Source organism: Diceros bicornis, chromosome 39, assembly GCF_020826845.1.
Source record: "Diceros bicornis minor isolate mBicDic1 chromosome 39, mDicBic1.mat.cur, whole genome shotgun sequence".
Taxonomy (NCBI): Eukaryota; Metazoa; Chordata; class Mammalia; order Perissodactyla; family Rhinocerotidae; genus Diceros; species Diceros bicornis.
Window position 1 is genome coordinate 22,101,265 of NC_080778.1, and position 72,089 is coordinate 22,173,353.

Below are 72,089 nucleotides of genomic sequence, written 5' to 3' on the forward strand. Positions count from 1 at the left end.
GCCCGGTGGTGTAGTGGTTAAGTTTGCGTGTACTGCTTCGGCGAACTGGGGTTCACGGGTTTGGATCCCGGGCACGGACCTACGCACTGCTCATCAAGCCAGGCCGTGGCAGCGACCCATATACAAAATAGAGGAATATGGGCACAGATATTAGCTCAGGGCCAATCTTCCTCTCAAAAAAAAAAAAAATAAGAATGAAATTCCATTTGCAGCAAGATTTAATTAGCAGGCTGTAGGTCATTTCGGTATTGAAAGCACGCACTCTCCGATGTGGTGATGGCCCAATTTGCTCCTTCACACTCCATCCTAACGTTATAGTAGTTATGCCACGGAAAAGTGTTCTCATCATTTTTACAAGAAATCTAGGATTTTCTAGTTGCATGCATTTAGGTAAAACTGCAGCCTCTGGGAGATCCTGTTTGGATGTTCCCTTCCCCGACTCCACTTTTCAGCATGCAGGACTCTGCCTCCACAGCAAGGGCAGCATTTACTTACGTATAGCTGAGCCCATTTATAATGAGTTTGAAAACTTGAGGTTGTCGTTGGATCACGGTCTTGTGAACGTACAAATATATTACTCTTGACCTCTACGTAACAGAAAACCAATGTCACTACTAACATGTCCTAAGCTTAAGAGACAATCGAATTATCAGTCCAATCTTTTTTCATTTTTTTAATTGAAGTATAACATGTCTAGAGTAAAATTCACCTTTTTAAGGTACAACTCCATGAGTTTCGACAAATGCATGCAGTTGCGTAACCACAACCACAATCAGGGTATAGAACAGCTCCATCACTTCCCCAAAATTCCCTGGTGGCCCTGTGCAACTAAACTTCCCTCCACACCCAGCCCCCAGCAACTGTTGATGGATCCGGTCTCTATATATGAACATGTTCCTCATGCCTCACTCTTTTACTCTAATAAAAGGAAGACTTTATTAGAAAGAATTCCGGGGTCAAAATGAAATTTCATCTGTAGAAAGTGAGAAAAGGCAAATTAATAATGATACTCTTAAATTTGCGTCCATCATATCTTATTTTTAGTTATTTTCTCTTTATTATGTTACCAATACACAGAACTCTTAGTCAATAGAAAAGGAAGATGGTATATGTCATGGTAGATAAGGAAAAAAATCATTTTGGCACTCAGGGTGAGCAAATGTCATTTCCATAACAGTAGCTAAATTATTAATTAGCTTATATTAACCTTCTGAAGTGACTGATAGTAATTAACAAACCATTCTCCTGATCAGAGATGTGAGAATGGTCTCTATTTGAATCCTGACTAATTGCTAGTAGCTGCCAATATTTCTAAGTTGCAAAGAATTCTGAGGCTTAATAGGAAATAGTAACAGTATAAAACATTTAAGTCTCAGAAATTATTAAGCATTGTGTTGTATTATCTTATTTAATCCTAACGAAGAGGCCGAGAGAATGTTCCTATTGTTATCCCCATGCTACGAGAGGGGAAAATGGGTTTTAGAGGGATTAGATAACTCATTTAAGCTCAGACAGGTAAGAAGTGATGAGGCTGGGACTGAAGCCACGTAGCCAGACCCCAAAGGTGGGTATTTACCGGCTGTACCCTTTGCACCCAAGAAATTAATCACACAATTCGGGAGAGTTGAGCAAATTTTTCTGAGGAAGTGAATCTGGGCTGAAATCTGATGCGTGTGTAACACAGAGAAGGAGGAGAGCGTGCAGAGCAAGGAAGAGCTTTTCCGGAAGAAGGCAGAGCAGGTGCAAGGGCCCAGCAGGCGGAGGCACACAGCATGTTGGAGGAACTGACCAGCCAGTGTGCCCGAAGCACGGAGGCCCAGGGGGAGAGCAGTGTGGGAAGAGAGCAAGAGGAGGCCTGCACACCAGGCACTAGGGCCACGTGAATGACTTTGATCTTTCTCCCAAGGGCATCGGGAAGCTCTTGCATGGTTTTAAGCTGGCTAGTGACACAATCAAATGTAGGCTTTCAAAAAGTCATTCTGCCTGCAGGGAGGAAGACTGGGTAAGAGAGATGGAAGAAGAGCGTAAGGATAGTGGCTGTGTTAACCATGTCGTTTTCTTTCTATTGTCTGATGCTTTGACTTCTGGGGCCTGGCTGACCCTGGAGGGACTGCCCTCCCCAGGGTTAGCTAAGTCCTACAGATTGTAAATAACCAGCCTGGCAAGTGTGTCTTTCATATGCAAACCAACCAACTCAGAGCCCATACCCCCAGCTGCCTCCTTTATCAAGCTCTTACATTCTGAGCCACTAGCCACCTGCCCCAATCACCCCACGGACAGGTACCAGACAACTGGGGACAGCCCCAGAGTCAACTGAAAGTATGCAAACTAACCCATCCTAAACCTGCTGACCCTGCCTCTTCCGTTCTCTCCCATGGAAACCACAATAGAGGATTTTGCCCATGCTATCTCCTATGTCCCTCTGCCTCCTGACCAACCCTGGTGCTTCCCCATATGGTCCCCATGGAGTGGTATGCCCCCTCTTCTTGAGACTTGTGAGTTCAACCAACTATACTATCTTTTCAGTTGCAGTCGTCTCCTGATCTGTTGGCCTCACCACTTGAATAATCGTAAAACCTATACTGTAAAACAGTGACACACTGAAGAAGAGAGGGCACATCTGAGAGGTATTAGAGACCAACAGGACACAGTGACGGATTGCATATGGGGGCACGGGGGAGAGTAATGTCAAGAAGGATATCTAAATTTCTAACCTGCAGGCAGCGAGAAATATTAGTAAGCACTTACACAGCACTTGCAGTGTTCCAGGGCCTGTTCTAAGCACTTTATATATATTAACTCATGCAATTCTCTTTAAAATCCTGTTTACTATTCCCACTTCAGAAGGTTGAAATGCAGACACAGAGAAGTTGGTAACCTACTGTGGCAGACACTATCTCTTATCCATCCGCTTTCTTTTGCTTCCTGGGAAGGCAGGTGGGCTACCTTTCCCAGCCTCCTTTGAGGCTAGATGTGGCCAAGTGACTGAGTTCTGGCTTTTAGGACATGGGAGGGAAGCGATGTGCAGCCCTTCCGGGCCCAGCTCATAAAGCCCTCCCATGTGCCATCCATCCTGTGTGATCTTTTCCCTTCTAGATTAGTGAATGGACTCTGGAAGCCTCCTGTTGAAGATGGTGGAGCCACAAGATGGATGGAACTTGGGTCCCCAAATCAAGGAACAGCAGACTTTTTCTGTACAACATTGAATAGTAAACATTTTAGTCTTTGAGGACCAAGAAGTGGAATTGAGGATATCATGTAGATACTTCCATAACCATTTAAAATGTGGCCATTTAAAAATGTCGAAACCGTTCTTAGCTCATAGGTCATACAAAAAACATGCAGCAGGGGCCAGCCTGGTGGCGTAGTGGTTAAGTTCGTGTGCTCCAGTTCAGCGGCCCGGGGTGCGCAGGTTCAGATCCCGGGCGCAGAGCCAAGCACCACTTATCAAGCCATGCTGTGGCAGGCATCCCACATATAAAGTAGGGGAAGATGGGCACGGATGTTAGCCCAGGGCCAACCTTCCTCAGCAAAAAGAGGAGGATTGGCAACAGATGTTAGCTCAGGGCTAATCTTCCTCACCAAAAAAAATCAAACAAACAAAACCATGCAGCAGGCCAGATCCAACCTGGAGCCTTAGTTTACCACGCCCTGCCCTAAATCACTGCCTAAAGGAACGTCACCTGATGATCTGGAAAACTTTCCATGAATAATTAAAACATTGCCTGTGTACCGAGCCATTGTAATTTGGGGACTATTTGTTCCGGCAGTTAGCATGCCATAACTTACCCAAGGCCACATAGCTAGGAAGTAGCAAAGAGCAGATCTGAACCCATGTCGTCTGATTTTCAAGCCTCTGCTCTCTGACACTGCATGATGCTGCCTCTTGAGAAAGAGGACAAGTTTGATTATTGACATCCACCAAAGAGTGGGAAGGAGCCGAGGAGGCTCATGGGCTTCATCTTGCCATCCCTGTTCTAAATCTTGAGTTAGAAGGACGTCACAAAGGCAAGCAGTGAGAGTTCTACTTCATATAATTGTGCCTTGAAAACCCACTGAATACCCAATTTTAATTAAAAAAATCTCATTTGATAGAGTCAAGGATAGTGGCCTGCTACTGTTCCTTCAAGGAATGGGATTTATGTTTTGCATCTTATAAACACCCCCCAGTGCCATTTTTTCCAACTTCAACTTTACCTGCCACCTTTTTAGGAGTGTCCCCAAATCCAGAGTCCACCCACATCTGGAAGCATACCACTCTTCTGTGGGAAGGAGGTGGAATGGAGAGATGTGTATGTGAATGGCTCTGGGATCATTCCATACTTTCCAAGGTCTACATCCTTTAGAGATTTTTGAGACCTTATTTAAAATGACTAAGGAAACAAATAAAGGGTGTGTTCCTGGAACTTCACGGAAAGTAAATGTGAAAGGAAGTGTCTAATGTACCTAAAAAACAGGCAGAGCTTCCTGGTATAAATTTGGAAAGAAATAAATTGGCATTCTTAAATACCAGCCCTGGTCATTCTTGCCATCTTTCCCCACCAGGCAAGATTCGTTTACATTGGTGTTTGTAGTTACTGATTGGCCTTAAAATAGATATGTTAATTCTGAGGTCTCGCTCATGGATAAAGAATGTGAAAGGAAGGTTTCTGTGGTGATGTTTGCATTTTTAAATTAAGGGTGCAGCTGATTAACCTCTGTTATCCATCTCAGGGAAAAGAGGATGATTAATATGGAAACAGAGGTTGTTAGAAAACAGTTAATAAGCATTCATTTTGGAATTTTCCCTAGACTTTGTTTTTGGGTGGTTTTTTTGGTTCAGAAAGGTAGGACAGAAAAGTTATTTTTATTCATCCTGGACCCAATATTATAAAAACAAAAAAATGATGATCTCTGTCTGTGTAATTTTCCCTATTTGTGAATACTCCATTATTGGTTGTTGTGGTTTGGTTCCATGATGACAATTTCTAGAAATGCAATTCACAGTAAAAGTTGTCTGACACAAGGCAACCAGAACAAGTAGTTGGTTGGTTAATTTTAAAAAGGCAAAGGATCATGAAAACTTGAGACATACATCTTTAAATATTTTCTTTTAACTTAAAAGTTAAAAATGCCCATACATTTACCACCTTTTAGTGTAGTGTAGTGCACCCTCTTTCCTTTAAGCATGAGTCTGTGATAGAAGATCTAGTCAGGTAGCTTAATGAAACACAAGCATAATGCATTGCCTAAATTCCAGTTTCACTTTCATAAAGAGGAGTGAGAATTTAAAGACATTCAAGAATCAATTGGAGGGCAGAATCATTTTTTATTTTGTTTTTTGAATCTTTTACAAGTAAATCACCCATACATCATTCAATGGCAATTTTTTATGATCAAGTTTTACTAAGTCTTTCTCAAGCAGTTAACTTAGTAGACTAGATATAAGCATTCTCTCTTTTTGCTCTCATACGTTATCGGTTTACGGGAGATTTAAATTATGTAACTTCAGTAATTCACAAAACTTGCATAAACTTTTTTGGGATTAAATTCAACTGCATATAATTCAACTGGTGACAGCAAAAATGCACAGATATCTAGAGAGCAGTTTTGAACATTCAGCTTGGTTTGTGAAGAAAATGAAGAAATGCAGTTACTCTTATGAGTCTGTTAGGTAGAGTCAATTTAAAGATCTTTGAATGTGTAAGTAAAGTGATGTTTATATGTAGGTTTCACAAATCTGTTATGTTATTACATTAAATAAACATGGTAATAGTGAGATTTCATGGACTACAACGTGTAACAGAAACAGAGTGATCTTGGTGTCTGACTTACTTGGATCTGAACTTGGTCATCTTAGTACTAATGGCAACATACTTGTAAAAAGCAGTTATTGCCATCATTATTATTATTTTTTTGCTTGAGGAAGATTGTCCCTGAGCGAACATCTGTGCCAATCTTCCTCTATTTTGTATGTGGGTCACCGCCACAGTGTGGCTTGACAAGCGGTGTGTAGGTCCGCCCCTGGGATCCAAGCCTGTGAACTATGGGCCACTAAAGTGGAGCACACTAACTTAACCACTACACCACCGGGCAGGCCCCCATTATTTTTAAATTGACTTAAATAGTAGTAGTCTTTTCAACACACTATGGATGTACTTAAGTGTCAGCAATTATATTCAGGATAGACTTACAGACTCTGTCAAATGCTTTGAAGTATTTTCTCTGACATAGACCCCAAAATGTTTGATTCTGTGATATTGAGGATGAGCTTTTAGGATAAATAAATAAACTTCTCACCAGTGAATTTCTATTCATCTTTATCTACTTCCTCCAGCTGCAAACAGACCACTGGTTCTCAACTGGGACAGTATCACTCCTCCCCCACCCTGCCAGGGATTCTGGAAATGTATGGAGGCTTTCTGATTGGAGCTATGATTGCAAGGCGCCACTGGCATTTAGCAGACAGGGTTCTGGGGTGCTGGAATCCTCACAACATGTAGAACAGTTTTGCACAATTTTCTAATGTCTCTACAGATGAGACGCTCATGAAAGTGAAAAATCTATTTAGATGTGTATGAACCTAGAACCTAACTCTATTTTATTATAAAGACAAATTTTTTGAGGAGTAGGCATAGATTTTTAATAAATCATTTCTGCTATAAGAAGACGTGTGTTCCTAAAAATCACCGCGCTTTGCAAAATTGTGCAATAAAAACTACAGGGATGATGAGAAAAACAGAGTTAGGGGCACAATACTCCAAAACTTCATGAGTGACACATAAGGAAAAAGACGGGCTCCCAGCAAAAATAGTACCACAGTTTCACATCTGCTAAACGGTTAAGACATTCACGAATACTACAATGAATCCAGCACCTTCCTTGAAAAAGATCTAACGTTTGTTGGCGGAAGGGGGTGACAGAAGAGCTGCAGCTTGTGGGTTATTGTGACGTGTTGGAAACAGGGTTGTCTGAAACGGGATAGCAAGTGGCAACACCATACACTCTGTGTAGGGTGTGGCTCATAACACAGCTGGTAAAATGAGGCAGCCGGTAGCTGTGGAAGTGTTTTAGTGTGTTTGTGTGTATATTCCTACACGGCTCATTCAGCTAAGTGTAGTTTTCTGGGTTCACCCAGTGTTTCTTGCCAAAAAAAAATCATTGGTAAGCAAAAGCATTACGTTCACATTGTTCCCATTTTATCAATTGCATTGGAACAAATTCCAAAACAAGTGTCAGAGCAGAACTGACTGTAGACTGAGTTTCTCCAGGAGGGCAACGACCATGTAAATCAAGACAAATTTGTATTTAGTTTTGTTGGAAACTTTCCAAGATTTGTTCATCATTCCAGAAAACCATGTCCTTGAGGCAAGACCACTTGTGGTACGTGAGAGTCCAATACCACACGCTGGTGGGAGCCTGCACTTGAGGCCGTCGTATTCATGGTGAACTATGCAGAGGTACAAGCACAGAAGTGCTTCATTAGATCTTCTACTGTAATAGTAAAAGAGCTTTAACTATGGAATAAATAAGATTTTATTATAAATTACTTTCCTGCCATTTCTCCCTGACATACAGTTAGGATATTACATTGAAATTTTTGAAATGATATATAGGGGGTAATTATAATATACAAAAAGGGCACGATAAAATATGTGTTAGGAAAGGAGGGTGGCACTGGGCTTGATGAGGTTGTGAACCACTGATATAGAGCAATTAAAAAAAGAGAGAATGTTGACATATTTTTGTCCACTAATACATTCAAGGATTAAATGAGATATGTCTGGCATATGATAGGATTTAAATAAATTACAGGCGGTATTATTATTATTATTACTGGTACAGTATTAGAAGAACCATATATCCAGTTGCTCCCTGAATCTTTCCTTTTGAACATCCCACAGTTCCCTCAAACTCAGAAGATCGGGGTCACCAAACTGACGACCACTCCCCCAAATCTGACCCTGCCCTAGAGATTTATCCTCACAGTGAAAAGTTGTCATCTTTAACCCAATAGTGGCCAGCTAGAAATGGGGCATTATCTGTGGCTCTTCTCTCTTCCAAGAGGCCTATATCTAATAAACCACCATTCCCATAAATTCTACCTCCCATATGTGTTTCAAATCTGTCTGCTTTCCTCCATCTCAACCACTACCACATTATTTTGGACTAGCATCATCTCCTGCCTCGATTATGGAAATAGCGTCCAAGCTGAGCTCAGTCTCACCTCTCATCCCATCAGATCTATTCTCTCCACAGCATCATCGAATAGAAATAGAACATCAGCCACATATGCAATTTAAAATTTTCTGTGCCAACATTTAAAAAAGGAAACATGGTAAGTCTATTCTAATAACATTTTATTTAACCTGTTATATCCAAAATTTAATCTTTTCTACATGTTATCAACATGAAAAATTGTTAATGAGATATTTGGCCTCCTCCTTGTGCAATGTCTTCAAAATCTGGCATTTTACATTTACAGCACATATCAATTCAGACTAGCCACAGTTCAAGTAGAATTTGAGAGAATTTTATGCTGTCCTGTGATACTCAATGTATAATTTCTGGTAAGCCAGATTTGACAATGTGACTGGGCTTGGGTTGAGATGAGAAATACACCATGGTACATCCTTTCACAAATAGGGTTCCATAAGAATGGTAAGCCCTTATGCCCTAAGACATCCATCGTGTGTAAAGAATTGACTTCTCTCCTGTATATGAGGATGGTACTAGTTATGTACTCTCCTGAGGAGATTTGAGAAAACAGTTACTTACATCATTTTCTGATGAGCTTAGTTCTTTCTGGAAAAGGCTTCATGGTCTAAATTTTTACCTAAGATGCAGTTACTTTATTGAATTTCTTTGTGTAGTTTGTTTCAGTTGAATATCATTTGATTTATAGTCTTGCTGGTTCCAAGAGGATAACATACAGTCATATAATGTACTTCAGGGGAACAGGAAGTTGGTAATGGTGGGTTTTCTCCAAAGAGGGGGAAATTTGCAGTATAGTTGTCCATGAGTTTGGCTACTTAGACCAATGGGACACTGTGGGAAGAGAAGCCATTCCCCACCCCCACCCCCCAGGTTTCTCACTTAAGAGTCACCATGGTAGCTCAGGTAGAGGAAGGAACATGCTCCATTTTTCCCGTCTCTCCACCCTCTTCATTACTGTGGGAGAAGGAATGGCAGAGCTGTCCTATGAGTTCAAGACAAAACCCCTAGGCTGACTCTTTTCCTCTGTTCCCCTCCTGTTGACTTACATGTGGTAAGCAGAAAAATAAGGTGGGATTTCCAGTGACCCCAGGGCAGACAGCTCTCTCCCACAGACCTCTACTTCCTGTGCAGAAGCTATAGGTTGAGTCAGGGCCTTCTTGGATCCCAGTCACTCTCCCCACAGACCTTCTGGAGAGTGTGCACTTACACTAAGGCCAGAGGTGGGAGACCCCACATCAGTCCCGAGAATATGATGTATCCTCCATCCTAGCTTTTAGCAGATATTTCCAGCAGGAGGAGGAGGAGTCGCCTACTGAGGAGAGCTTGTCTATCCCTTCATAAAATCATGCTTCTGCTGTTATTCCTTGGGTGAGCTCCAAGGTCCAAAACTCAACAGAAAGAGGAAAAATCGATAGAACACCATCACCAGAATCCTTAACTGGATATTTAATGGTAAGCACTGAACACAAATTCTGTGAAGGCAGATGTTGGTTTTGTCTTGTTTTTGTGGTCCACTGCTATATACCCAGTACCAAGAACAGAGCCTGGCACATAACAGGAGCTCAATATTTGTCAAATGAATGAATCCATACGGAGGTATGTGGTACAGCTTGTGCCGAATGTAAGTGTGCGTCCTCTCGAGCTGGGCGTCCAATTCAGGAACCGCTAGCCACGTGTGCCTACTGAAGTTTAAATGAAGTATAATTAAATAAAACTGAAAATCCACTCTCTCAGTTACAGTTGCCACATTTCAAGTGTTCCATAACCACAGGTAGCTAGAAGCAATTGTACTGGAAATTACAGATACAGAACATTTTTATCACTGCAGAAAGTTCTATTGGACAGCATGCTCTAGAACCCAACTGCCTGCTTCTTCCACTTACTGGCTGTGACAACTTAAGCAAATCATTTTTCTCAGTTATGTGACTATTAAATGAGTGAATAGATGAAAGCACTTAAAACAGGGCCAGCAATGATTCTTTCTTATCGTTATGTGGGAGATCAAAATTAGCCACCCTGAAATACGTCTCTTTACCTTGATTATTTTCTCTGATGGACATTTGACCTCCCCCAAACTGCCTAAAGAATTTAACATAGAAGACCTGTTTCAGGAAGGAGCCACTATCATATGATGGCTGTAATCTAATGTAAAATAGATGTTACAATAGGAAAGGCACCACCAAGCCCATCTTATCAAAAATTCTGTCTCTCCCCAGCCACATTCTCTAGGTGGCCTTGTAAAGGGTTGTCAGACAAACATTTACATTTATAAGAGAAATCTCCTTTTGTAAAGGCATCTCCCTCTCTGTACTGGGAGGAGGGGGATGACCTCATCTCTAGAAACTTATCAGTGTGGAAGGTGAGGCCTTAAATCTGCAAAATAACCTTACTCTTCTTCACTGTGCTTTTCTGGTAATCTCCCACAGCTGACTTCCCCCTTCCCCAACATCCTCCTTTGTCTTTAGCTGAAGATAGTATTTAAGATAAGAACGTCCACCATTTTGTTGAGAAATTCAGTTTCCCTGGTTTCTCTCATGTATACATATTCTTAAACTTGGTATTATTTTCTCCTGCTAACCTGTCTTTTAATTATTTGGCCAACCATAAGAACCTTGGGCGAAAGGGCGGAAGGGGATTCTCCCTCTTCCCCAACAGTTATTAGCTAAAAACGCGTTTGTATTGGGATGCTGTCCCAAAACAAGGAGCTGGGCCCCCAGACCAGATACAGCATGCATGTGTATGGTTTTTCCTATATGTTACAACAATTAGAAGAGACAGACTCAAGGATCACCATTTTGAGTCTGCCAAAGTCTAAAGCCACCACCTATCCTCATATCATGACCAAGAGTATTCCTATAATTGAGGGTTGCTGACTTAGAATCAGACCTAGAACTCAAGACATATTCTCCCTACAGATAGAGATGCTCAGGGCTAAATTATTCCTGTGGTCCTTGCCCTTCCCAGAGCTGACACGTGGCTGGAAATGGCAATACCTGTGAAGATGACGATTCTCATTGGCTCTGACAGGCAGACCAAGTGCTTAAGGAAGCACCCCAGCCTCCTCCTGCCATGCTGTTTGTTTAATATATGCAAATAGCCACCACAGTTATTCAGGTTTTCTCCCGCTTTGTGCCCACTGGAGAAGCCCTGTTGCACCTTTTTAACTTTTTCTCTCTTCATTATCCACAAACCTGCTTGAATTTTTCATTTTGCTCTAGAGATATGACTTGACCACCAATATTATTTTATGACTCCTTAGTCATTTTTTTATAGGAATGTTTATATTTTAGAATATTTTATCCATTCACATGATTTTTAATGAATTAATAAAACATATCCTCATTAATCATTCTATATTTTTGCTGAAAATAAATTTTATTCACATCACACCATAATTATTAAACTTGTGTTTCAACAAGATAACAAAGCTTGGAATCTACTAAACATATAAAACATGCCAGGGATCTATCACAAAGTTTGAAAAACATTTTAGGTATTTAGTGAATGGAGAGGAAAGCTCTGATGGTTTGGTTCATTTTGATGACCAACACGTATTTCTGAATGTGATCCTAGTTGTTGCTAAGCAATGGCTATGTACACATAAAATGATCCATAGAGAGTTCTAGAAAATCAAGAGTTGGTACCTTCTGCTTGTTAATTCTTGGCCCTTTTTAATGCCAAATAAAATATTTTCTGTCATTTTTCCTGTTCTTCAGTACAACTTCTGCATGGCCAAACCTGGTTCATTACTGAACATACACGAGGAGTAAGCAGAGCTTTCTCTACACTCAGGAGTTAATGGGAACATTTTCGTGCTCTATATGATGCCAAACAGCCTGGGAAAAAAATTATACTGTGGCAAAGTAGATGCAACCATATTTAGTAACATATTCTCAACTAATAATAACCTTGGTTATCCAGGGCAGAAATGGGCTTTGTTTCTGATATTACTCTGAGTTCATTCAACTCTAGCGCTTTTACTGTAAATTGTTATGATTGCAATACTGGTCTAAATGACAGCAGCATAAATAATCAAAAAGTGTTCTTTAGGCAAATCAGGACAGGAAGCTGGGAGATCTTGGTGTTAGCTTTGGTTCCCCCACGAACCATCTATTTCTCTTTGAAAACTTTACCTAACGTCTCCAAACCACAGGCTTTGGAAAAGACAGGTTAGTTTAATAATCTCTAATTGTTTAATAATAAAGCTGCCATGATGCTACTAAGGAAATAGTATAGATTTATAATTCCACAAATAAAGTTGGCCTTTTTCCTAAAAAAAAAAAAAATGATGTTCTTAAGCTTTTGCTTTCTAGAAGCTATCTTGGAGAACTTACGAATATCAGGTTTTCAAAAATGTCACAAAATTATGTATAGTTAGGGCTTAGTACACATGAGATGTGCTGTCATTGGAAATACGTTTTCTTGGCTAGCTCCCAAGTCCCCTGTCCTCCCTGTGGAAGTCCGCAAACCCTCTTCTACCTTCTGTAAGCCCTGAGTGATGTCATTCAATTCAGTGTCTTAGCTATGACCAAGTGACAAGGACTGACAGACAGTCTCCAGCTCGGGCCTTTCTTTTTTCTTTTTTTTGAGGAAGAGTGGCTCTGAGCTAACATCTGTGCCCATCTTTCTCTATTTTGTATATGGGATGCTGCTACATGTGGCTTGATGAGCGGTGCCTCAGTCCATGCCCGGGATTCGAACCTGTGAATCCCAGGTTGCCGAAGCAGAGCGCACGAACTTAACCACTACACAGCCAGGCTGGCCCCAGCTCAAGTTTTTCTTGACACTGAACTCCTCATTCTGAACCGATCAGGGGAGCTCATCTTATTAACCGCATCTAGTACAAACCCACTCTCTGTTGATCAATGACACCACCCTCTTTCCGTTACCTAAGTTACAACCCCCAGTCGTCTTTACCTCCATCTCTCATCCCCAACACCAAATCAGTCACTAGTTATTACCAATTCCTCTTCGTTAAGCAAAACTGTTCTTTCTCCAAGACCCCATCATTTGTTTCAATTGTCACTACCCTTATTTCCATGGAAATGACAGAGCTTCATAGTCGGCCAACTGGTCTCCCTGTCTCCATTCTCTCTCCCTCGAAGCCATGATCTTTATTACTGTGGCAGTGATTTCTTTCTGAATAAGAACAACACTAAGAATGCAATGCCACCTTCTTGCTTCAGTCCTTCCTTGGCTCCCTGTCACTTGCAGAGCCACATCTGAGCACCTCAGGCTGGATGAGGAAATTGGACTTGGAGATGCCATTCTAGCTTAACCATGAACCACCCTGTCACACCCAGGGAGCCAGCTACAGCTTGCTCTTTACCCATTCACTGTTTGACACATCCTGGATCATGTAACACGCCCTTTCCCACTTTTTTTTAATGCCCCTTCCCTACTAGAATACAAGTTTCATGAAGGCAAGGACTTAGTTTTGTGCAGTATGTGTGCCTCGCACAACAGCAATGTCCCCATGTAGGTGATGAAAAATTATCTGTTGAATAAGTCAATATATTGTTTGCAGATCTGTTTTCAAGGCCACCTCTGCAATGAAGACTGCCTCGTCCCTCCTTCCACTTTCCGCAGGGTAATTGCGCTCTCCTTTGTGATTACAAAACACACCAAATGCACAATTATTTTAGCACTAACAACATATTGCACGCATTTACTCATATGTCTCTCTCATTTACTTGAACTCCTTGATGGCAGGAATACTCTTATTCATCCAAAATGCCCATCATAGTACCCAGTTCACAGTAGGCACTCAAAAATTGTTTTATGAATAAGTGAATATATTAGGTGAATCAGATAAAGGAGGAAGCAAAGAGTGATTTGATCTGGCCTGGGATCACAGACAGACAGACACACACACACACACACACACACACACACATATTCAATGAGGAGTCAGACACATGAATCACCCTAAGGAATTAAATGTTTCAAGGATTCTTCTCGGTAAGAGACAGATATTAGACTGGTTAGCTGTGTTAACCTTTACTTCACCTTTGTAAAACATAGTTTAAAAGACAGTCTGGCTCATAAAACAAAATAGGTAAGTTGTAAATCCACCAATTTTCGATTTTTATAATGGAAATACTGATAGATTTTGACCTTAATGAGCTTCTACTTTCATTACTTAAAAGGTTCTACTCTTTTGTAATAAAAGAACTGTGATTTGTGGATGTTTTATGGTATGTTTATTCCCATTGGTTTTCGCCTTCAGTCACCTCGGCAAAAATAAAGAAGGGCTGTCCCAGTGGAATTTCAGATATGTCATTACTGAGAGGGAAGCAGAGAGGAAATGAAAATTTGCTTTATTCATGACTCTTCAGACGTGATGTATTCTGCCCATGCGCATGCACAGCTTCTGATGACTCCATGATGTATTGTGCCCGTGACCATGCTTAGGTTCTGATGACTCCATTCCAAAGTTCACACTTTGGTGTGACCGTTTGGTGACTGTTATCCGTTCTAATCAGATGACAGCCAAAGACTGTCTTCTCACCTGTTCAAAAACATTCCTACTCAGGACACCTCGGGATGGGCAGAGCCTAGCAATTCAAAGCACAGATGGTATGTTGGTAGCACCAAAATTTCTTTAGAAACAAAATTGGGAAATTAAAATGTAAAACAACACATAAAAACTAGACACCTCAAGCATGTAATTGTATATTTATTTCTCTTTTTAAAGAACACTCCTTAATGTAATTCAATATACAAACTTGGTTTCACAGAATTATAATGCACTATATAGCACAAAGATAACCCAGATTGTGTGTGTGAGTGTGTGTGTGCACACACATGTGCGTGTTGTTGTACCCCTCCCTTTCTTCCATTCTTCCGGACCTGCAAACAAAGGCTCTGCCCACCTTCAACACCAGCCAAAGCCCATTGCAAATGTTGTATACAAAAGACAGCATCCTCCACAAGTTCTTTCCCTGGAATCTTCCTTTCCCTGTTCCCCCTGAGATAGCCAGGAGTCTGACACTCTCCCTCTTCCGAAGGGTCAAGTGGCTTCCCCTAAAGCTGACGCCAACCATGTCTTTGTGTGGACTGGCTGACAGGAAGGGCTGGTGAGCAGGTCTCCACGCCCCTTCCTCGTTCCCACACCCATCCCTTAGAGCCCATGCGTGACCCCTCCATAGTAGCCTTAGTTCCAGTCACCACCTTGTGCAGCAAGAACCAAGGAGATTTCTAAGCCCAGGTCTTCTCCACGGGCAGCGCACAGCACTGCCTGCCAAGCCACCGGGCCGGCCGATAACCAAGCTCTACACAGTCCCATGTGCTTTGTCACTTTAATTTTTAAAGACACCCTAGCATAGGTCTGTGGCAACCTAGTGTCTGACTGAGTTACATAAAATTGTACCAGTGATGCACTTGTACATATTTACATGGGGCGGAATGTTTTCCCATATTTTTAGATGAGTATATAGATCAACATGTTCACATAAGACCAAATACTTTTAATATTATTTATAACTGATTTATAAAGCTTTGAAAAAACTCACAATAGCACATTGTTCACTTTAATGCTTTACGGTACTATCCGTTTAAAATCACAATCAGCACTTAAGTTATAGTCAATCCAGCAAACAAGAGACAAAAAAATTTACAAGAGTTAAGAACCGACTGATACATCCTTTACCTTTTTTTTTAACTAATGCATAAGTGCAGAATAAGATACTCTAGTTTAAATATCCTGTTTACAATATACATTTTTGTTCTAGTTACGCAACAGTTAAGTCCCATGCTTCACATAGAAAAGCAATCCACGACATTAAGAAAAAATGTACAATTTATGAAACAAAGTAAATAAATATTAGTATTACAGAATCAGAGCTGTACATAAAAGCTGTTCAGTTTTAATCATATAAAAATATGTTTTAGTGCAACCTCACATATATATTGATGCTGTTTTGCTTTACATCATTTAGATCCAAGTGTCCAAAAAAGGAAAGAAATTACATTTATTACAAAGCAGATACACAAATTCTAAAATATGTACAAATCACTGCTAAAAAATGCTTATAAGAATATAAGCAAAGTAAAGAAAAGGCACAAACATCTGTACAATTTGAAAAGTACCAGACCCAATAGGTTAATTTAAAATTTTGTTTTGGTGCGGCTCATGGTGACTTGTTAATTTACCTAATTCTTTTGATATAACAAAAGTATATATAATAGCAAACTACTGTAACTGAGGACAGGCATGCTATAAACTTGATTACCTCTACCTCTAGAAAAACCAAAATGAAAACAAAATGGGAAAATGTGGAAATGAAAGTCTCCATGCATCTTAGATCAATGTAGTTGACTCTTTTCTGACGAAGGTTCTTTGCCTTCCTCTGTGGTTGAAGGTAATTCTTTGCTGCCGTGAAAGCCCGGCTGTTTGTCATCCACACAACTCTTGTTGTAAAACGAGGGGTGAGCTAATGCAGTCTGGGATGTACCAAAATTGTCCTTTTCACCGTCATGCAAGTCAGGGTGGGCAGCTGAGGTACAGGGCTGACCTGGCTCAAGTCCACTAAAGTGTCTAATGCCTACATGTGCACTTTCCAAGGCTTTCTGCTGGGGCTCCTGCACTCGCGCTGGCTGATCTGCCCCCAGCAGAGCGGCCTCTTCTGTGGCAATCCGGAGAGAGGCAATGGCTTTTGTACAAGTCTGTATATTTTCCTCCTGTTCCCTCTCTGTTGCGTTTAGGCTGTCTTCCGAAGCGCTCTGTTTCATCAATAGCCGAGGAGAGGAGGGCATGCTAGGTGGACCAGGTGACTGCAAAACGTGAGGAGCTCGCTTCTCGTGCTGCTTAGACATCACATAGGGATCCTTAGGGAAGGAGTCCCCTGAAGCTCCTTTCTTCTCCTCGGAGCCCTCCATTGGCAGAGGCAAGGTGGGTGGAGGATGTAAACCGGAAAGGGCCGGTGGCACGGAGTGAACCATTTGGATCCCACCAACTGGCACCATGGGGATAGGAGCTCGCACTTGCTGCTGAGAGTGGAGTGGAAGATGACTGAAGACATAGTCATTAGGACCCTCAGGGAAAAGGCTGGAGCCTGGATGTTCATAAGCACCTTCTTGGTCTCCATAGAGACTGAAGTAAGGAACCTGAGGTAATCCTCTTCTTAAATTCTGCAGAGGGAAACAGAGAACACATTCAGGACCCACTATTCTTCATGCTTGGGTCAAGCTATTTCATTCACTCACTCACTCATTCATTCAAAACACTTGAAAACTACCTAATCCTTGTATCGATTTTTCATTTTTCAAGACAAAAGAGGTTTCTCAGTTGTCTTTTAGAATCCTTGAATGAGGCTGTTGGGCTGTGAAAAGTTCCTTTTGTTTTTAAACAGCCACGTGATAAAACATGCAGTGTGTTTTCCACGAGGTACAGAGACACATTTCAGCTCTGTTTTTTCCATAAGAGGGAATGAAAAGAAAATAATGCCTCATTACCAGAAAAAGTTTACTGAGCAAAAAACACTAATAATAGATTTTTAAATTCAAAAGAAAGTAAAAAGATTACCATCTGTTTATATAGCGGGCAGATTTTTAAGATTTTTCTTAAGTGTTGATGAGTATAATTGGTGTGACAAGCCTGAAATTTGGCCTTTTTTTGCAGTTTTCCACAGAACAGATGACAAAATGGGGGTGAAACAAACTTGTTTCTCCAATGTGCAAGACACTAGTCTAAAGGGATAAGTTCCTGCTCAAGAGACACCGCAGGCAGAAAACCAGCTTCCTCATCAGATCACAAATCAAGGCCAGTTTTTGTAAGGAAACTATCCATCAGATAGTCAGTTAACACTAAATATTTCAAATAGTTACAACTCATATTCAATTACACAGCTGGGAACCCAAAGATGATTGTGTCTTAATTCCTCTGTATATATTATTATTTCCACTTAAATAGCTTCTTGGCAATTAATGATTTAAGGATACTTAAAATTTGGGGTCAGAATTCTAGATTTCATGGTCCCAATCCTGAAAATGGAGAACTCATTTTCTATAATTGTTTCTGTAGCAAAACACAATTTAAGACTGTGAAATGATCAGGTTTTAAAGAAATTACCAGGTTTCCGTTACTGAGATTCATTCTTTTAACGGATTGTCATCTAAAAGGAACTCAGTTGATTTTTATTTTTACTTTTTGAGAACTTAAAATCAGATAGATACAAACCTGTCAAGTATGGCAGTAATCCAGGAAAGAGACAAAAAAAAAAAAAAAAGTTCTAATTCATTTTAAGGATTTTCAGTTCTAAAACAAGATATGCTCTATTCTATTAATGATTCATCCAGTTCTGTTTAGATTGTGAGACCATCACAGGAATAATAAATTATATATCATCTCTGCGACTCTGTGCCATGCATGGCCTTTAGCCTGCTCTGGGCTATACCTGATTCAAGGTAGAAACAAATGACTTGTCCTGGAAGTGTGGGAGAAATCATGTAATCACCATCCCTACAGCCACAAGGATCTCACAATGGAGATAAGGTGAGAACTTTACAGTACAAGAAAGAATCATTTAAATGCTACCAAAATAATATCCCTCTTGTATTCACTCTGGTTTAGAAAAAGGCACGTTTCCTTCATCAAATAGCAGTTAAGGTGGAAGGACTGTAAGGCCTACAATAATAATCTTCGAAGATAATCAAACGAATCTTCTTTTAATCACAATGATCACAGGTTGAATAAAATAAAATAAAATTGAATAAATTAAAATAAAATGTAGCTTGGTTATTTTTCCATTTTGCTTTTGGTTGCTATTCGGTGACCTCCACTGCACACACCTCATCAGAATGGGAGTCTGTGAGGCAGCCAGAGAGAGATGTGTCCCATGAGGTGAGACGAGTGACCCAGGCTAACAAAAAAAGTGATGAAGTATCCTCTAAAACCAGGATATAGTTAATACGTTCAAAATCCAATGAAATTTTATTTGTGTTAAGAATAAAAATTTCATATTCAGACCCTTACTTGTCAGAACAAATGATTATAACCACAGAAGGAAGGTTACAGGTAGAATTTCTACCATGTAACCACTTCTCTTGCTCCAAATGCTGCCAGGCCTTTCCACACAACCTCTCTCCTCCCAGTGACCCCTTGTCACCCTCCAAATAAACGCTCAATAAGTTTTTTCTACTTCGGTTTTTACTCTACTTGCAATCCTGTTTTGTTTTGTAATTTGGGCCTAATCATTGTAATATGGTGAACAAACTCCCATCTTACTTAAATCTCAGTAAGAAAAATCTTGGTATGGAAATACGAATAACGAATCCACGTGAGGGTTGTGTTAAAGTTACGTAGATATATGTATATAAGCGTGTATGTATATATCCCATGTTCCAGATATATTACCCATCCATCTTTTCATCAGTGTCTGGAAGCAAATGCTAAGGAGGTAGGAGTGCAAGACGTTCACTGGGGGGTCGGGGGGAGGGGACAGGAAGCTAACGTATGTGAAGGTAAAGGGCAAGGGAAACAGATGCTCGGCTGTGACCATCCGGGCTCAATCTCTGGCTGGGGGCTGCAGGGAGAACATGGCCTTGACTTGACAACTGAGGCCTAACCTGAAGGGTGCTGACAGCCTTGCATTCCTTACAGCTGAATGGCAAGTTCTTTCAAGGACAGAAATCTGCTTGGCCCATCTCCCTGGCTGCCACAAACAGATTAAGAAACTGTGGCCAAGAGTGAAGCGACTTGCTCAAGATCACAAACAGAGCAAGAGAAAGAAGGGAACGCTCGCTGACTCTTTTACCAGACACGATGTTCATCTACGTTACGTACCAAGGACCAGGACACACCTTCCTTTGTCTCCTTGCTATTTATCTGCCCAAATTTTGAGAATGGAAAAGGAAATTTTTTTGTTTAAAAAATACAAGGCTAGAAACCATAAAATTTTTTCATCATCATCCTTGAGCCACCCACAGTAGACCTTCAAAAAATATTTCCCGAATGAATGAATAAAAGACTCTTACTTTCTTGTTCTTTCTATCATCTATCATCTCCCTCTCATCTATCTAGCTGGCTATCTATCTACCTATCTATCTATCTATCTATCTATCATATCTATCTATCTCTATCCATCTATCTATCTGTATCATCTATCTATCATTTCTATCTATCATCTATACCTATCTATCTAACCTATCTCTATCTATCTCTATCTATCTATCATCTCTATCATATGTATCATCTATCATATCTATCTCTACTTATCAATCTATCCATCTATATCTATCATCTACCTCTATCATCTATTATCTCTATCTATCTACCTACCTCTATCTATCACCATCTATCTATCTATCCATCTATCATCTCTAACTATCTATCTATCTATCACCTATCATCTCTGTCTATCTATCTACCTCTATCTACCTATCTATCTATCATCTATCTACCCATCTATCATATCTATCTATCTATCAATCATCTTAAACTTAAAACTAAGCAGAGGGCATTAGGGCAGAAACAGCAGAGCAGTAGGATCCCAGTGACTGCCTGTCATCTCCTCTGAACTTGCTCCCTGGGCCCTACAGCCCAGACTGAACCAGGAAATGCGTGTGTCATGAGGAGCTACAAGGTCCTTTCATGCCATGAGTCACTGTCCTGTGAGCCTTTGGTCAATGTTAAGCAACCAAACAAGGTAATGCTGATAGAATTTCTAACAATTCTTTTTTGCTCTGGCAATAAGAACCTTGTTCACACATCACAGAAAGAGGAAAATCCTCCTGTGCCCCTTGAAAATGGTGTGCTAAAGCATAAAAAGGGAAGTGCTTGGGACCCACTGACTCTGCTTCAGGGAGGACTCCCAGATCTACCCCCTCATATCACGTGAACAAAGCAGCAGGCTACAAATCCTCTAAAGAGAAGTAAACTGGGTAACAGAACAAAGGCTTAACACTTGGGCTTCATAAATGGTAACGTTTAACAAGTCTACTAAATACCCAGGTGAATTGGCAAAAAAAAAAAAACCTAGTGCAAACTCAGTGACTAATAAAACCAACCTCCTTCCAACAACAACTTTCTGGCATAGATCAAAAATTCGACGAACTCCCTAGTCCACTCCTTCAATTCCTTTGCCCGAGTTGACTGTGACTTGCTATTATTTTTTAATAACAACAGTGTATCGGCACTAAAGGTTTATTTTGTGTGCCTGCAGTTGACTGGATATGCTCCAACATCTCACAAATACCACAGTCTCGATCCACCTGGCGAATGCCAGAATAGGAGAGCCTCATTTCACACACTCCACTAGCATCACTGGGTCCATACCAGAGAAAGCACCTAGATGTGGTATGCTGGCATCTGACAGATTTATGGCTCTCCATTTATGCTACAGTGGCATACATTTCAGAAGATCCCTCCTTTATACTTAGCACTGCCAAGACACAAACACCTGTGGAAATGTACCTCTTCTTCTTAGCTTGCTAATTGGTTAGCTTGGCAAATAAATGATGTCCTGATGGCTCTGCATGTTTCTGCAGTGACCGCACCATGAAGACTAAGTTGGTAGTAGGCTTATGAAAAGAAGTGTTGGGGGTGGTGGGGGGAATGCAGCAAGGAGCTTTCTTGAAGTTTAAAAATGACAACCTAAGGGTGTGATTCAGGGTGGTGAAAGGTGATGAGAGGGAGGAACCTGGCCACCAGGGCGGTGATAAGACAGAGCTGGGAGCTAGCAGTGCTTCCTTTGGCTTGAAGGATGGTGCTGATCCACAGGACAGAAACCAAGAGCAAAGAGTAGAGACCAGGACGCTAAGCAAACCAACTCAAAAAGGGTCATTCCTCTGTCCATGCTAAGCCTGCTTCATTCATTTCTTAAAAAGCTACACACGCTGAAAGAGATATCAAGGTCTACTGCGCCACGGGATGAGGCAGGACAGATGCTTTTCTATGGATTTGCATTGAACCTACTGCCTCAATTGAATCCATGATTGCTACTGTTATTATCTTGCTTTACAATGGGGGCATACATAGAAGTCTCCTCTGATACTTTCTGTGTCAGTTCTCCCAACTGCCCTCTCTCTTTGGGCCACCATCACTCAGCAAGTGCACCTAGTAGGTGGTGGTGGTGGCAACATCAAGAAAAGCATGTACATTCATGCCTTTGATTTACAAACACACTGAGGGGGTCAATCTCTCCTCCTGGGGCCCTCACTAGTTTCACATGTCCACTCACTTTGGGCAAGGTCATGAGTTTATTTAAAAAAAAATAGTGATTGAAAGTCAAGGCTAATGCCTGAATCAGAATTCTTACTTGGCAAAGTTATATAACTGACACTTAAATGTCCCTGAGAGTGTCTGTCTATGCAGTCATGTCATGCCAAATACTTCACCTTTTCTACTCATGTAAAGGTTTCAGCTCATGTCTATAATTAGTTAAGCTTAGAAAGCATTTAGAAAGGCCTCATCTGGTCCCAGCTGGAAACATACTACTGCTCTGATGCAACACAACACTTGGAGTAATGCCTCAGCCACGTTACTGACAATAGCATGGGATAAAAAAGTCTTCCTGCTATTTTCAGTAACCAAGTTCACTGCTCCCCATGAGAGATACCCAAGTTATAACAAATTTAACACTAGTGCGTAATCACGAGGTTCCAATGTGCTTTGACTTATATGTTAGAAAGAGAAAGCCACTTATACTTACAGGAGGCCCCAATACAATTGGCTCTGCTTGCAAATACTGCCCCATGGACAATGGTGGGTTATGGTATAAAGCCCTTCTGGGAGATGGCGCCCTTATGGTGGTCATGTATCTTCTCTCTCTCCTGGGAGAAAGGTCTCTTCTTGCAGTGATATCTTTCCCAGGTGACACTGGCCTCCTTGGAGACAGATGTCTTCTTGGTGAAACATCCCTTTGTGATATCTCTCTTCTCAACGCAGCTTCCTTTCTTGGTGAAAGATGTCTCATGGGTGACAGATCTCTCCTAGGTGATAAATGTCTTCTGGGTGATAAATCTCCTTTGGGTATCAGATACCTCTTTGGTGAATTATCTCGACAGGGTGAAGAATCATATCCTGGTGAAGAGTGGCGGCTTGAGGGCGAGAAGTCCCTCGGAGAGGAGCTTGGCTCTGAAGACAGCATGTACTCTTCATCCATACAGCTAGGGATGTCTAATCTGTCTTTGTCTGGTTCCGAGTCTGTACTCTTGCTCTGGAATAACCTCTGGTATTCTGTCATCTGAGTATCTTCACATGAGTCACTGGGTGTCATCAGCTGAGTAACCTGAATACTTGGCAAAGTAACCAAATAGCTGATTAATGAAGAATGCCCCAGGGAACTATCCGAAGGAACTCCATGGGGTACGGCGCCAACATTCACCGGCAAGGAGGAGAACCTAGGAGGCTGGGGACTGGTGCTTCTTGATCTTGTTTTTGGTGTCAAATCTCCCTGGTCATCAAAGTCATCATCATCTTCATCATCATCATCATTATCATCTCCATCCTCACCATCTGACTCTTCAGCATCTGAGAACTGATGATCAGTTGAAATGCTGGACATGCTATGCTTCTCAGCTGCTTTGTGCAAATCTTCCATAGTTTCTGAAACAACAAAACAAAGACAACGGAGATCAAGATCCAAACTTCAAGGTTAGGAGGTAATTTAGGCGCCAGCTCTTTCCAAAAGCTTTCCTCAACCCTCCAGCCCCTAGAGATAGTTCCATCCCTGAACTCCTGTAACATTCACTGGGCACTCCCCTCTGTGACCCTGCGTGGGTTCTTATCTTTTCATGTATCTATCTGGTTTCACCCTCACCCTACAATAAGGACTCCAGACTAGGACCTTTTATCTCAGACATCACACCACCCATAGAAAATCTTCAATAAATGGGTGTGGGTAATGTTGGTTATGATGATGTTGGAGGAAAAAGAAAAGCAACAATCTGTCTCTACAGGGATAAACTGACGTATAAGTGGTGTATCTCGGGAGTTTTGGCCAACTGTTAGGTTTCTACAAAGGTTAATGATGGATTTTTTCCTACTAGATTTCCTCTTAACAGGAAAAGTAACACATTAAAATGCTTGTCAAATTTCCCAAAAAGTTTCACGAAATTTAAGTCACTATCACAATGTGAGTGCAATTAGATTTCTTTTATGGTTCCAGACAGAAATATTTTCATAGGAAGGCCTTTTCTTCCCCCTTAGAACTGAAATGCATTTATTTCTTCATAGGTTTCAAACAATTCAATGTGTCAGACTTCTTTTCTATATTTAGTATTTAACAAAATGAAATGTGATCAGTTTTTTAAAAATATCTAAAGTTACTTTACTACCTCGGCCACAAAGCTCCAGCACACAGGATGAAGAAGTCAGCCAACTAAATGATGAAGTACCTGCTTCCTCAGTTTCTGTATCGTCCACCGATGTCATCGAGACTCCCAACTCCAGGCATTTCTTCATGTGTGCTTTAGATTTCATATGCTTCGTTAGGTTTCCTAGAAAATACAGCCAAAAAATATTAGTTGGTTACCAATTGTTGATGACCAATTTGTGATGATTGTTCCAAAATTCAATGTGAAATGAACTAACTTGATAACATAGATTTGTTGCTACCCACTACCTCTTGCCTCAAACTTAAGAGGAACTTTATGGTTTCTGAAGATATCAACCCCTGAGTTTTGACCCAATCTCAGGTTTTCTTCATTCTGGAAGAATGACAGAAGACTAAGGTCACATCTTGTCAAAAGTAGGCTCCACGCATGACTGGGAATCCCAGGCTTTCCTGGCTGAGAAGGGATCTAATATCTTTGGCCCAAATGGGCCGGCCTCCTAGGACTCCATATAAACAGAGCAACACAAGCTGGGTCACATCTTGGAGAGACTTCAGAACGAAATATTATCATCAACACATCTACTGGACTCGACCTTCTGGCATTGATCAGATATAGATTGAACTCACAGGATCCTCACTAGTCAGGAGAAAAAAATACGTATACTCATGTTAGGGCCAACCCTCTAAATGAACTCAAAGATCTATACAAAACTTAGCTAACTACTTATAGGGAGCATTATTCTTAGCAGTTAGCATCTATCTGTCTGGCATATGTTAGCAGACTTTATGCCATCAGTTTCTAACGTTCTGGAGCGGCAATATTCTCTTTTTATTTATCCGGAAACTCCCATTACTCTAAGAAAAAAGAAAGGTTTTTATGTCAAAAATGTATTATGATGATGATATAGATATATACAATTATATGTATACATATTTATGTGTCTTTCTGTAGATTTATATAATTACTATATGGAATGTGAGAAATTTTGGAAACATTGATCCAATCACCTTTGACTTAGGATCTATGAAATTATATATATATCATTCTATGTCATATATACAACTTATCAAAAGAGATCCAGGAACTAATTCAGTTGTAAGGGCCAAACTGTTATCTACATCCTTTGATGCTGCTTTAGTAATGTGCCACCAAATGCTTATTTTTAAGATTAGGCTCATTGAATCTAGGAGGAATCTCTTCGCCTGTGGAAATAGACTGTGCCCCTTGTAGGAGGTGTTTAGTTACCTTTAACGTAATATACGAGCCACGATTCTAAACTGAGACACTGTTGTTTATTATTTTACTTATATTCCTTTATTTTTTATTTAACATTTTGCTTACTGCTTATACACCTATGAACTTTAGGTGCTATTTTGATAATTCCAAACATGGAAATATTTCCAGGTCCCTATTGGTCCTATTTATCAAAAAATTATATCTATAATTTTTCTAAAGATCTCAAACCTTTTTGTAGACAGATCATCAAGAATTCTAAAACCTGTAAATTTAATATATCTATAAATTAATGGAAATCACCTGCTTCTGCAAGGGTGCAGGTAATCTGTGTATGTGGATGTTGTGTCAAGATAATTTATTTAGATCTTAATATGTGTTTCTTCTTCTATATTTTTCTCTCCATTCGTCAGGCTTTGGGCTCTCATCTTCAGGGGAGGTTTGTACTTAGAAATCTGGCTCTAAAATAACCCCACCCTGGCTTTGCTTTATTGAAGTCTTGAACTTCTGAAGGATTCCGGGAAGGAGAGGGGAGGAGGGTGGCAAGGGAGGGCACCTGAAGGAGGGGTACAGGCACGGAGGAGGCCCAGGTCCTACACACGCACTCAGATCTGCGTCCAGGTGACACAGTTGGACAATAGGCATTTCAGCCAGAAGTAACAACCAGCATGAGTTTGCTCATTTTAAGATTCCAATACATTTGCACATTCCCGAAGGATGACAAGCAAACTCCAATAATGACCAAGAATAAATTATTTCCTGCTCAAACTCCAGGACAATGGGTCAGAGCCAAATTTAATTTGATTAACAAAAAAAATCTAGCAATGTGATGTTTCTTCATCCAGTGTTTCACACAGCTATCCATGCAGCCAACTCACATGCCCAGTGAAGCTCTATCAGTTGTAATGCTGGCGGAACTGCAGTATTTCCTAAAACCAAAGTTTATATTTTCTTACCTCCCTGGGAGTCCCTCAGTGAAGTTTTATATAAAAGGCTCGATGGTGCAAAAGTGGATGGTATTTAAAGACCTGATGTTTCTCTCTTTTGAAACGCAAATGAACACTCCCTCCCCCCTTTTCTGGCTTCAAAGGAGAGGCATACTTGTAACAGATACCTTTTTAATAAAAAAGAAACAGATATATCGAGAGGCTACACATTTGTACATCTGACAAACCAATAAAGACAATTTAGGATTGGGCTATAAGAGAAAAAGAGGCACACATTTCTTTACCAAAGGTTACTTTATTTGATATTTATTTTTCTTGATGGGTAGTGGAGCAGATTAATTGGTATGCAAATTCAAAGTTAAAACCTTGGAAAACGATGCGAGGTTAGTGAGGGGGTGTCTACAGCATCCATTAGTCCTTCTACTGTAAATAGTAAAACATATTTCTACAAAAGTCCAACCACCACTAATTCATTACTGTTTGTATTCTGAGAACACTGGGCTTATGAACATTTTCATGATTTTATAAAATGATAGAAATATAATCCAAGCAACCTTCTTGTGTAAAATATTTTCATATAAATCTACCTGTTAAAAACAGATTTTTTTGGAAAGACAGAATATCATTTCAAGGCAAGTCTTAGTTTTTTATGAGATTAACAGTTGTGGCCTGAGAGTAAGAAATTGTCTCTGTGCTGATAAATACACAGAATACAAGCTATCAAATTTCTATGCATAATTAATGCAACTGTGGATGGAGGGGCCCACCTGGGAGTCTGTGGATCTCTACATTATTTATAATCTTGAAACTGACCACGGGCACATGTTTTCTTCCCAGCTGCCGCCTTGCTGTTCTAATGCCCCTGCTTGGATTGTCTCCCTGCAGTATTTCAATATTGGTGCAAAGATTATCTAGACCACATAACATTTCCAACGTGAAGTAATAGCTATCCAGGCAATTCTTAGCCACTTCCTTTGGAGACAAGCGGCCTGGACCAAAGTCTATTGCTCTTACTTAAGTCATAAAAGGAGCCTCACTGTCTCGTGTACATCCTTTGATCCCTTACATGAGGGAGAGAAGACATTTCATGGGTGTCATATTTTCACAAACAAAACCATCTTATTGTCAATGAAAGTTAGTTATAAAATGGTATTCAGAATTCAAAGTAGCCATAAAAAATGGTGTTTTTCCTCTAAAAACAAAAATCAGACCTGTACCTTTCGTTTTGAAGGCGAAGTTACACAACTTGCATACGTAAGGCCGAACATCAGTATGAGTGCGAATATGCTTTTTGAGCATGCTTGGCTTCTTACAGCGAATCCCACATTCTTCACAAATGTACTTTCCACGTCCACGTCCTCTGACATAAACATAATCTTCATTTGACTTATACCTGTTTAAAAAAGGGGAATCCAGTGTGTTTTCAAACTTTTACACCATGTTACATATCAAACCAAAAGCTAATCATTGCACGGCAAATTTTCAATCATTCAACTTTACTTCTACGAAGCCTATGAAATTTATTCAGTAAAGGCCTGAAAGAACCAGAAAACAAATTTGGCATTGTAAACAAAATTTAATTTTTTTCTACATGGAGTTCAAAATAGAATCGGCTCTTCCATTAAGTATAAATATGTACATAGATTCGGTAGAGACGTTCAAATGGGCTTATGTAAGCCTCAAAGAGTTGCAGAGCTGTGCCTTACTGCTTTTGGATTCCAGTAGAACTTCCAACCAAGAAACATCCAAAAAGCTATACCAACACATTAAAATCATCATACATTAGTTGTTAACATTACATCATCTAAGATGTGCACGCACAACACACATACCCCTCTACATTTGCTAAAATAAATATAACTGATGATAGAATTCTTCACTGCAAGCTTCTACTCTATTTTAACAATCCTGGCACGAGAGTGCTTCAGAAATTTCTAGCGTTCACAGGCTGAGCTGAGCTCACCAACTATTGTCTACAGATGTGATCTGCTCTTCCCGAGGACCATGAATCTGTTCTAAAGTGGAGTCGAAATTTCGAGTAGCTTCTGGAAGGTATTGTTACATAATGAAAACTAGAGATTCTATTTTTTAATCAAATTTTGCATTTCTTTCCAGAAGGAGTTAACAGAGTGGTTGGAAAAGATGTCTGAGGTCATCCAGTTTAATCAAATCAGTTAGATGAACAAAGTCTTAGGTATTCACTGTGATAATCAATGGAAGAAACATACGTAGGGCTCAACCATCACATTTTGTTTAGAATACAATGAAACGTGATCCAGCATAGAGTACAGTAGCATCCTACTGAATAATTCAATGAATATCATCATCTTTTAAATCACAGCTAGGCTAGAATTATGGGTTGAACATCAATCTTGGAGAGATATTCCTTTCATGGAGTTCTTTTTATAACTTCAAAAGGTAAACTGACAAACAAAATGCCCTAATTCACTGCGGATTGACTTAAAGGCACTAGACTCACAGTTTTTTTACATTTTAAGAGCACTGCAAACTTCTCTATGTTGTCCAAGCTAATCCATTATGAGGAATGAAAGCAATTCAACTTCATTGGTCCAATTCACTGAAGGATTTTTAAGAGAGAAAATCCAGCCACATATTTAAATACCAGCACTCCTATGGATGCTATTCAATCTTAACATTATTTTTCAGTCAGTACCAAACAGGATGAGAATTAAGTAGTATCAAAAATGTGAATCATCGGGGCCAGCCCTGTGGCTTAGTGGCTAAGTTCGCGCGTTCTGTTTCCGAAGTCCAGGGTTCTCGGATTTGGATCCTGGGCACGAACCTACTCACCGCTCATCAAGCCATGCTGAGGCGGCATCCCATGTAGAAGAGCTACAACCCTACAACTATGGTACACAACTATGTATTGGGGGTTTGCAGAGAAAAAAGAAAACGAGGAAGATTGGCAACAGATGTTAGCGCAGGGCCAATCGCCCTCAAAAAAAAAAAAAAAGTATTGTCAATTTTGCATGCTTTTGCTGTTTTGTTTTTTTTTTGTGTGTGTGAGGAGATCAGCCCTGTGCTAACATCTGCCAATCCTCTTCTTTTTTTGCTGAGGAAGACTGGCCCTGGGCTAACATCCATGCCCATCTTCCTCCACTTTATATGGGACGCTGCCACAGCATGGCCTGACAAGCAGTGCGTCGGTGCGCGCCCGGGATCCGAACCCGGCAAACCCCGGGCCGCCACAGCGAAGCGCGCACACTTAACCGCTTGCGCCACTGGGCCGGCCCCTGCTTTTGCTCTTTTAAATCCTCCCCCTTTTACAAGGAATTTCCAATATCAACATTTTCTTCAAAATTATTTTGAATATCTTTTATCTCACACTATCTTTTGTAATAAAGTAGAAAAGAACCTAAAGATGCAAATTATCTTTCACCTTTTAATTTCACTATTCTCTGCCCCTAACCAGATGAAATTCTCTAAGGAATATAGAATAAAATAAATAATTTTATAGAAAGCTGGTTTTCTTCAAGGAAGTCTACTTTAAGCTTACTGTAGCCCATCATCATAGTTGATGGGAAATGCATTTTATCTTCAAATAATATCATTTTATTTTTAATGTCTTAGATGATTAACTTGCTTCCAGAATGAAAAGACAATAAAATTCTGTATAAAACATAACTGTATATTAGAAAAATCTGTACAAATAAAATATTTACCATTCAACAGTTCTGCAGACCCATGAATCTACTTGATACAAGAATTAATGGATTTTGAAAAAATAATTAAGAGATATGTTTAATTAAATTACTAATCTATGAATTAGATAATATAAGGACCACATATACTTAAAAATTTGGTCAGTCATACTTTTTTTTAAGTTATCACTTTGCAATCACCAAAGTAAGAGGTGCTAACACACTGCTTGGAATGTACATGTCACCAGGCAGAAGGTGGGTCACAGATTAAGAAATGATTGGGATACAGTCCCTAACATGGCACAGTGAAAGGAGGAAGAAATGAAATGTGGGCACAATCCTGCTGGATCTTCAAAACACAGCAATAAAATGTTCACACAGGCTTTTTCACTGTGTCCTTTGTTGGCGGAGATGGGTTCCCCAAAGCACACAGTATATGTGAAGGTCTCGCTAATCTAGTACAAGTGCACTGCTATGAAGAAGGCCACGGAATGTAAGAGGGTTGACTCAGTCACAGGGACCCTCAGTCTCTAAGGAAAGATAAACTCTATATTTCTCTCATTGGTGTTAAAAAATGAGGAATGTCAAAAAAGACTGAGACAAGCTTCATGACTACACACAACTGTGGTTTTAGTCGTGGAAATCCCAGGCACCCATCCAAAGGAGGCCAAACCTAAAAGGGGACCAACTTTAACAATCCATCTCCAAACTGGTAAATCCATGTGAGAAAGCAGTATTTCATATCACGAAACACTCAACATTTTACAGTCAAACAGATAACATTATTTTGTCCTCCAAATATAAGTGGAATAATTCACGCTCATGGAAACAGGTTGATTATAGATCTGTTGTAGAGATAAGGCTAGTTACATCATAACCCCCCAAATGTAGTTAATGGACTTTAAAATTTTTAAATTTTAAAAGCAAAAGTCTGGGCTTTTTCTCCCATGTAACTGGATCGACAATACATTTCTATCAAAATCTAAAACTAGACATTACACATATGTGTAATTTTTCTTAACTATATAGATAACAAAGTCAGTGAACCTTATTACTTGAGTTTCTACAGCTCAGAATTCAACATTTAAAAAGAAATTCCTGGGGGCCAGCCCGGTGGCGTAGTGGTTAAGTTATCACGCTCTGCTTCAGCTGCCCAGGGTTCCCAGGTTCAGATTCTGGGTGTGGACCAACGCACCATTCATCAAGCTATGCTGTGGCGGCGTTGCACATACAAAATAGAGGAAGATGGGCACAGATGTTAGCTTAGGGCTAATCTTCCTCAGCAAAAAGAGGAAGATTGGCAATTGATGTTAGCTCAGGGCTGATCTTCCCCACCAAGAAAAAAAAAAAAAAAAAGAAATTCCTAAAGACAGAGAAACTGTCACAGACCAGAGGAGTTCGGGGAAACAACATAACTACATGTAATGTGGTACCCTAGCTTGGATCCTGGCACAAAGAGAGGATTGATGGAGCTGGTGACATCCCAACAGAGTCTGGAGTTGAGGTAATAGTAAAAGCAATAAAACAAACAAATAACAACTATTTCCTAGGATTATACATGAGTGTGCATGACTGCAATTTTGTAAGCATAGAATAAAAATACGTCCATTAATAACACAACAAATGCCCACAAAAATAATATTAAAGAATGAACAAACAGACAATATCAAGAGTCCACGAATTTAGTTGATTTCATACTAAATTAGAGGCGTGAAAATTTAAGGCAGAGGCTCGAACTACATAGAACAGGGACATTTTCATTAAAAGGCAAGTTGTGAAAGCAAGGGCATGAACTCATTATCTATTACCCACCAGACTTCAGAAATGTGAATAGAAAAGAAATTTGCTTTACGCTTCCAACCAGAGTGGATACACTTGCTTCCATATGGACACCTGGGACCGTTTACTCTTACTTGTGACTGAATGGTTTACATTTGCACGTATGTTGCCTTACCCTCCTTCAAAGATTTTAATTCGGATTGGCTCAGCTTGTTTGGATCCAATATCCTTATCTCCATGAATATCTCCTTTCCCTCTTTCTTTTAAGATATTTCCCACTAGTTTCCTTTCCAGTTGGGTGCCAAATAGAAAGGACGCATCCGGTTTTATCTGCTGGACAAAAAGAGAGGATCAGTTCACGTGCTTTCTCTAAGACATGGAGGAAGCCCACATACCCCACTCTTCTGCGATCTCTTAAAATGAGCCTAAATCCCACACTAAAAGGCCAAGGGCTGGTTACATAAAATAAAGGACACTAGGGAAGAAAATTCAGAACAGAATGAGAAGTTTCTACAGAATAAATTCAACATTTTGTTTAAGAAAAAAAAAAAACTCCCTTAGCACTTAAACTGTGCAGCACTAATTAAAACCTTAAAAACATGTTCTTTTCTAAAATAGCAATTAAAGCAATCTCTATTAATTTAGGAATTATTCTCAAAATATTGAAGAGAAATGGTCACTGAAATAAGTAAAATATACTTTTAAATCCTCCACTTGCTTCTTTAATAATTTAGCATACATTCCAAAGTGCCCCTGATTAACATTTTTATAATTTTACGTGTAAGGCATTAATTGTTCATGTAGGAACAAACCAGCTAATCATTTGGAAAAATGAGTTTTGAGAGAGAGATACAGAAAATAAACTTTGGAAAAAAGTGTCGTCCATGGGAACAAACTCTCCGAAGTTTGCAAAGTCCAGCCCTGACGCCCTGCACGTCCGTCTCCTTCCTGATCTTTCCACCCTCTGTTCTATGCCCTCATTTCACAATTTCCTGAATCCTTTCCGTCAAAAGAAAAGTCTGTCTGCTAGGTCACTGACACAGGTCGGAAGAGAGAAGAACCTGAAGGAATTAGTTCCTGTGGTAGAATTTCATGGCACCTGGTGAAGGAGACACTGTGTTTACGACTTTCCCGAGACCCTGAGAACTAAGTTCACAGTCAGTGGCTTCTCTCATCTGCGGGCCAGGGCTGCAGAGGACTCCCCCACCTCCGACTTTCCTTTTACCTCTATGTTTTATGCCCTTCCCTATGCATTCTGCTCAGCAGTCAAGTCCACAATAGCGCATGCTTTCAGAAACAATATTCGTTACCTGAGCATACTGCTTCCATGCACTTGATGATGTGAGCTTGCCGGTTCCAGGCCTGTGCATAGCAGCCAGGGTATAAATTTCTGCGGTGATTTTTTGCTTGGACCTCAGAAGAGCCAGCGTGGTCTTGGTGTTCAATCCTGACGGGTTCGGGTTACAGGAACTAATGCACCATGAAGCATAAACCGAGGATTTGAAGGTGGCCTGTTGCACGTAATTGGGTTTTGTATAATTCAAGAAGCACCAACTCACAGTAGTAGTTGTCCGCAGACTGGGGAACTGAAGGATCTGCTGGAAATCGGCCACGTCCGTGAACAGAAGAGTTGAGTTCGCCACTTTCCCGCTGGGGCCAGAGGCCATGTGGACCAACATGCCAACAGGTAGCTTCTGGCTTTTGCCTTGCTCCTCGAGCTGACTGTCTCCTGGGGGCAACGAGGAACTCTGGGGGCTCATGCTGACGTCAGAGGCTGCCTCATCAATATCTAATTCATCTGAGGACTCCTTGCTTTCAGAAGGCCCACTGGACTTCTGCCCCAGGGAGGGTGCCCTGGAACTGGGCGGGAATGGCTCCCTCAAGGGCACGCTGGCCGACGGATGGTCTTGAGATGAGGAGGGAGACAGCGAGGAGAAGGAAGAGGAGCCCGACTGCAAGCCATCCTTCGGCTCCGAGGCACAGCCTTGTCGAACCAGCTGGGGCTTCTGGGGGCGGGAGAGATCCTTCTTGATGTCTGAGTTGGTTAACTCCACAGCACTGAGCTCCTCCACAATCTGTCCATACATCTTTTCTTCTTTGACCCTTTTCTGCTGCTTCGTTTCCATGAAGAGTTCTAAGCTGCTGGCCGGGGAGAGCATGCGCTTGCTGCCGCCCAGGGAGGCGACGCCATCGGAGGTGGAAGGTAAACACAAGGGGATTGAGGATTCTAAGCCGAGGGGCAAGGTCTGAGGTACTTTCCAAATGGGGTACTTTTCCAAGCCTGCGTGCTGCCCCAATACCTGGGCAATGTTAAATCCTATCCCTTGCATGGCCGCGTTGGTGACCAGTGTTCTTTGGGTCATATTCTCCTCAACTTTGCATATGACAATTGCAGGACTGTTCTGCCCCAGGATCTGAGAAATGCTTGTGTACATGACACTCCCGTAGGACGGGACGTGGGTCTGGATCCTGACGGGAACCACTGTTCCCGGCAAGGACTGTAAAGGCCCAGCGCTGGCCGAGGCAAAATCTTCTTGAAGAACCTGCTCGCAGGGAGTGTCAGGTGACTTGGTGCTCTGGTCCGCCGGGAACTTTGGAAGAAGGTTCTTTGAGTGTAGCCCTGATGTTCCTGAATAACACGGGTAGGTCTGCTCTTTTGCGTGCGCGTACTCGGTTGGTTTCTTTCCAGTGTGCTCTGCGACGTGCTCTAAGGGGTAGCTAGGATGAATTTCTGCCTGGAAAGAAGGCTTGCCGTAGCTCTTCTGAGGACGCGGTGCAAGGGGATGTGGGAAGTGTGCCTGCCACCAGGGAGGCTGCTGAGCTGGTAAATGAACCATACAGACGGTAGGGTATTGAAACTGAAACAAGGCATTCTGGATGGGAGAAAATGCAAGAGTCTCTTGATGTGGAAATAGATGTGGCTGCTCAGACAAGTGCTTGCTTGTCATATAGGATGTGGGCTGTATCAAGGGGTTCCTCAGCGACTCCTGACTGTCCATGTGCATGACCTGTTGTGGGGCCAGCTGGAGTGGCCCTGAGCTCAGCTGGGCACAAGGACCCACGACCTGCTTTGCCGGGTCCTCCGCCTGGAGAGGGGGCAGCACAGAGGACGGGGCGTGGTGCCACGCGGACCTGAGGCCGGCATGCAGCTGCTCCATCTGCTCCTGCTTTACCCCCAGGTCCGCACCGGCCTCCCCCTGGGCGATCTCCGGAGAGCCGCTGAAGGAGGCCTGCCGCACGAGAAAGCATTTCTTCCTCTCCCGCGACGGCGACAACGTGGAGGCCGGCGCACCTGCCGCCGGAGCGTGGGACAGATTCCCGTAATCAAACGACTTGCTCCGAATTTCTGGGACTTCAGCTGGGTGAGGACAAGGCATCTGCTCGGATGAGCAGCGCCGCATCTCTTTTTGGTGGTGGTGGCCCGGGACAGACAATGAGTATGAACCAGCGGGGACAGTCAAAAACTCCGAATGCTTCCCAAACTCGTCCTGCTTCGGAGGGGCAGCAAGCTTGATGGCGTCTTCTCTCTCAAAAGACATTGAAAAACTGGAGCTGTGGGACAAGTTGCTTTCCTGACTGGGGCTGCGGGAGAGGCCTGTGCCCGTGGATTCGAAGCTGGATTCCCCGGAGGAGTGCTCCATATCAGCCAGTCGCAGACGTTTCTTTTTGGGCGGCAACTTCTCTGCAGGGAGCTGGGAAAGGGTCTCGCTTCTCTGGGGCCACTGAAATTCCTCCACGGGCTTTTCCGGCTCTTTACTCTGGGCTTCTCTCTCCTTCTCTGGTTTGTCAGGCTCCTCAGTCACTCGAATCTCGGGAACCTGAATGTTGTGCTGGCGAACCAATCTGGGCTGGGCGTGGTAGGACTGCTGTGAACCCTGCTGAGAAGGGGATGGCTTCCCCCCACCTTCTGCACCATCCCCCGGTGGAGCCCACTCTGGACTCACTGGGGCTTCTGAAATCTCACTGTCACAGGTCTCCGAAGGTGAGGAGGCCTTCTCCTGCACACTGGCCACGAGTTCAGCTGACTCAGACCTTTCAAATGAATTGGGTCGGCTCAGCGAGTTTGTGTGCTGAATCACGGAAATCACATTTCCAGGAGGTTTCCTGCCCCCTAGGTCTGAGATCTTGTCTGAATCAGTGGCTGTGGGTGACTCTTCTGACCCAAGAGATGGACTTCCAGACTGCAGTTGGGGTCGACCCGGGTCAAACCTCTCAGAGTGACCAAGAGAAGGGTTCTCAAGTCCAGCCATGGTGAAGCCACTTCTTACTCCTTCCTGCATCTGCAATTTGGGGTCATAATCTGAGGTCGTGATGCCCACGGGAGTGCTCACAATGCTGCTGCAGATCATGGGGGTGTCCTCCTCATCTCCCACACTCTTCTCTTTCCGGCGTTTTCTATTTTCACATGTAGTTCCAAACATGGTTGGCACTCCCTGCAACGGCACCGAGGGATCCATAAAATATTCTCCACCATGTTTTAAGGAGCTTAAGGAGGAAACGTCCCTGTAGCTTTGCTTTGGTGTCTCAGCATCTTCCCACTTCTTGTAGGGTTTCCGGCAGACATCATAGTCATACCCAACCCTGTCCCCAGGAATCAATTTCTTTTCCTTCAAGGATGAACCTGCGACACTCTTTGACACCCTGCCGTGGTACTCTGCCTCCACGTGCCCCTCCTGTACTGAAGGCAGCTCAAATGCAGCCTGTCTCCTTAACATGCGCTGAGGGGGTATTCCTACGGTCCCTGGATAGAACACATCATCTGAACCAGTCATCCTTTCATCAAATGAGTGACTTCCTCTCAAAGAAGGGGGAATACTTAGATTAGTTGCTGAAGAAGTTGGCATGGAGTTGCTTCTAATAAGGGGTGAAGAGTCTACAGGAGCTTCTAAGAGAACCGGGTTGCTGCCTTGGAAATTTGCAGGATAAAATTTTCCTTCATTCCTCATAGATGGTGGAATAGTCTGGGATTGTCTGGACTCACTGTTGAACTTCGCGGATTTCAGCATGCTTGTTTGACTGGGGTCGATTTCTCCCTTGCTTGGGATCAGCTGGGAAACAGGATCTTCAAACATCTTGACATCTAACCTGGTGTTTACGTGAGGTAATGATTCCATCATGCCCTTCCTCCCCATCGTGACGCGCTCCGGACTTGCGGTGGTAACACAGAGTGTATTTCTGGGACTAAGCCGACAGTATTTTCCAAAGATGATTTCTTCATAAGACTTTGCATTTGTGTTTGGAGGGCTTATTTGCTGCTCTGCACTTTCTGAGCGAGAAAAGTAACCAGAGTCAGTGCTTCCTTTGCTGTGCGGGCTCAGAAGGTTTAGAGATGGCTCAGAATCTTGTCCTCTTTTCTCTGACAGTCTTAGTGCAAGTTTCTGTTTCACTGTGTGAGAGTCATCAGCCTTAGTATTTATAGACGGATTTGGTAGCATATCAGAGCCAATATACTGAGAGCTTTCGTTAGGTAAGGGAATCCCACTTTTGGGAATAATCAAAATTGGCACCTTCATGGGACCTCCCAATGATTCTTCCAGTGACCCATGATAACCACCTCTGCTGGTGATATCTAACGGGATTGGTGGGCCAGGACTCATCTTGTCAGAAGTCTCAACAAATAAAGAACTCTCCTCATCTGTGTCTGTACTCTGTTCACCGTCTGAATGTATTTCTGCTTCTACATCAATAAAACCAGCCTCCAGGTCCAATTTAGATACAGCTGACTCTGTGAAAGGGACTAATCCTGCCTTAATTGCATGGGCATGAGACTTCCTGTGCTTGTACAAATTGCTCTTGGTCTTGAAAGAGAAACCACAAGGTATACACGGATATGGCCGCTCGCCGGTATGGGACCTGATGTGTTTCTTCAGTACGCTTGGTTTGGCACACGCCCTGCTGCAGTAAGGGCAAATGTACTTGCCGGGCTTCTTGGGTTTGTGCTCTTTCTTGTGAGCCTCTTCTGACTGTTCGATACTTTTCTGGGAGTATTGGCTATAAGCAGGGTTCAGACTTGAAATCTTTTTTCTAGGATAACCACCACCGTGGCCATGTAGAGGAAAAGGAAATAACTCCTCAGAGGCAACAGATGGCAAAGGGCCAGGGAAAAGCCATGGAGGGCCTTCGAGGCTCTGATGTGGCTTGTTGCTGTGCATGACCCCCTGTGGCAAGGAGGGCTGAGGGAAAGAGAGTGAATGTTGGCATGGATAAGGACTCGGACGGTGTGGTGGGTATTGCTTCTCTGTGACTTGCTGTGCCACTTCGCTAGGAGAGGCCAGTTTCCCAGAACCAAACAGTTGTGCTGATGCTGTGTTCCCGAGCTGCTCAGGGTCTATCTGCGGTGACTGCTGTCCCTCTTGACTGCCAAAAGTGCTCATCTTAATAACAGCTGATTGCTCCTGTCTCCATCTACCTGATGCGGTATCAGTTTCTCCAGACCTTGAGGTAGCTTTTTGTCCCAGAGCTGTGTCCCCCGTGTCCATTTTGTTACACAAGGTCTTAAGTGCTAGTTCCCTTGAAAGCCGTGCAGACTCATGGAGTGCCTCCAAAGCTGTGCTTTTCAAAGCTTGCTTGCTTCCATGTTCCAGGGGGTCTGCAAACCTGCTGAGTGCTCTTTCTCTTTGCAACCTTCCACACCCACCCCGTAGTCTACGGGTATTAGATGATAATGTCCTTGGACCAGGGCTATAACACAGTTCTCTCCATTGTAGAAATGTCCACCCAAAAGCTAAGTGCAACTCTATAAAGATTTCTTATGGCATTTGAATATTTTCAACTAGGATGAAATTGGGATGAGGAAGAGTCTGGGAGAAATTCTGCCCATCAACTAGAGGAAAGTTCAATTGCCAGTTTTATTAACATAAAATGATCTGAAAGAAAAAGAAACACAGAGATTGTCATAACAGTTAACAAGTAAGAAACCAAAACCAACCCTAAATAACCAGCCTGGATAACCTGAAAATAATTTTTACTTCAAGGAATCCTTTTTATAGCTGTTACATTAATTACACAATTAAAGGATATTAATTTCAAACAGCATTAAGTCATAAGCACAAACCTCTTCAATGCTTGAATTTTGGTCATCTTTTTATATACTCCTTGATTTTGGTCAAAAAAGTATCTAAAGGAAAACTTTTGATAGATATTATTTATAAAATCATAAGATTTTTAAAAACCTTCATTAAATAAATTTAGAGCTATTTCTAACCAAGTTTTATGACTTCCATGCTGAAGTGTACTATATATTTCTCTATACAGATTAATATAAATATAAATTAATAAATATATGAGATAAAAATAGATATGTATATAAAATAGTACATATATTTAATATCAGTATACATAGTTTATTTGTATAGAGAGAGATAAAATGTCAGTATATATTTAATATCAGTATACATATTTTATTTATATATATCTATATTTATATTAATATAATTTATATTATATTAATTAATATAATTTTATATTATATTATTATATTTTATTTATATATTTTATTAAATTAATATAATATATAATATATTAATTATAATATATTAATTAATTAATATAATAAAATATATAAATAAAATAATATATAAGTTAATGTTATATATTATATTAATATTTAATTAATATAATTTATATTAATATAAAATACAGATATAGTGCATGGCTTAAAAGCAGTGATTAGTAGAGGTAGACTAAAGCTATAAGAATCAAATATTGTCACAGAACTTTGAAAAAGGCAGGAAAGTGCATCTGAATAAAGCAATTATAAAACCTTCATAATATGGAAAACAAAATCTATTTTGGGCACAGTTTGAAAATGTATTGATTACCTGAATGGTTTAGAGTTCTCATGGGCATGATTGTCTTGACGCTTCCTGGGTAGAAAATAAATTCAATGAGGAAAAATTGTTCCATTAAACCACATTGCTGCATACAAATGTCAATTTAAAGTTCATCATATATAGGGCTCACAATGCTATGTGTTCTTAAAAAACCAGCAAGTAACTGCTTTAGAGTACACCACACCGAAGCAGTAAACCTTATGTTGACAGTGTGTCCAGAAATAACTCAAAGAGAAAAACTTATAAATTAGAGTAATATTTTCCAAGATGTAAGATTATTATATCAAAACATCTTAGTTTTTGTCACAATTAGCCTGGTTCTAATTCCTTAAATATTAAAAACTTGAGAACAGTGGGTTTTTTTAATTGAACTTACAGGTTTGAACATTTAAAAGAATAAATTTCCTTTTTAGGGAATTTATATCACAGCGAGTAAAGGAGTCCTCCAGAAGACTGAATGGCTCAGGAAAACTTGACAGCTTAGAAACTGTCAAGCTTAGAAACTATTAGATTTTAAGTGAATACCCAAATTCCATAGCAAATGGCAAATGTAGTACCCAGAGGATTCTGAGAACTTCACTGCTCAATTGTATCAACTCTGATGAAAGCTGAGATGTTCCCTTGATAGGCAATGTGGCAGTGCTTATCAAAGTAAGAACGCTCACATCCTTTGGCGCAGAAACTCTACTGCTGGAAATTTATCCTTACAGACATACCTGCATAGGTGCACAAAGATACGCGTACAAGGATGCTTAATAAATTATGGTTCAATCATGAAACTCAGACATTTACAAAAATGAAGTACAGATATAAGTACTGATACATCCAGAAGATTACATCGAATGTAAAAAAAAAAGGCTTATTTCGCTCCAGGACGTATTTTATAATCCCATTTGTGTAAAAGAGAAACAGGCAATAAACACAGAAAATTTCTGCAAGGATGCCAAACAGCTTTCTAACAGTAGTTCGAGTGCAGAAGTAGAACCAGGAGTCAGAGGAAGGGGCAGGAAAGATTTCTACTTTTCCCCTTATGACTTTTGGTGATTTTTTATTTTTGTTTATTCTTCTTAACATGAACATGTTTACCTTTTTACTAAAATATTGGTTAATAAAAGAGCTGCCACTATGCAAATGTACTGTAATTTCCCAAACCAAAATTCAAGGACTGGTCTTACTTCCATGTCCAATTTGCTCCCTAACATAGAATGTTACTGTAATGATAACGATAGTGCATTTAGAAAGGGGAAATGAGCGTGGAAATTCCCACAGGAATAATACATCTTTGGGGTGAGAAATCAGTAGCCCCCAGCTATCTGTAGCAAGATTTTCTGTAATCAAAAGTTCCTTCTGCTGCTAGCCAGGAAGCACAATATTTTGTAAAGCAGTTGTCGGAAAAACTAAACAACAAGCACATTAACTTTGGTTGGCTAAAAAGTTTTACTGTTGGATTGAATTTCTCCCCACAGTGGTTTTCCTATGCGTCCCTCTATAGGTAATGTGGCAAAAATGGGAAGAAAAGTGATGCCTTCATAATATTTCAATGCAAATTTACTTGGGTCATTTCCACCAACCACGCTAACAAGAATAATAAGCAACGTCTAACCCAAATTGGCCAAATTTTTTTGTTTAATTAACTACGTGTTTAAAGTTCATGTGGACACAACCTCTGTCAGACTTTTAGAGATAAATAACATCCTCTACAACACAAGTGTAGTGTATTTCCAATTCAAGGCAGAACTTTTGTGAGTCTTTCCTTAATTAGGAGTCAGAGCTTGAACTGAGTAGTTTCTAGGTCACTTTTCATATTTAATCTTTTATCATGATATTGATGTATGCTGCAGTTTCACTGCTAGTAATAACAACGATAATGGCTATTGTTTACTCTGCATTTATTGTGTGCACTGGCAGAGCTATACTTGTGCAGGGTGTCATGGCGGCCCTACGAAATAGGCATTGTTACACTTACGTTACAGTTGATTTTACAGTTGAGGATGATACTTAGGGAGGCTGACTGTCAGAACCAGAATCAAATCCAGGTTTGGCTGACCCCCAAGTCTAAAGGGTCTCCCCTCCCACTCTGCACCCCCCGCCCCCAGCTCCACTGTCAAGTTTTATCACAACTTAAAATAATACATCTTCAATAATACTTTTTCCTAAATATTTTCCCTTGACTTCAATATTTCCAAGGCTTGAATTTTTCATGGTCTTGGGAGCATATATGAGTTTTTACATGGTTGTGGTACAGAAAAGGCTCCAAAATGCCATTTCCCAGAAATCAAACAAATCCATAATTTAAATAATGTTCAAAATCTGTATCTTGAAGTATTAATGAGGACAGCTCCTTGTGAGAACATGATAAATTCTCACGACAAACAATTGTTTTATTTTGTTTTTTAAAAAGCATTACTTGTAAGGAAAGTAAAAACCTCACAAGTGAAAATTAGGCCTGTGGTCACTTCTCATTTGTTGGTTTACAAACAATATGTAATTCTGCTTAAAACACAGACTTCAAATTAAGCAAGTACATAAAAGTTTATGCAAAACAGGACTGGAATAATATATTTAATAATGAGATGAGATATACAATGTTTTCTTCTAGTAATGAGGTAATACCTTTATAAATGAGAGGGATTTAATTTTTATGGTGTACTGTAATAAATTAAACCATTACACCCTAAATAAGACATATGCAATTCTTATTTGCTAAGGACATATCATAAAAAAGAGATGCGCCAAATAAAATTCATACAAAGGCAATAATATTTGGCTATTAAAGAATAGACCAGAAGATGAAAAACAGTGATTTACATAAAATTCAAAAGCAGATATTTAATGGTCAGGACAAAAATTATCCAGAACCTTTAGTTCCTTGTTGTCGGGTTTAAATTTTAGGAGAAAGGGGATAATCAGAAAAAGCCATATCCACTATGTTATTAAAAAAATAAAAACCAATTTTGCTGATATTAACATAGGATCATCCTATATTCCAATAGCACTTATTATCCAGAAAATGTTTAAAATTCAAAACTTTGATCCAATAAAAAAGACATTGACTTAATTATGCAAATAGCTTCTGTCAGGAAAATCTCTTCCTTTTAAATTTCTAAGACTAGCCTACCTAAGATGTCCTATCGTATTATCATGAGATTAGATGATCCCCGTGCTCCCTACTCCTGGTCCTCCAGGAACAGCACTGTCAGCAGGACCCCAACCCCTCTGGTCTACATTCCTCTGAATTGCAATGTATAACTTTTCACTTCAGTGAAAGGCTTAAGAATATTACTAGGGAATTGAAAATCATTCTTATTTCACATGAACCTTTTACATTAGATTTTAAACATATTTGAGGATACAGTATTCTCTTCAACACTATCCTTGGAAAGCCTTCAACTAACTGCTACCCGTAAAATCACTTTCCTTCTTGGAGTTTCTGAGACAGAGAGAGAAAGGAAGATGGGAGAGAAAATGAGTGATGGGTCCTTTGGGGAATCTACTATTTATATTCATCAACTATTAAAAATGAGGACTCTTCAGGGCCGGTCCCATGGCCTAGTGGTTAAGTTCGGCACTCTCCACTTCCGCGGCCTGGGTTCGCAGGTTCAGATCCCAGATCCCTACACCACTTGTCAGCCATGCTGTGGCGGTGACCCACATACAAAATAGAGGAAGACAAGCACAGATGTTAGCTCAGGGCTAATCTTCCTCAAGTGAAAAAAAGAGGAACACTGGTGACAGATGTTAGCTCAGGGCAAATCTTCCTCACCTAAAAAAAAAAAAAAAATGGGGACTCTTCATTAATCACTTGTCTACAGTTTCTTTATCTTGGAAACTGAAAAAATTCTTCAATGTAAATTGTGTGCACCATGGATCTATTACTGGGCATGGCATGTCTGTCTCTTTAAACCAAGCAGGATTTGGGAGCGTTTGCTGCTCTCCTCAACTTATACTCACAGGAAAATAAATTGACTGTAAAAACCAAAAGGCTTTCAAAGCTTAAGCCAAGGTTTGATAATGACATTTGCCTTTTTTTATTAGGTGATACTTTTACTAAGCCATCTGACTCTACCAACAATGGTATAAATTCCCGAGCTTGTGTTTTATTACTTAAATGGATGAAAATGCTTACAGACAGAGAAATACTTTTTTGGACCTTATAATATCACTACAAACCATCAAATGTACCATTGTATATACCTGCCATTTTAGTTTGATTTTCTCAATACAGATCTACTCAGAGCTATAAGGATCTATAGTAATGTGGTTAACTATAGCTACACTACTTCTCAATGATTGTATAGATTCAATTTCATTTTTCACATTCTCTAATTATATGTTAAAAGTAAATCTTCATTCTTCCCAATCAACTGACAGGTTAAAAAATGCAATATTAGAGCAATCCTCATATGGAAAGAAAACAGCCAGTTATCATTTCCTTCTCTGAGATTTCTTTTTATGGTAACCAAACCCACACAAAGTCATTTTTGGCACCCATTGCCAACAAAGGAGTGGTATTCCAAACACAGTTTCACATTCACATTTAAAATTTTCCCTGATGCCATTGAGTGCTATGAAATGAGTAAGATATTCGGCCAGAGGATATGACTTTTGGGTTTCCCGTGGATGGCACTCAGATCACCCTAAAGGAGTCCTTTAGGCAGTAAAGACAGCCATTGTCTAGCCAACTCGGCATATTTTTTCAGAGGGGGGTAATGTTGACAAAGACATTACCCTCTGCGTGGCTATTTCAGTGGTAAAAGAACGAAGCGAACTGAGCAAAAGAAAGAAGAGGATATTACATAGAAGAGTTGCCATTTTTCTAAAAGTGTGCCCACTCCTTTGGCTCCTCTTCACAGCCCCACTCAAAGAAATTTGGCACCCAGTTAAATAATTTCCTCAGAGAGGCCCTGAAAGGAAAGGCCCAGAAACAGCCTCCCGTATAGATCTCCACAGAGGTCCCTTCAGGATAACAGCTGGGTGGGATTGGCAGGAAGGCAGGCTTGCTCTGCAGATGAATAAAGGCCCACAGTTTCCAGGGTTGTCAATCTGGGATCTTTCGCTTAGAAAAACACTATCGTAGAAAGAACTTTACCTCAGGAAATTAATCATTACTTGAGTGGTGGCAAAAGTCAAGTGTGCATTAAATAATAACATCCTAAATAATAAGGGTATAAAATGGCAACAAATGCTACTTCTCTACTTCCAATATTTTCATAATAAAACATTTCTTAAAATTAAAATGGCTATTGGGTCTTTTTTTGAGAATTTGGTAGTATTACATTGTAAACAAATATATAAGTCTTGTGATGGTAATTATGGAAGAAAATTCTAGAGGCCGTTTCCATATATGTGCTTTCAGAAAGCCAGAGATCAAGCACAAAACATTTTAAGAAATACGTGAGCATCTCAGAGCACCAGTGCCTTAACAATGACGGTCCCACAAGTCACTGCCACATATAAGTACCGGATGAGGGAAAAAAGGATCTACCAAAAAACCATGACCGGTGCCAGAGTCCAACTGAATACAGACTTATTTCCACAGGATGATTAAAAAAAGGTACCTTCCTGAGAGCCAAATTCATTATAAATGCTCTTTTTATTAGTAAAAATTCCCATAACCTCAGTTCTCCCTAAAATTGAGCAAGTCGCAAGATGAGGAGGATACTGTATATTAAATAAAACCCTGCCAAGCAATTCAGAGAACTTCTGGAGAAAAGTGAAAATACTGTGATGATCACCATCTGATTTGACATACATTAAAATCTAATTTGATATTTAAAACCTAATGGAAAACTGAACCATATTTTTTCCACACTGGCTACAATGAGGACATGACAGCAGATATTTGTATAGTTTGCATATTTAGTCAAGATATTTATGACTTATTTTGACTATAGCCTGCTATTTTTAATATTTTGTCATAAAACTTTTTGCATTTTTTTTTACAATTGTGATTTTGTTTTTCTAGTGGGATGTCTCCCCATTATATAGCAAAAGTAATTAGGATTTACTAAGCAGAATTTTACATGAAAACAAATTTTGCCAGAAAGAAATGCTCTTAAATGAGGCTATATCAATTAAGGAAATTATCATTAAAACTGGTCTATTATGAGAAACAAAATAAACAAAACCAAACCTTCACAACACTTTTCTCTCTAAATGGCATATACATTGTTTCCTCCCAGATTTGATGGCAAAGTCGGTTCACATGCGGGTGCATAGTAGGCCAAAACTGCTTTTCAAGTTAAACGTAAAAACAATAGAATAAAATAACAAATTGTAGTTATTAACCTGTTATCCTCATATCAAAAAACAACCGTCTTTGCCTTCCACGATGTCAACTCTTCCCACAGGAACTCATGCACAACTCCAGGGAATCTGAAAGACAAACAAGAAGATTTTTAAAAACGATGACGCTTGTATCTACAAGCAGGGATTTTAATAGGCATGCTTATTTTTTTTTTTTTTTTTTTTTTTTGCTGAGGAAGATTTGCCCTGAGCTAACATCCATCACCAATCCTCCTCTTTTTGCTTGAGGAACATTCGCCCCAAGCTAACATCTGTTACAAATCTTCCTCTATTTTGTATGTGGGTCACTGCCACAGCATGCCACCGACGGGTGGTGTAGGTCTGCGCCAGGGAACCAAACCCAGGCCACCGAAGCAGAGCACGTCGGACTCAACCACTAGGTCACTGGGGTTGGCTCATGCTTATTCTTCACTTACAGAAACTGCCTTCCTCAAGGAAAGAAAATTTGGAACTGGATCTCTCAAGAAGACTGTTTTTTTTTCAAGAAAAAATTTCCTTTCAACATAGTTTAAATCTTTTGAATAAGTACTTGTATTAAAAGAGAATTGCCCGTAACAGCAAAAGTGGAGGCAATTAGGAAAATAATGCTCGAGTGAAAACTTAATGTACTGGAACTAGAAATTCTGCCATTGAAGTCCGTGACACAGTTCTGCCTTAAAGCCGAGATTCCCACAAAACTTCTTTCGGTACATCAGCAAACTCCACAGGATGAAGTCTCAGATAACCTCGTAGCAAATTCTTTTCTATAGTTTATTTCAGCAATGTTATGTTCTGTGCTAAAATTAATTTCTGAAATAGGAAGCCAAAATCAACCAAAGTAAAATCCTGAGAATTAACAAACTCCAGTAAGTAAAAGAAAAAGGGATTTTCTCACACGTAGAATCAATATTTATCCAAGTCTGATCCAAAGAAACGCATGGAAGGTCAGTCAAACTACTTAACCCAAATAGATTCATCAATCAACCATCGTAAGATGGAATATCTCCCAGTATAAAGGGCCCATATAAAAATATTATTACACTACCCCTAGATGGTTATTGTATATTTGTTCATTTTCTAAACTATTACTCTTTCTTCCAGACAAGTTATTGTCTCATAGGAAGGACTAAAGCATCAAGACATGACAATTCAAATGTGCCTTAATCTAGTACCACCTTATGCGGATGTTCAAGGTGCTTTAATTTCCCTCCTCCTCTGTGCACATCCCTACAGAAGCACTTCAGGGCACACTGTGCACTCTGAGACATGAATCATTATAAGCAAGTAGGCCCACTCGGTTCCTCAAAAGACACAAAAGGTGCAAAAATAGCTTCTGCGATTAAAGCAAGAACCACGTCAGCAACCAGATGAATGTAGGTGGTCAGATAAGATTCTGTTGCTGCAAAGGGCAAATTATTAAGAGAGTGCTAGATTTATTTTCTCTTTTCAACTTTGTTCTTCTTGCCTAAGATCAACCATTTGCTGGCACTTAAAATGACACCTGACAAGCTCTACTGTCTTAAATTGAAAGCTTAAATAAGAGCCAAAGAGCATGATTGATTAAACACTGAGGGAAGAGTGATGGTATCCTAAAAAAAGAAAAAAAACAAAAAGACATATGTTCTATAAGATAATTAACTATATCTATATTTTTAACAAACTAAACAGTACCTCTTTATTTTTAAGAAAAAGTCAAGCTAAGGGGCCAGCCCGGTAGCGTAGTGGTTAAGTTCGTGTGTTCCGCTTTGGCGGCCCAGGGTTCACCGGTTTGGGTCTGAGGCTCGAACCTACTCACCGCTCAACCCACGCTGAGGCAGTGTCCCACACAGAAGAGCTACAACTCTACAACTATGATACATAACTATGTACTGGGGCTTTGGGGAGAAAAAAAAAAAAAGAGGAAGATTGGCAACAGATGTTAGCACAGAGCCAATCTTCCTCAAAAAATATATATATATTTATTAAAAAAAAATCAAGTTCAAGTGCTTAAAAAAAAAAAAACCCAAAAAACTGTACCTTGGCAATATGACCTAAAGTTAAAGCATGGCATCCCGCAGAAAAAAAAAGAGTAAATCCTGATCTATTTTGCACTCCAAGCAAAATTCACCCAAGACATAAATGGGCCAAGATTCTATAGACAGAGCTATTTTTAGGGAACAATAACTTGCAGTATTCAGCGACCACCTATGATTGGCAATCCCATCGTCACTGAAGGAAAAAGGAGAACATAATCCCCAGAAGGCCAGCACTGACAACTCCTTCGACTGTGCTGTAACTATAGACGAGCACTCAACCCTTCCCAAACCCAGAAATCACCATCCTACCAATTAGCCTCCACAGGCAAAACAGAGCACATGAGTGCCCCCAGACAAGCTGGGGCGGGCCAATGTGCCCAGTTCTGACTCTGCTTTTCCAGGCTTACTTTCTGGGGCTATGGCTCCTGGAAATAGGAAACACTTGTCTCATGACATGCACATGTATCTGGAATTTTAGATTCCTGGAAATAGGAAACACTTGTCTCATGACATGTACATATATCTGGAATTTTAGATTACAGAAGAGCCCTCTTTTCACTCAATCAGAGGATTGGAAAATTGTTTCTATTACATGACTAGTAATTCATGATCTTCAATGTTTGGTTTCCCCTTGAACAAAAAAAGCAACAGCAATGATGTTGTACTTATACTTTACCTCACAGAAACGTCCCGGTAATCAGTGTGACTTTAAAGCAAAGATTTAGACGCTATTAACACGAAAGATCTGGCACCAATTTCAGTGATTTTGCACAAGTCATTTTCTTGCAAATTGAAATGAGTAATGGCCTCTACAAGGGAGGTAATTATTGTTACTATCACAATAAAGACATGGAGATAACCCTCTCAGAAAATTATTTCTGCATTAATTTTAAGTGAGTTTTTGTGCCTCAGTTTCTTCATCAAAATCAAAGAGAAATCTTTGCTCAAACAGCCCTTGAGAATGTAGTATGACAACTCAAATTTATATTGCCCAGAAATCAACAGTTCATATAGTATACTATTAAACAATGGAATAAAAGAAAGAGGAAAGACTTTCAATTCTTTCACTTTACTTTTAGGTTATTGGATTCATAAGAAATCACCATGCAATGAAACCTTAATAGTCCATAAAACTAACAAGTTTTCATAAAATAGTGCTAACAGAGCTTGTTAAATATTCCCAGATCATTCAAAATTCATTCCTAAATATGAGGTGAAAATTATCTTTCACTTTACTAACAAAGTACACACTGATTTTTCTGTCACTTGCAGGTTTACAGGAGAGTTACTTAAAACTATTTTCCAATCCTCCATACCTCCTATTTGTAACAAACACTTGGAAAGTTTAAGTATTATTTTTTCTATCCCAGTGGTTTCTCAGCCTTTCTACTGTGAAGAAAAAAATCCTTGGCATTAGACATTTCTTCTTGGATGCTTATAGGTTATTACCACTAAGCTAAGCAAGGGTCACATTGAGGTATGATTAGACAGAGAGAAAGACAGATGATAGAAGACAGAAAGGTAGATAGACGATTGATAGGTAGATAGATAGATAAGATAAGATAGATAGACGGACGTTTTTAAAATAGCCATTGTTGGTGAGATTCTTTATTATTTCAATTCTCTATTCTTCCAAATTATTTTTAGACAAGTTACGGTTTAATAGTTTAATATGATTGATGAATCTTGCAAGAGGTTAAGGTTTCATGGGCAAGCTTCTTAGGAAATATAAGTACCTCCCATCACTCTTTTTTCTGAGGTTAAACAAATATATACGTAATTTCAGTAGAAGAGCTGATAAGATAAACCAGTTATACTTTAGATGAGAGAAGTCACAATTAAAAGTAATAATTATTTGCATCAACACTATGGAAAAAATGGCAAATAGTCACGCGTCTCTTAATATATGCGTCATTGGGTGATTTCGTTGTTGTGCACACATCATAGAGTGTACTTACACAAAGTTGGATGGTATAGCCTACCACACACCTAGGCTACACGGTACTAATCTTATGGGACCACCATCATATACGTGGTCCGTCACTGACCGAAACCTCATTATTCGGTGCATGACTGTCCAACTTTATGGGTAGGTACAGACCACAGAGAAAATAATTTTTGTTTTAACATCTGCTAGTAATTATTTTCCAAAGTACACTGGCCTTCTGCTTGAGTTAACTAGCATCTCCTGAACATAATTTAATCTTTCTTGGATGATTCGGGATTGTATAGTGTCCTCTAGTTCTCACTCTGAATCTGGGCTGGGCTGGGCAATGCACACTTCTCCCCACGTGTGTTCTTAAGCACATGTCACGTTTTCCAAGATCAGAGTTATCACTGAGGTTTGCTTCTTGACTACATATTTGACATCAAATAAGTCATATCTGACTAACTCATTTTAGGAGCAAATATATAACTATCCACTTCTTTCATCATTCATTTTTCAGCTTTTTCTATATCATACAGCGAGTATTTAGTACTGTAAAAGATTTTAGAAATCACTGAATCACTGAACATGCTGTCATAACCTAGATTATTCTTGGTGAAAAATAGTCATTCATTTCTAATTCTTAAAGTTTATAATATATATTAATATAGCTGAAATTATATGTAACCAACAAAACTATTCTTTATTTTTATTTAAAAAAAAGTCATCAGTCAATTAGATGTAAATGCTGAGAACCAGCAAAGTCAAAAGACTTGCTTAAGAACCCATAGGTTATTACGATGGGTCTGGGCTACAGTTTAGGTCTACAAACTTTCAAGTCAATTATTTCCCACTATCCATACTACTTCCTTTTATTGAAAGTTTATTAATCTGGCCCTATTGCAGAAACTCACTGAATGAGTAAAGGAATGAAAAATAAAGAATAAATGATATTGAACTTAGAATAAGTAAAGACATTTGTCATCCATACTTTAAAGATAATGAAAGAAACAGAAAATAACAGGAGCTAAAAACAACACTCCACTGAACTGTTTACCAATTTTTATAGAAAATATAATAAATTCAATGACAGTTTTAATTTTTCCAAAGTGAGTAAATGGTAGCAAAAGTAGGTGTCAAAATAATCAATTTCTACAAGTAGTACATCATTTAGTATCCAAAACAAAAATAATTATTTAATTCTTAACCAATTTTCAGCAGGAGCTATTTTTTTTTTTTTTCTGTGATCAAACTTCTTAGGCTCTCATAACGAAAAACTTTTTAAAGTAAATATTTAAGTCGAGTCAGGAGATATCTTCCCCAAAGCAGACAGCTCTTTCATTGACAGTCAATGGAGGTAAACCCTTTGGTTCATAATACCAAAATTTCATCAAGGAGGTTTTGGGGATATGGTGATCCCATCTCCACAGGCACTACCTCTCCTGTAGAATGGTATTGCTGCATTGTTTTTGCAAAAAGGTAGGGTCAATTAGATGTTTTTTATAATTAAAATCTTGTTTTCTCATTTGTGATACATCTTCCCATTTTTTCCCTCTATTCTGTCCCCTAATGTTATTATAGTAGCTAAATAACTAGTTCTTGCCAAGCTATCTTAAATATTTACTTTTTAAATATTTAGAGGATAAAGCCAAAGGAGGACTATTCGACTACTCTGCTGTAATGAGAAATATGACATAACAAAGTCATAACTCCAATGTATTGTTTTCTCAAGTTTTATCTTTTACAGTGCTTATGTTTACCATTTGGTTGCTATAGGTATACAGAAGTAAGGTCATTATCCTTTCTCCAATTTTCCTTTTTCTCCTGGATGTGCCAAGATTAGCATAAAGAAAGGCCAATGTTAATTTTGGATTATGCAAACAAAGAGAATAGAGAAATCAAATTGTAAAATATGCATTACATTCATAAGTATGCATAAAACAGGCTGACCTTGCCTGAAGGAAAATCTGTCTCTTAGGGAAGAGCCTCCCACATCAATGGAAATAATACCATAAGCAATGAAAGCACAGCGGGAAACCTGAATTGCATTCCATATTTCACGCAACAACTGATTCTCAGATGTGATGAAGAAAAAATGTCTTCAATCTCCCTACATTAGGTCTACACACCATAAAGAAGAAATCAAGGCAAAGCCTGTGACTTGTATGTATGATAATACAACCTAACCAGATAGGCCCTTTCTGCCTCCAATAACTGAGCTGCTGAAAGAATCAATTCTATTTCCTCCCTTGAAAATGTTGACAGAGAGTGGGGAAATTGGCCCATGCACCAGTGTAGAGGTGTATAACCTCTGCAAACCAAAGAACAAATCAGGATCGGTGAGGCATACAGGTAAATAAACGACAGGGGACTATCGCTCGAGACCTTAGAAATGGACATAAAGTTAACACACAGCAAATAACCTGAATATCAGTTACTGTCCGAGTTCAAGAAAGCATATCACGCAAAAGGGCTTGAACAACCAGATGAGATGTAACAGCAGTGAGCAGTTCAAATGGAAGCCAGGCTTTACCAAATGAAGTACCAGAAAAGCTTCACAGCTACCTATGCTCCTGGGTTATTCAGGTACTCCTCTGGCACCTGGATAAACTCAGAATGGCATTCATATTTTCAGCCTCATCTTGGCATATATCATTGCCTACAAAGTTAAAGGCAAGAAAAAGACTCAAGTTTCATGCACGTGTTTATAAGCTCCTACTGGGCAAACTCTGCCAAACAAGTTCAGAATTCCATCTACTGGACCATTCACTCAATCAAATCACATTTTTTTCAAAGCCTATATATACTAATATAATGAAATAAAATATTATTGGAATGCAAATTTCATATTTATTTGAGTTTGAATCCAGATATTATTGTCCCATTTACCTATATATATATATATATATAAAATTTAAATCAATTTCAATGACATCAAATATGAATTAAGAATAATGTACACGTGTGGAATTGAAAGATAAATAAGACAAGATTCCTACCTTCAAAGAGCTTACTGCCTAGAGGGTAAGAAAACCATATAAACAACAAGCTGTAAAAATAATAAAATCATAAAATGGTACTGTGGGAGGACAGAAACAAGACATTGCTTGGGATGGCTGCATTTAAGAAACACTATCTTAAGTCTTGAAAGAAGGCTAGGATTTGGCAAGTAAAAAAATGCCTTTAATGTGAACATATCATTGTGCAAAAGAGAAGAGCAAGGGATGATGGAGAGAGAGCTGATGTGACTAGAACATTGGGTATGTTGAGGTAGTGGGAGTTAGGGCTGAGAAGGACTGGTGGTGGCAGATGGTCAAGGAACTTTATTTGGCAGACAGTGAGGGTCATCAGAGGTTCTGGGCAGACGACTGCCACAATCACAGAAACAGTTTAGAAAGTTCACACTTATATCTCTTCTCTTTCCATCCCATTTCAAGCAAATTTCTGCAAATCTGTGGCCTGAAAAAGAATCAAGATTGAGAGGAAGCTTGTTTTAAGACAATAGAGACTTGAAGCTACGGGGGAAAAGATACAAGTGATGAGATAACTTGTGGAATAAACTCTTAGAATAGTGGGAAAGAAAAGGGAAGCACAGATTAAAAGATCAGTTTCAGAAGAAAGACTGGAAGCTTCTGTGTTAGACGAGAGGGAAGAAAGAAATAATGAAACAACATAATCCTTTAGACAGAGAGAAAAGAAACTGAAGAGTTCCACTAAGATGTTCTTCATCTGCTCAGGAGAGCAGAGCGCTGGTCATCTGATGGAGGGAGGCAGCTGGAGTTGGTTGAGGGGCTTGATGGGTTTAAACAGCGATTTGCCCTGAGTAATGAATGCATTTAAGTCTTAGGAAGAACACTTTTTCCTACTAGGCCACTTAAAAAGAGTATTTTGCACCAGAATATATGCAAAGTTTACCTAAGTTGATAAATATAGCCAAATAATATGATATTATCATAATATATCAAATAATACAATAAAAGATATGATTATCTTTTATTTTTCAATAAAATTCTGAAGTTGATGAACTATAAGCCACTATCTATGAACAGAAGATTTAAGACAATTAAAAAAACCTTTCTATACTGTTTCTTCAAAAGCACAGCTGCGGAGGTCTCCTTTACACTTTAAATGTGAAAACTGATCTATACTGATTTTAGAAATATTATCGAGTTTTAGAAGATCAAACTATTACTTAATATCTGGAATACAGATTCCTTACTTTATTGAATTAACTACATACATTCAACCACATATGAAATATATTCAAAGTTAAAAAGCCATTTGAATGCCCCACAGGACACAGGACAGTGGCTGCAGAGTAGGAAGTCAATAGATATTTGTCAGTTGAGGATGAATAAATAAATGTGAATAAATGAATGGATGAACTAATGAATGAGTTTGAATATACAGTGTATGTGTATCCAGCACCTGGGAAAACATTCGTCTTGCTTAATGACTGAAAAAGCATCACAAACCTTCTGACATAGAGCTTGGGAGGGATCTTGGCAAGTCCACCACCATATCCAACAACTGAGGACACAGAAACCCATCAGGACTGAGTGACTGACCTAAGAGGGCTTCAGGAAAGCTGAGCATCCCAAAACCTCAAAAAGTACTAGTTTTAGAATTTCTAGCACTTTTTCAGCTACCAAACACAAAGAGAAAGTTTTTGTAAATGTTGAAAAGTGCAGCAGTTAAACGTTATGTTAGAAATTCAGGTAGAAAACAAAAAGTTGAGCGAAACATGTATTTTTTTTACCAAACAGTAAGTTTAAACATCCAACTACTTTACTTTTTGTCAAGAATCTCATCTCAAGGCAGTAACTAAACTAAGTGATTAAGAGTCAGGCTTAAATCTCTACCAAAGATGTAAACAATAAAATATTAATTTAACTTGGTCTCTCCAATTTCTCACTCTTTCTTTCCTGCCTTCTTATTGACTGGACTGGTCATTTTAATTGCTAAAGACTTGTAAGGTTTGATGTTGATTCTATGTATACTTATGCCAGATACATAAATGTGAAGATCACTGAAAACCAGGGGAAAAGAAAGATGGCTCCCGGATTAGAACTTGAAGCACTGAGACAACACAGCCACACACTTCTGCCTTTGACCCAAGTCATGGTTCAGACAAGTAAGGCCATGTTGACATCAATGGTCCTCAAGATATAAAAAGTCATCCCTTGGGGTTGCTCATGAACATTCCTACTTTCTGCAATCTTACAGTACATTTACCTCACTGGTCTACTTGATAACTAGAAGTGCAGAATGGGTAGTATTCAAAGGCACTGAAGTCAGACTGTCCAGGTCCAAATAAATCATGGATCAAGCATTTACTAGCTATGTGACCATGGGAATCTTAGTACAAAGGAAAGTAATGATATCGAATACCACTTACCAACCTCATTCAGATGTAAGAATTCAATGAGGCACATTGAATTCAATGAACCCAAAGCACTTAGTAGAGTGTCTGGCACATGGCAATTGTTCAAGTATTATTGTTGCTATTATTATGGGTTATAACTGCCCTCAGAAACTTAGCCTGGGCCTTGGTCACTCCAATTCCAATGGTCCTAGGGTACAGAGCCATCCTAGAGAGCAAGGCAACTGCACTGGATGACAATGGCTCACTCAAGCCTGATCTGGTGCTTATGCCAGCCCTTGATCCAGGTTGAGATCATCATGCACACCCCAGGCACAGGAATGAGGGAGTGCCTGGTTGCATTTCTCTAAATGAAATTTTCTCATAATTGATCACTGTTATGGACTGAATGTTTATGTCCCCTCAAAATTCATATGTTGAAGCCCTAACTGCAAGTATGGCTGTATTTGGAGATGGGACTTCTAAGGAAGTAATTTGGGTTAAATGAGGTCATTAGGGTGGAGCCTTGATCCCATAGGATTAGTGTCCTTAGAAGAAGAGACATCAAAGAGCTTTCTCTCATTTTGTCCCTCTGCACACACACAAGGAAGAGGTCACATGAGATGGCGGCAAAGTACATAAAATTGTTGGGATGAGGGAGAAAAAGTGCAATGAAAAGAATACTAGATTTTGAGTCAGAAAATCCATACTCCTGTGCTAGTTCTAATATCTGGTAGCTGTGTAATCTTGGACAATTTATTTAACCATTTTGATCCTTCTTTCTTCACTCAGAAAATGAAAAACAATAATTCCTCCCAATCATGGTTGTTGTAACCAGGATGTTTGGCATAGTAGGTACTCAATAAACTGAATTTTAAAAGATAATGAGATCAAGGAGGAATCCTGTGAGGAAGAGAACACAGTAATTAAAGATATCGTATCTCATAATACTCTATTACCACCTAAAGCAGAATATTGCAATAGTCATGCTGTGCTTCGTTCCATCAACATTTAGGATATATTCATTGATGGCCTGAATATTCACATTTTATGGTGTCATTTGTGATTGAGGTGATTTTTTTTCAGTGTTTTAGTAATTTATCAAAGGAAATTCATGATGATGCCATATTTTTTTCCAATTCAATGGTTAACAAAATATGCATTGCTTGCTACTATGGACAAAGCACGGTGTCTATTCTAGTTTATTTAGCAATTAAAAAGGAGCTGTGTGGTTTACAATTTATAATTGTCTATTTAAAGTGAAGACACACAGGAGAAATTTATCTGGTGTCAGTATCAAGAATAATTTTATTTTTACTGAAAACTGGCTTTATGGTCGAAGCTTATTTAATGTTCCTCTTAGGCTGGCTGTTGGAAAACCAAGATCTAAATTGGGGGCCCTCCTCTAGGAAGTATCTAGGCCTTCCTGGCATGTATTTTGATCACTAACATCATTTCTACCTTCAAGCACTATTTCCACCTTTGTTTTCCATTGTCTCATACTCACACTAATATGTACACACACATCCCCCTCAATAATGGGACTATTACAAAAGACATAATAAATGTAGCTGGGCACTGTTTCCAAAATTGAATCCATTTGTATATTTCAATAGTGTTCGGGCAGCACAACTGTGAAAACTAATTGGATCCAGGTACATAAAAAGTGATGTGGAAACTCCCCAAATATTTGTCTTTCCCTTCAGCCTTCAACTGTATTGGTTCCAAGAAAAGAAAGGATTTCATAAATACAACAGAAAAGGTACATGTAACACAACTCAAGAGAAACATTCATTATTTTTCCTTCTCTAAGGAATTGCATATGAATATTATGGAAATAATATGGTCAAATTATATTATCTTTGAGACACGGTCAAATTTCCAGCTACTGTCAAGGCTCAGAGCAGACATGGTAAATGCATCTGACATATTCTTGACAGATAACTTACACTGGCAGATCCTACAGGCAAATCCTGTGCAGTGTATTGAAGCAGCTGGATGAATGTTTTTTATTTGTTGAACACCCATAAGATATAAAATCAGATTTGGACACACATATTTTAACAAGTTTAGATTCCATTTGATCAGAAAGCATTCCAAATCTCAAATCAACCTCTACTTTCAACGTATAAACATCAACTACCCTAAATATTACTAAAGTTTTAAACAACGAATTGAAGAATCTAAAAACCATTTTCAGTGTCATTTTGATTAACCAATTATTTGTGATTTAATTTGATCTTTGTTTTCAAATAAACCCAAATGCTAGAGAATGTGTGTTTGGGATTCATAATTTTGGGTTTCAGTCAACATTGACCAATATCCAATATGAGCACATTGGCATAATTTCTATATTCTTCACACCCATATAAATAATTTGAAGAACATGATTTAAACAATGCAACCAGAAATAATTCACTTTGAAAAAAATTATAATAAATGAAAAAAAAACATGCTTTTGTTTCAGCTTTAAAAGCAGTTTGCCAAAATCTGCAGGCCCACAAACAGCCTTAATTCACCCAATATTCATTGACTCCATATTAACTGATGTCATTTAGAATCTCACTTTCATTCCTTCTGATGTATCACTGAAGGGAAAAGAAATTGCTTTAAAAATCATATTAAGAATTCTTCCTTAGCACAGATTCTCATCAAAACAAACAAAAGTAGAGAAAAACAAGCAAAAACAATTAAGCAAATAAAAACACAGGGAAGATTACAAAATTAAATATTTTATCATATTGTCTAATTTATCAGGCCTGCTCTGATTTCATTAAGGGCCTTGGACAATGTGCCAGAACTAATTTTATTGCAGCATCTGCTCTCTGGTTTTAACATGGGTGTAAATTATTTGAATAAGCAGATTATAATATTTCTTTTAATCAATAACTAGCAATACAGTACAGAGAAGAAAATGTTTTAATAACGCCTTGCATATGTGCATTATATTTTTCAAAGCTTATCATTTCAGCCTCACAACATCCTTCCAATGTAAGATGAGCAGGAGGAAATTGAGGCTCATAAAGGTTAAGCACTTGTCAAGCAATCTCTCAAAGATGACACATCAGCAAGTGGCTCCCTGGCCTCCCGTCTCCCAGCACAAGGCTCTTTCCATGGACCACACGGATAGTATAAATCAGTTTTAAGAGAGCATGTAGGGGTTTCTGGGCAGAAGACATAAGTTTAAGATCCCCTCTGCCATGGACTGACTTCAGGTGGTTCCCTTACTTTCTCTGGGCTTGAGTTTCCTCAAAAAGATACTGGTCCCACTCTCATACCACTCTATTGGTGACGTGAAAATTGGGTGACGTGTGACAGTCGGCTGTCAATTTTAAATCGCCAAATAGCAAATGTTGTTGTTGATGTTGATACTGATGAACAAGGCAGTTTTGTTGCTGAAGAACTAAAACAGAAGCAATTAAAAGGCCTGAGCCCTAACTAATACTTCTTACTTCACTGAGGGCCCTGAGTAAGTTCTATCAACATAGTAACCAGTAAGAAAGCTTTTTACACAGTAATGTGACCACTCTACGCTTAATGAAGGTCAGCCAAAACCTTCTCCTGTACGCATCTATCAGCTGCAAAGTTATATTCATTTTATTTATTAATTAGAAATCACTTGAGCATCCAACAGTGAGTTGCCATGGACGAGGACTTGCCAAGGCTGAGAAGGATTCTAGACATGTGAGTCCTGTGAAGCTACAGTGAGAAGATGCATCAGTGTCAGGGAGGTTTACTGCTCATCTAGTGTAGGAATTGCAACATCTCCAACCCAGCAGCTAAAAAAGGCATTATTTCAGCTGTGCCTGGCACATTCTGCCTTAGACGTAAACTTTGAGTTTAGTAAATGGGAGGGGACACACACAAAACAAAACAAAACAAAAGAGGATGACTAGTTTTCTTAATTGTAGGAAATCACTGATACCCTTAAAAACCCTTAAATATTCACATTTGTTTAGTGACATTAGTCCATAAAAATGACCAGGCTCTGCCCTTGAAGACACATGGTGCATTCACCCTTAATATTTTTCTATATTTTGATCATGGTCCTTTTAACTCTTACAGTACCTTCTCTTCAAACTTGTTAACAATAAAAATCCATTTTTCAGAAACTGGAGATCAGTGAATAGGAGGGCAGAAACAGTGTGATAAATAAGCCTGTGGGAACCCTTACTTCATTACCGGCTACCATGATTGGTTTCATAAAATGGATATTCCTTTATTTTCTCCTCATGGAGAAAGGGAGACAGAAGGTAGAACTCCTTACTCATAAGGAGGACATAATACTCAGAACCAAAACACAGAAGCACATGACATGGCCAAAATTTATGGACAGTACCTCCTCACCAAGGGTTTACTGTAACTGAAGGGCTTTCCTACTCTAGTCAGCTTATTTGCTCTAACAAAAACATCTCAGAGAAAATTTCAAATGCCTATATTGCTATTTCATTTAATTTCTACGAGATACAAAATAGGTTAAAGTGTAAAATAGTTACACTTAAAAGTTTTGGATGGGAAATTTTTATTTTTATTTTTTAAGCATTAATTAAACCTGATCTACACAAGTGAACTCAAATGGAATTAAAATATTTAATTCTAAATTGTTTCACAACCCTTTCCTACACGGAACAAAGAAAATAGTGGTAACTCATTGAAAGTAATAAATTTGAAATACTTTCTTCAAGGAGACAGCAATTAGGACTTTACGCTAAAATCGGCACCAATCATTTAGATAGTGAATGGAGACGATGTCACCCAAAATGGCAAACAGAGGGCTAGTCTTCTGGAATCATGGTTTTCCCGTTGTGTCCATACGTGCTTGGTGGGTCCAAACAGTATGTACACATATGTCTGGAAAATCCTTCCCTTTGTTTCTAATGTAGTGATCTTATGTCAAGAAGAATATTATAAATAATTCTGCATTGGGCTTCTAGGTATAAGTACATAGTTCCTGTCAAAATGAAAGGAGATTTTCATTCTGAGAAGCCATAAGAAATTCTCTCTTCCTTTGATTTGTGTGGTGAGGAGAAGAAATCAGGAATCTCTTTGTCACGTCTACTACCATGAGGGGAGCCAGCCTAATGACAAATCTGATACACAGAGAGGACAGAGTCAATAGAATCAACAAAAGAAACCAAATCCTGAAGGCTTCACAAGTCTCTGGATCAAGTCTAGCCTGAAAGCATACTACCCCTTGACTGTTGAGGATCATGAGCCAATAATGTTTACATTTTTGGTGTAGAGAGTTTGGGTCAGGTTCTCTGTTCCCTGCTATCAAAGGCATCATACAAATGCTATGATTAAACACCTTGGTTGGTGTTTCCTACTTTTTAGATCTACCTACAGCCCCATGAAGAAGGCATGATGCCAAGGAAGAGGAAGGTTGTACAGTCTTTCACCTGGATTGCAATTTTCTGCCTAACTCACTCTCTCAAAATGAGAAGTAACTCTGCTCCTGACTATTCAAGGTCAAGGGTGACCCCACAAAGATAGTGTCAGGAAGATGAAGTACATGGACTCTGGGGTTAAGATAGAACTGGGTCTCAATTCTAACACACCACTCACCAGCTACAAGACCTTGGTTAAATCACTAACACTCCTAACATCTGTTTCCTCATTATAAAATGGGGATACTAATAGTTCTTATGCCAGAAGGTTGTCATGAGTATTAAATGAGATACCACAGGTAAATCACTCAGGTCAATACCTTGCACTTACAAATACTCATAAGATACTGGCATTCTTATTTATATACCAATGGAGTAAAATTTCCAGCAGCTGTAAATATAGGCAAACATATTTACAAAAGCAAGCACTTGACTTTTATTATTTGAGCTATGTGAATAAAAAGTGTATCGGATTAGCTGAAAATGGTTATTTGATTTTGCATGTATGCAAGCACATGTAAATGTGTGTGTGTGTCTGTAGATTTTGTCTCAGTGCAGGTATAACTTAAAGCATGAAAATATTTAAAAAGGCAATCTGCTTTTTATTGTATTTCATAAAGTAAAAAAATTATTAAATAGACAGAATTTCTGTTTAATGAATGACAGAATGGCCTTATAATGTTGCTCATTTTTTGGCATGTCAGTGGGAAAGCCATTTGAGCCCTGTCAGCCCACAAGGAGCACCTAAATGTCCCAAAAAACCAGAAGGGAATATGAACCCTGTCAACTTCAGGAAGAGCCATTCCTCCATGAGAAACACTAAGAAAAGGGGAAGAGAGAGTATTAGGCACCATTTTTTCCTTGGAAAAACTGAATATTCACACTGCTGTTCATTGTCTCCTCTGACCCTACAGAAGAGTGACTAAAAATTAGTGAATTTCTGCACATTAGTGGTTGGCTTCAGGATCAACAAATTATTTGGAAAATTAACACTTGCAATTTCCCCCTCAAAAAACGTTCAAGTTCCAAACATCAGAGAGTCTGTCAGCTGACTTCTATCCTGCAATCCGAAACTGTAATTAAAGTCCAAGGTGGCAGAGGGATGAACTAGCGACATCAGAAAGCAGGGAAACCTCTGGGCTAAGATCCAGTTAGTGGAGAAACCAGTCCCGTTGCAGGCCAGCAAGGAATGGCAATCCACCCCAAGCCCTGACAAGGACCCAGCACCACAATTAGGTGGAACTTCCCTTACTCACACCTTGCATGTGAAAATCCACCTATCGCTTAACGCCAATGAAGAACAGATTGTCTCCAAACGCAGATCAAATTGCTAAAGCCCATTTTTCCCCTCAATATGCTAAAAACCTAATTGTTGCCCAAGAACTTTCCCAGAAATTAGATTGAGCAGCAAATATTTTCCTTTACTACTGACTTAGTGCCTGGGTTGCAACAGAGCTGGGTGGCAGCAAAAAGTATTGAGAGTGTCTGCATCTGAGTGGTGTGAAAATACCGTCTTAATGGCTCACAAATCTCTGAGGCATTAAAGCTGGGAGAGGCAGCATCACCACACTGAGCTGCTGAAGTGTGTCTCCAGGATTGTGATTTTTAGATACTTATCAACACTTAATCAACATCCATGATATATTAGTCATTATTAATACTTATGAAGCACCTCTGCCTCTACTGTGCAAAGTGCAGAATTCAAGTTTAATAAGGCGGGATGTGAACTGCCAGATGGCACCTTCACTTGATTTACGCTTCTCCATGAAATGTTTGCTTCCTTTCCAAGTGAATCATCTCAAGTTTCTAAGCATTTCATTTTTCTGTATGCCCAATATGTTTAGAAACAATAAATGCACAACTGATCACAATGAGTACATTTATATACAAAAATTTATAGAAGAACACATATTCTACTTAAAGTATCTTTTTCTTGGTGAGGAAGACCTGCCCTGAGTTAACATCTGTGCCAGTCTTCCTCTATTTTGTATGTGGGGTGCTGCCACAGCACGGCTTTATGAGTGGTATACCACCACGCCGCTGGGCCGGCCCTACTTAGAGTATCTTTTGATGAGAAAGATTTTAATTTGTTGAAAGAGATTAAAATTTAAAACCAGAAGCTAAAATCTTATAAACAGCTTCTTTTTAATATCCTGAGGAATGATAAGCAGAAGAAAAGGGGAGAATTTGGAAGACGTAGAGGCAGGAACTCCTAAAAATGCATGGAAAGTATTCATGTCTATGAAAATAATTTAAAGAACTGGTTCTCTTTTTTAAAATTGGAAATATCCTTCTGTTTTAGTATTGTTTGTCTCTGAGCTAACTACATGCAATCCAAATGGCACAGAAATTGTGCTCTACACCAGACAATAGCTTTAGAGGCGTCATCATTTTATCCTTTGCTCCTTCTTGATGTTAATGGGTAAATAATGGCATTGCTTGACAAAGACTGGTTACATAACAATCATTATGCAGAAACCTCTACATTTTGAACAAATCGAGGATGGCAGGAGCCCCCTCAGTGCATGGCATGGAGAACACTATGCACTTCGAGTCCGCACGGGGAAGGATGGCCAGGATGGCTCATGCAGTGGCTCAGCCCGCCCTTCCATATTGTTCTGATGCTGTCTACAGATCGGAAGGGACAGGGTCTTCCCAAGGCCCCAGCAAGTATGAGGTCAACCAGTGACCAGTATCTAAAAAAGTGGGAACGAGGGGCACAGAGAGGCACAGCTGTAGGTAGGAGGTTCTATGATAACATGAAAAGAAAGCTGGATTAAAGCAAGTACCAAGACACTCTAAAATACTTTATTTCACTGAATTCTCAGGATAACACTGAAATGTAACATTTTTGCAGTTGAGGTTAGTAAGGCAAAAGGTCACACAGACAGTAAATGCCAGGGACAGGATTTTAAACTCATTCTCTTTTACTAGAACCCCAAATATTTCCATTGATCCATGGCACATTGCAGTCAGCACACTAATTCAGCTCTCCCGTTTATGTATCCTTGGATAAATCACTTAAAATTAGTGGGCCTTGATTTCCCCATCTATCAAATGAACCTCATAATTCCTGTTCTGTTACCTTCCTTAATTATTTTAAGAACTAAATGAACCTATATATACGAAAATACTATTAAAATGAAATAACTAGATCATTGGAAGATATAAATGTTAAATCCATGGCCCTTCTCAGTCACAGTTTTATAGATGTCCCCATCACAGGCCTTCTGTGTCATGACTTAAGTTCTAACTTGGGATTTTGATCTTGCATGGATCCTGGGGTGCATCTGGTTTATCCCTATTCATCTTTAAGTCTAAGTACATCCCTCTACCCTGAAGTTATCCCAAGTCCTCTTCTGTGATCCCAGAGGACAGACATCTACTAATGGTTCATCACACTGTGCCATGGTTTTGATGTACTTATCTCTCAGACTACAGTGGGAGGCCCTTGGAGGCCAGGATTCTATCTGTATCTGTTAATGTACTACTAGCTGCTGTAACAAACAAACTCCAAAATGCATAATGGTTCATTCACAATAGCAGTCTAAAATGAGTGTCCTGGGGCCGGCCCGGTGGCGCAAGCAGTTAAGTGCATGTTCTCCACTGTGGCAGCCCAGGGTTCACCGGTTCGGATCCCAGGCTTGCACTGACGCACCGCTTGTCAAGCCATGCTGTGGCGGCGTCTCATATAAAGTGGAGGAAGATGGGCATGGATGTTAGCCCAGGGCCAGTCGTCCTCAGCAAAAAAAAAAGAGGAGGATTGGCAGATGTTACCACAGGGCTGATCTTCCTCACAAACAAAATAAATAAATAAAATAAAATAAAATGAGTGTCCTGATAGCGGGGTGGCTCCCCTCAATTCAAGAACCTGAGGTCCTTCATCCTTATGGCTCACCATCTACAGCAAGGATTCCAAGGCTACCATGATTATCCGCCTCAAGCTGGCAAAAGGGGGAAAACATGGACCATCACCTACAGGAGGGTTTTATAAGTCAGGCACTGATGCGACACACAGTACTTCCACACACATTCCATTCACTAGAACTCAGCCACGTGGCTCATCCAACTGTAGGAGAGGCTGGGAAATGCAGTCTAACTGTGTACCCCAGAAGAACAGGACACAGGTTTGGTGAACAACCAGCCAGCCTCTGCCACACTCACACTAGGAACGTCAGAAACGCTTCCTGACGGATGAATGGACCGACCAGCACAACCAAGTCTTGGCCATACAGTTACGAAAGGGAAAGCAATACTAGAAGTAAAGCATAGAGTATTTAGATCTAACTCACTTAAAATTCACTAATTCATTGCTAGCCTTCCTTTTCCTTATATGCCCAAATCCAGTACTAAGGATGAAAAACTACATTACCAAGAGAAAAAAGAACAGCCTCATAAGCGAAGCACAAAGTTTCCATAAAAGAATCACCCCATAATAAGGGAATATTACCGAGAGGACAGAATCATGAACAGAGACAAAATTCACTAGTGATACATAAAGAAGAGAGAGCAAGAACGTGACAGAGTCCACTTGCTGTGCAATTTACTTTAGAATTTCACATTTTTATAGCACTAAGAGGTAAATTCCTGTCATGTTTCTGTAGCTAAGCTAGACTTTACATCATAAAACTATGATGCTGATGTTTTAACATCTAAGTGGTTTTAAAATCAGTTGAGTTTAAAAAGTGATCAAATGCATGGATGAAGAATACACTTAAAATTTTTGTTTTAAATAAAATCACCGAGTATGGTGAATGAATGAATGTGTGGTCTTTGAAAGGCATCATAAACAACTTTGTAGTATGTAAAGCACTTTCAGAAAGTCCACATTTGACCAAGTCAAGATTGCTAGTGCATTTAATTCTTACTAAAATAAATCTATCAAGTATAATTTAAGCTCCAACAGGAAACTAAGTGCATATGCCAGTATTTCATCATCACTGGAAGTTTCAGGTGATGAAACGCTGTGGTTAATGCTCCAATCCAGACGACTTCTTTACTTTAGTGGAATTTGCTTCACCCCACAAGCTCTCAAAATAGGTTGATTTCTGCTATTTTTCTGACTATATTTTAAAAGAGAAATGACATAGGTTTCACAGATGCTGGTGAAATAATTACAGTTGCATAGGCAAGGCGTATAATTAGTTGAAGAAGAGGGTAAAAAAAGACTTCACCTACACGACGTGGGCACAAAGACTTAGGATTAACTGTGGAACAACTGCTGTCTGTATCTTGAACAGCTGTAACCAACACAGAGGCAAAAACAACAACTACACATGCACACACACACCAGTCAACAAGTAAGTCGGAACACAAAGACGAGATATCCACCCTAAACTCAAGAAAGCACAGACACCTACACTGAAAATAAACTCAGTAGTTGCCTTCAGCCTGTAGGTGTGCAGCAAATATCTGCATGGGGCAAAAACAGGAGGGAGAACAATGAAGTCATTCTTCCCTTCCTAGAATCCAGGGCCACAGTCCACTTGCCCAAGTCACGGAGAAGAAACCTCTCTTCTTTGGCACACTGTGTGTGGGAATGTTGCGCCTTCATGCACCTGGGTCCTGAGGGATGGGAGGCTGGAAGCGCTGGGAAAGGAACTAAATTCTCTCATCTTCACATAAACCTTTGCTGAACTCAGAAGGATTTCAACTGCTCAGCTGAAGAAGCTCTGAGGCATAAACATCCAAAGCTATTTTTACCCGTTTTCACAATCTTCTTTAATTATTTTATGAAGTTTGCAAGCAAGTTTACAGTGATACAGTGCAGCGAACTCCAGTTCAAACTTTAATTGCACACGGAAGCAGGATACCAGTTTATTTTTACCCAACCTGTATGAATTCTAATGGAAGAATTTGCTCACAGCTTAAACAATCATGCCTTAGTGGTGAAGAGCTCAAAGGACTTGGGAATAATTATAAATGAATACTACACATGGCTGTGGCCTGGCCAGGCTCACTCAATTTCAGAAAAAATCGCATCAGTTCCGAACCAGATGGACTGTCCCACAAAGGCTGGGGTTTCGGAAGGTATGTACAACAACAGGCTCACACTCTCTTGATCTAGCTTGATATCAGGATAATTTTAGAATGTCAGGGTTCACAGTTCTAGCCCCTTTGGGGCCAGGCAGGTAATGAAAATTTGTGAAGTGGAATGGTGAAGACAAGAGGAAGAGTAGTGTCCAAGAACCAGGTTGAAATCCTAACCCCCAGTGGGATGGGATTAGGAGGTGGAGTCTGTGGGAGGTGATGAGGTCATGAGAGTGGAGCTCTCATGCTGGGATTAATGCCCTTATAAGAAGAGACACAAGAGAGCTTGCAGCCTCTCTCTCTCCCGATGTGAGGATACAACAAGAAGATGGCCAACTGTAGGCCAGGAGGGGGGCCTTCACCAAGAACTCAACCATGCTGGCCCCCCAGTCCAAGACCTTCCAGCCTCCAGAACTGTGAGAAACGAACATTTGTTGTTTATACCATTCTATAATATTTCTCTTACAGCAGCCCAAGCTGATTAAGACAGATGGTCAATGGGAGAAGGGCAAAGCTGACATTCTTTTAAGAAAATAGGGCAACCTAGTGAGGACGTGTGCCTGAATATAAGGCCATTTCACTTCAGCCTAGAGAAAGGCTGAAGGAATCACCACAGGAAAGCTGCTAGATAATTATTTTGAGTAGACTTTAAAAAGATGAATGCGGAATATCAGTCCTTTAAATTTGACTTCATAGGGTATGGTCACCAAAATTCCAGCCCTTGTCCAAAAAAATAAACAAACAACAAAGACAAGAAACACATACTCAACAAAATCCCTTAACATGCACTAATAGAATGTCACTTTGTGCAGTGCTAGACTGTGAGGTATCAACCCTTCAAGGTGATGCAAAATGTACACCAGGTAACTGAATAGGAAGATGTGCTGTAAGCAGAGGGGTAATTACATGGGTTGGCAAGGACTGGCAGGCGTCCTTGGGGAAATAAACAGCCAGAGGAGCAAGAGGAGCATGGAGCATGACCCTGGACCACTGCTCCTAGCCAGCCCCAGCAGAGAAGGTACACCCTGTGCTCCCCAGTGAGAAAAAGGGAAGCAAGTAATGCCAACACTCCTTTTCAAGGAGCTTTCCAACCCCATCCTCTGAGATTCCAACAAGCCTCAGAGAGGATCAAGGTAACAAGCCAGATGCCCCTCCACCTAACACAGGAACCACAGAACCTGCTCTTTCTTCGGCTAGAAGAGAGGAGCAGAGAGGCAAGGAGGCCCTGCCTTCATTTCCTCTCCTACCAAGCAGGGCAGCATTTTACGGGAAGAAATCTTCCACTTTTCTTCTGGAAAAGGAGTTTATTCAGAAAAGAGACTTTATTTGGGAACAGTTTCCAGAGAAGGTCTGAGAAGGCTGGGTGTCTCCTAACCCAGCTCTGTCCTCTTCTAAACTTTTTGAGCTCTGATATAGGCATACGAGAGCTCCTTAGACTCTGCACATATTTTATTTTGTCATCTACAAAGGCTCCGAGAGGAATTTGGTGGAGGTTCATGAAACATCAGTATGTTGGGTGCCAAGACCCTCACCATTCATTCATTTGTTTAACAGATATTTATTGAGTACAGGCCATGTATTAGATGTTGTGCTTGGTGCTAGGTCTACAGAGGGGAAACAAATAGACATGATCTCTGACCTAGAGAAAGTCCATCCAGGGGACAGCCATCCCATCACAGGCTAGCATGACCATTCTCCACTTACATATAGTTTAATACATCTACACATTAGCCAACGCCTTCATTTAAAAAGCAGCATTTAGATCATGGTCAATCGCAGTTGGACCTTAGCACTGACTGGGTCTGCTCTGTAGATATGCCCTGGTCCCACTGCACTATCAGGACTCCCAATGCACTCAGCAGACTCTGGAAAAATAAGGTATGAAATGGTTTGTGTTCTCAAGTTGCTGACAATCTCCTCTAAGAGACAAAATAGCTACATAAAATATAAATAACAATATAACTGGAAAGGACCATGGGGACAATACAAAACTGTAAATATTCCATAAATAGGGTGCCCAAAAAATTTATTATCCAAACCATTGTACTTTTCAGAGCAAAAAGGGGGGTGCAATTAATGCTGAATACTGGGACTTCCCTGGCAAACCAGAACCTAAGGTCACTTTTTTCATAAATCTCTTTTTTTGGAGTGAATTCTGCAATTTCAAAATCATATTTAGTTCCTTCCTCAATGAAATATTTATGGAATATTTATTATATTCGAAGCACTATGATAGGCTCTTTTAGAGGTAGGCTTTGGGGAGGAGCTCACAGCCATAAATAAGATACAAAGTTTGACCTCAGAACTTATCCCCAGAGAAGAAAGACATAAAAATTGCTAACAAGTTCTGAACACATACCATGTGACAGATAACCCTATGTTCAGCTTTTTGCATAAATTATCTCATTTAATCATCAAAATAACGCTAGGGTATAAGGGGTATTACTCCCATTTTATAGATGAGGTTTATAGTAGTTAAGCAACTTGTCCAGGGTCACACAGGTTCTAAGTAAGGAGCTGGCACTGGAACTAGGTACGTCCCACAGCAATGCCCCAGCTCTTAGTCTGTGACAAGTACTACAAGAATAATCCAGAGGAGATAAAAATGCATTTGTGGTTGGATGGCTGAATGAAGGGTTTTAAAGGCTGAGATTTAGAAGAGAAGGCAACCCAGGGAGGTGGAACAATGGACCAAAAGCCTGGAGATGGGAGAGAGTAGGTGGGCAGGGAGGCGTCAGCTTGGCTAGTACTTGTAGTTTTGCACAGAGGAATTGAGAACCGTAAGGCTGGAAAGGTCAGCTGAGGCTAACGTTGCCTTCAGGTTTAATTTAAGCAAATGTGAAACTCAGTTTGCATGCCCTGAGTACACTCCACCTTTAATTTGCATCGAGGCCCACCAATGCATCCAGATCAGGATATCTTGTCGGCAGAGTGCCTCATAAGGCTGGACTGAAGGGGGCAGCTAGAAGGAAGACAAGCAGACATGTGTCTCATTCAAAGACAGGCAGCGTGCCAACTTGGGGCTGGACGCAGTCCTGGGAAACTCCTGTAAGTTAAAATGATGTAAACGAAATCTTATTTTTCCCTAAAAACAATGGTATAATAAGGTTGACATTTCATATCAATGTTCTAATAAAAAGCACCCCAAATACTACTGTACCTAATAGTCCATAACTTGTATCTGCTAGAGAATAATGCCTTTGGTGTATACATATAAATTAAATAGAGTGGTGGCACATTCATATTCTTAATGAATTAAAAGTATCCCTAGAGACAAAGCCTTTGAAGGACTGGGAGGGACTGTGAGACTAAAGGTCAAAGTGACCCCTAGGAGAGAGGCTATGCACAAGGCCACAAAGCCCACTGGCTGGAGGAAGCTGCCATAAAGAACAGAGGGGGTGACCAGTGGCCCAAAACCTGTGGAGTTAAGGTAGGCAAATTGATTGGGGTAATCAAGGCCAGCTATAGGGGGTCTCCCTGTCTCCAGGCTCCTCCCCCACCAATTTAACCCACACACCATGGCTGCCACATAAAGCTTCCTAAAGCAGTAACTCTAATCTTACTGTTCTCTTCAAAAACTTTCAGTGACTCCCCATCTCCTACCAAGTCCCAATCCCCAGGACTGCCATTTACGCCACTCTGGAATCTGGTCCTCATCTTCTATCCAACCTAATCTCCCACTACGTCTACTCCAATAACCTACGCTGTAGAAAAGATGGCTTAGTCATTATTCTCAAGCATGACCAACGTTTTCTATCTTTATGCCTTTGCTTAGGCCATGAGCTCTGCCTGACAGACTTTCCTTACCACCTCCATCATGATCTATCAAAACCTACCTAGACATAGGATCCAGCTCATGTGCCAGCTGTTCCACAAAGCCTGGTACATAATAAATGCTCTGTATATATCTGTTGGATGGATGGATGGATGGACGGATGGACGGACGGATGGACGGATGAGTGGGTGGATGGATGGATGGCTGGCTGGATGGATGGACGGGTGGATGGACAGGTGGTGGGTTGGATGGATGGACTGACGGATGGATGGATGGACGGATGGACGGATGGATGGATGGATGGTTGGGTGGATGGGTGGGTGGATGGATGGGTGGATCTTATCATGAATCTCTTAGCTGGTAGTGATCACTCCCTTGTCAGTGTGTCATAGTACACTTCTGTTCCTTTTATGAAGCTCTCTGCATCCTCCATTCTTTCATAAACATCTGAAAACAGTTCTTCTCTCCCTTATTAAATGGAAGCCTCTCTAAATTTGAACTACATTCATCTTTGTATCCCATACAACTCTCAGTACAAGGTCTTTTATAGAACACGTGCTCAAGATATAAGAAATAAAGCAATACATTATACATGGCAGCAGGTGGCAAATGTGCACAATGGCAAGTTTAATACATGTCAGGAATAGATCCGAGGTACAAGTGGGTACCTTGCTTGATCACTGAATGGGCCTGGTTAGCCTTAACTATAGCAAACAAAGGTGAAGTGTCTAGTCTGAAGTTAACTTTTGCCAGAGATAGTCAAGGTCATCACCTTGTACCCCTCCTTAAAGACTCCACTCTGGCATCATCTCTTCCTCAAAGCCTTCTGAGAACACTCTGCCCAGCACACTCCCTGAAAGATTCTAGGTTCCTCCTCTCCATGCTCCCTCGGCACTATGTATATGCTTCCTTCAGAAACAAGGCCGGCACACTGCTGTGCAACTGTCGCTCCCTGTGTCTCTTCTCAGGGCAGAGGAGTCGGCTTTGCTCATCTCCCCATCATCCCCAGAGTAGAATCTGGCTCACACTTGGCTGGCTCTCAATAAAGGTTTCTCGGCAAATATTTTATTTTACAAGTATTTAGTTAACGTTCTGATTTTTTTATCTACAAAGTACCCTCATCACTGTTAACAAACCTAGGTTATGTTGCTAAATCTCTTAGCAACTCTACTACTAAATCTCTTAGTAGTAGAATCTAGCTTCACATCAGTTCTGCTTCTTACTAGGGATGTGACCTTGGACAAATCACCTACATCTCCAGGCTGATTTCCTCAGGTGTCCCATGGAGACAACAGTACCTACCCTATAGGCTGTTGTGAGGACAAGAGGTTATGTAAATAAAGCACCCAACAGAGTTCCTGGCAATTAATTAATGCTCAAT

General features: G+C 40.0%; 1 protein-coding gene across 1 annotated transcript; it reads right to left on the reverse strand.

The window, feature by feature from the left end:
• Positions 1-14,857: 14,857 nt before the first annotated feature.
• Positions 14,858-38,824, reverse strand: HIVEP2 (HIVEP zinc finger 2). The gene is made up of 6 exons (XM_058534187.1): positions 33,406-38,824; positions 32,271-32,425; positions 27,872-28,047; positions 24,535-24,636; positions 22,848-23,743; positions 14,858-17,328 (listed from the first exon to the last, which is right to left on the reverse strand). The coding sequence occupies exons 1-6, from the start codon at positions 38,572-38,574 to the stop codon at positions 16,504-16,506; spliced, it is 7,323 nt and encodes a 2,440-aa protein (XP_058390170.1). The 5' UTR covers positions 38,575-38,824; the 3' UTR covers positions 14,858-16,503.
• Positions 38,825-72,089: the final 33,265 nt, after the last annotated feature.

Coding starts and splice junctions, on each gene's coding strand:
- HIVEP2 (XM_058534187.1), bottom strand. CDS start 38,574: ATGGACACGGGGGACACAGCTCTGGGACAAAAAGCTACCTCAAGGTCT. Junction 32,426..33,405: donor CATGGAAGCAGTATGCTCAG/GTAACGAATATT, acceptor TTTGTCCAGCAG/ATAAAACCGGATGCGTCCTT. Junction 24,637..27,871: donor CTTCGCCTTCAAAACGAAAG/GTACAGGTCTGA, acceptor TGTATTTTCTAG/GAAACCTAACGAAGCATATG.